The sequence below is a fragment of the Hesperophylax consimilis genome, chromosome 3 (assembly GCF_061612785.1).
Source record: "Hesperophylax consimilis isolate HC1 chromosome 3, BYU_Hcon_1.0, whole genome shotgun sequence".
Classification (NCBI taxonomy): domain Eukaryota; kingdom Metazoa; phylum Arthropoda; class Insecta; order Trichoptera; family Limnephilidae; genus Hesperophylax; species Hesperophylax consimilis.
Window position 1 is genome coordinate 10,269,156 of NC_142838.1, and position 72,089 is coordinate 10,341,244.

Sequence of the window (72,089 nt, forward strand, 5' to 3'; positions counted from 1 at the left end):
CAAGTGCTCGAATCGCCTAATAACTTCTACTTATTCTCCCCTCCTGTTATCAGGGAAATCTCCTCCCAGCGGACATCAGACCTCTAACAGTTACATTTCGAAGCAATGAGATGAAGCGTCTTTATGCACAAATTCTTTCACCATTTTTTTTTCCCATTCGGATCTAGTAATAGCCAGTTACATTCCCACCTCCCTCTTCCCCGTCTCCATTACCTCCCCATGCACGTATATTTTATTCAGCTCCAAATGGAAAGTGTCGACTTTTGATATTATTGTTTTGTAATTATTACATAGTCCATTCGAGCAAAAAAATTATTCATAGTTTTTTTTTCATTGATCCACTTTGAATAGAACAGAAGAGCGTGTGTAGCGCGCAGGTATGTTAAATTGAACCTTATTTAGCAAATCCAGGAATTGAATATTATTTATAACTAATTTATATGTGAATAATGCATTTATGTGATCAGAGATGTGCAAAATGGGTACCCAAAACCATTTGAAATGCAAAATGGAAATGGGTCAAAATTTTTCCATTTGAAAATGCAAAATGCAAAATGGTTTTTAGAAAAGCATTTCAAATGCAAAATGCAAAATACCTATTTTCAAAATGCATTGAAAATGCAAAATGGTTTCTCAGGTCAAACAATCAAAATAATTATATATTTTTTAAACAATTTTGTCATTTAATAATGGACATCAATGTAGAACAAACATATTACATGATGGTAAATCCAAAAACACCACGACTACAGATTATGAAACCACAAAAAATTTGCGTGGGACTAATGTTGCCAACGTAAAAACATAAAAACTGCTATCTAACATTTAATATTACAGCGTCATTGCGTGGCCCCATGTTCAGTATTTGAATCAGTATTTTTTGTAATGGTATCACTCAATTGCCAGGGCTCCTACCAGGGAGCAACTTGACAAATGTAAATTATCTCTCATAGCGAGGTTGAGGAACGACTGATATTTGGGGCTTATGAAAAAAAGATGAGTGGAGAAAGTAGGAAAAATGTTTCAAAAAAGCCTTTAAAATGGAAAATGCATTGAGAAAAGCATTTAAAAGGCAAAATGGAAAATACCCATTTTGCATTTTGCATTTCCATTTGAAATGGATTTATTTGAAATAAAGCACATCTCTGTATGTGATACATTCGTTCACTCAATGGTTTCAACCCATCAGTGTTTTGTGACACTTCAGCAGAAAGCAAAAACCTTAAATAGTTGCAATTAAATTTATTTTAAGCATCGTTTTGGTATCTCAAATAGCTGCTTGGTTTTGTCCGCTGAAGACTTACCAGGTCGGGCCCGTCTTAGTGGGTGTTTACACTAGCAAGGACGGGACAGGTACAGACGCGGACGGCGCGCTGAGGCAGCCGGAACGTGACGGATCGCCGCGCTAACAAGCGGAAGCCCGGTTCACGTCCCTCCGCAAACAGAAACAAGAGATTACACGCGACAGGCGACCGTTACCCGGAGATAAAGGGCCTCAGGGCTCGAAAGAGTGGGATACTACGTTCTAAATGAACTGATGTGCAGATGCCTCGAAACTCCCGAAAACACAAAAAAAAAATTGTTTTCATAAAACATTTTCAAAGAAACCCCCGGGTCTGTGCTTTTTTCTCGAAATACCTTTAAATTTTTGTTAAGTGTGTTAGATTATACACGGCATGGAACTGACAGAGGGAGGATAAAAGTTAACATAATGATGTAGAAAATGAAATTCCTAAGGCGAATGTGTTATAAAACGTGTATGATCCTGAAAGAACGCAAGATGTATATAAGCATAATACATAAGATAATTAAGCAACGCTTAATTCATTTAGAAATGTAGAGAGGATGAATGGAGAATATATGACAATTATGTGAATGGTCGATGAAGTAAGGGACTCCCAATGATGACAAATGATCAAGTTAATCAAGGCTTTCAAATTAAGTCTGACCATACCAACGGTAACCGAATAATTCATCAAAATGACAATTCAACACACATTCAAAAAGTGTTATAAGGTTATGAAAAGTGACAATAACTAGGTTAAATAGGTTATATATGTAACACAACAGTGTCACTTCATTGTCAACATGTTTGTTTCATAAAATTTAGCTTTTTCTTGTGACTCGTAACATTATAGTAGAAGTAAAAAAATTAAAAACTTTTTCCGAAATTCCAATGCTTGTTTTCCCATACAAAAAAAAATTTAATCGAAGAATATTTATTATCTCACACAAAAATTTTTTTTAACTTAAAACGTAGGATTTTCTAAAAAAATTACAAGTTATATCTGCATACCTTTGCGGATAAACGTTGAATGACTAGTTAAAATGGAAGCCCCATAGATCATAAAAATATATTTCTCAAAAATTTAATTGGTCGTGGAGGAGGTGCCGAAATTGGCGAAGCCATGATAGTACAGTGCTCGTGTAAAACCAGCATTATTATGAAGATGATCATCCAATCAATCCAGCGGATCGATGCATAGGTAACATTTATATAACGAGTATTTAAACACTGTACGCACAAAATATGATGTTAAATATACTCATATGTTATAAAATTGTGTTAAATTCAATTCTGTTAATAATCCAGTAATTTTGCATGGTGAACGACATTGTGAAAAAAAGATGTGAATGTTGTCAGTTAGAAGCTCGTCTGATACTATGGAGGCCGCGCTAAAATGTGTCTATCGGTCGTCATTTCTTATCAATCGTTGACCGTACTCGCAAATATCGATAACTGACCATAGTTGACGAATATTGTCAATATCCTATTTACGCAAGGCTTTATCGATCGTCGTTGCTAGACCTCCAGGACTCTCTTGATCCATCGCCTTGCATTCAGTGGGAGGGATGCGACACACTGGCTCCTGCAAACCACTTCCTCTCCTTCCTTTCCTTAAAAAATTCTCTCTTCACAGCATCCTGAAAGATAGGACCTAAGGGAGCAAATGTAAAAAATGGTAATACATCATTTTTTAGTGCAAAAAATTTATCCAGAATATTTACGAAGTTTAGGCTACCTACCTTAAATAAATTTTCCCACAATCACCAGATAAAGTCGAATTTGGTTACATAAGTGTTTCCAGACTTACTATAATGATTGTTTGTATATATGCGAGACATTTGAGAGCTTCTCCCATACTTCATCTGGTTTAATGAAAAACAAACACTTTGAGATGCGCACGTCCATCGTTTCATTTGCGCCATGTTTACCTACCTACATTGGTACGGGTGCGGGAGCCACCCGATTTGAATATGTTTTTCGTGTATTGATATTCAAGAACCAAATTGGCACCCCGACTCTCTGCGGTGTTTATCCCCAATTAATTGGACGTGGTGCCATTATCCTAATCTTTTTAACCCACGAAAATGAAAACACTATTTGAAAGCAATATCGTACTGCTTTCTATAGAATAAGGAACTTGAGAGAAACATATTATGGCTTAAAAACATAACTTCATATACATCAACTAACTCTGATTCTGAATATATTAGCTTTATAATACATTATTTGACGTAGAATAAAAAAATTGACATTTGAATCCTATTAAGACCGTAAGATTAGTTGATTGGTCGACGGATTCTAAAGCTGGACACACACTGCAAAGCCGACGAGCCAAATAGCCCCGCGCCAAGCTTAAATTCATCGTATTGGGGAATCTCAGATGGCTTGGTATGGCTCGGCGGCCTCCACCTCTATGTATGAGCAGACGTGATTCTGTTCTGGATTTTATAGAAAACTATAAACCTGAATTACATACATTTTTTTTTAAATAAACCTTTTTAAAATATTTGAAAGAAGAATTATTTTACTTGTGCACTTATATTATAGATCAATTCTCAATTTTAAATAAACTTTCAATGTCGAATATTCGTAAAAAACTTATTATTTTTACCTGCATAATTTGACGGCCTCCGTGGTCGAGGGTAAGGCTGTCGACTAGCAAGCTGGTTAGTTAATTAGTTGCGGGTTCAAATCCCGGTGCGTGCAAGAATTTTTAGTTGTAGATTAATTTGCATTATTTCACAAATTACTCATTTAAAATTAGTATATTAAAGTATAAGTGGATAAACAGGTCTTTAAAACACGCGCGATTTTTCGAGCACGACGGCGTAGCCGAGTGCTCGAAAAAACTTTGAAAACATAAATATTGATATTATTATTAAAAATTTGGAAATAAGAACTATTAATGAATTCGTGATAAGACATCACAATATCTTGTTTTCATGGAAATGAAAAACACAAACATTAATTTTCAATCTGTCACATAAGATTAATAGTTGGATTTATAGTTAAAAGTTGACATTTAGACTTCACATTTTGTTGATTTGTTGATGTTGCCATGGTAACTTTAAAAAAAACGCTTTCCATAAAGTGCGATTTAAACACGCTAGAGCGTACTTTAAACGAGTAAAAAAGGGCACCAATAAAAAATAATATATTGTATAGTTGCGGAACGTTTCAGAGCGGAAGATAATCTCAGCATCGCCCTGGTATAAGACTACCATTCAGAATTGAAACGTTGCTTTAAATGGCTTTGACTGCGTTTGGTGACCAGATATGAATAGCCAGGTACTTTCTTACTTTCCTCTTACAATCTCCTTCCCCTCCCCACTACCTTCAGCCTCACACTTACCTCAATCGGGGATGCCTTAGTCTCACTGACTCTAGACGGCTGTGAGCAATCTCTTTTGCGGTTTCACATGAATTTTTTTTATTAATTTATTGAATATTTGTGGTTAAAAAATACCCATAATCGATTTCAGTTCACAAGCTCGAGTTGAACATTCAATGGTGATGCCATTGCTAAAATATTACGGGGAAAGTTTTCTCTCTGAAGTTCTCTAGCCACCAGAAATTATTAACTATCCCCTATAAATATTTGACACCGACTGATTTTCATTTTTGAGGCGTGGCATCACCGGAGATTGAACTGGCTCGGCTCCTCGGCGTGATCGTGTGTAGTTTATCACGTCGACATTACATTGTTTTCGAATACATATTGACTTTTCTAATAATAAGGTCTCAAGAATCCCACTTTCAAATGCTTCAAATTAATTCATTAATTAAGAAACTAATTACAAAAAGTCATAGCTGATGATGTTTTTTTCTTAGTGATTGATAATTAAAATATAACTCAAATTTACTATAATAATCTCCAATAATAAACCAAGTAAAATCTTAAATTGTTTTTTCGTGACTTTTTTCTTTTTTTTACATTATTACATTACCCACATTCAGGAATATAATATCCCTCAGGGCCTATTTCATCTTTGGGGATTCTGTGCAGTGGTTTTTTTTAAGGAAATGAAGGAGAGGGAATTTTGGAATAAAAATGTACAAGGGGTAGGTAGGATTCTTGGGATCATTGTGTCCAGGAGTGACGGACGTATAGGTCAAACCCTTCCGCTGCAGTGCATGGTGATGGGTCAAGACAGACCAGTTGGAGAGGTCAAAGGGTCTCCCCAACCGGCTTTTTCTTCTTTCAATATTGTAACATTTTCGTTTTTTTGCATAGAATAAAGAGTAACACTGAAAATTAAGAGTAGAAAAATTAACATTGTTGTTTGTAACAATTATAAAATTATTAATAATTATTCAATTTAATTGTGAACATGTTATAAACGCATTTAATTGAGATATTAATTTATTTTTGTTTGTGTTTCTAAATAATAATAAAAAGTGAGGTACGTTGAAGTACCTACCTATTATACATTTTATATTTGCCTCAAAGCTATTAATTGCTTCGAATCAAATATTAAAGTCCCTGAACTTTTGAAAAACATTGTTTATAAGGATTATAATACATTTAAAGAATTTCAAAACTCTATCTTGAATTATATTACGAACAAAACAAAGTCGATAAAATCAATTCCCTTCTGGTTCTAGGAATTACTTCTGAAAGAAAGAAAGCATTCTTCCTCTCCCAATCGAACTTAAATAAACCACTTCCTTTATATCATTCATCATAGAATACAAAAGCGAAGTTTATTGTGTAGATATTGCCTGTCTATGAGTAGAGAATCCATTGAAAAAAGTTCCGGGCAAAGTATCCTTCAGCGAAACTTTATTTATTCGCGCGGCGTTCCGACAATCAAAGGAAAAGCGTTCAGTTCGGTTCTCTCCCTGTCAAAACAAAACGAACGCTTTACAAAGTTAGCCCTTTCCCTGCGTAAATACTTGCTACAAGCTGAAAAGATAGCAAAAATAGGCATTGTTAACGTTACAATATGGCATTGTACTTCATCCGAATCCATTAGCTACATATTTCCTTACGAGCAAATGCTCCCAGGGAATCAGTCTGTAATTCCACGATAACACGCTGGAAACCCGCGCGGTGGCGCCACAGCCCTATAAAAGTACTCTTCGTTTTGCATAAAAGATTTCAAATGTTTGGAATATTGAAAACTCTTTATGATGGCTTTTTTTAAATAGAAAATGCTTTCAGACACATCTCGAGGAAATGAATTGTATAAACGATGTACGAGAACCAATGTAGTAAATTTTACATCTAAAAACTGTTGTACATTCGTCAGGTACTAATCTACAAAGGAATTGAAACATTCCACACTTCTCCTTTGAACAAAGGAGTATATGAATTTTCGAATACCTTTACATAAAATATGATTTTGTTTGTCAAAGTCATTTCCATTGCATATTATTTTACCTGGAAAAATGCGCTGCTTTTGCAGGTTGGTTGCTTTGCTAGTTGAAATGAATACCGGTAACCAATATTTCTATACAACTACGCTATGCATATTTCCATCCCTATTTCCCTGGCCAGTAAGCTATTTTCACAAATCCCTTGTGACATAATAATATACGATTATGTTTTGTGTTGACCCTTTTGGCGTAATCCTTTCACATTTTACACCTGATGTTTTGCTTTGAGGTTGAAATATTAGGAATCTCTTATACATAATATAAAACATTGGAAATTTATATGGAACCTTTTACAGCATTATAATTCGAATATTCATTATATTTCTTTTTTTAGTGGTTTTAAACCATTGTTTAAAGTTTTATAATCAGACATTAATTTAATCAATGTATTTTAATAGTTTTGTGTTTTTATTAGCGAACACGATTAATTTTTCTGCTGCGCTTAGATGCCTTACCTTGAGGGTTTTCATTTCTTTTTATTTTTATTGAACAAACGTTTTCCTATCGAACTAAAACGACCAACAACAAAGTGTGTTGGAAAATGGTTTGAGACTCTGCTGACATCGTCACCTCTCACCGTTTGATTTATAATCAGTAGAGGAGTGCCGAAAGGATGAGAATGTTTATTTAAAAAGTACACCTCACAAATTAAAATCTCTGGTATGTAAATCAAATACAAGTGATTTCAAAATTTCTGGTATTTCGTTTAAATACTTGAGATTTTAAAATCACTTGTTAAAATCTCTGGTAGTTAAACCAAAACGTCACAGTTTAACTCTTTACAAGATCATCACTTGTTACGGTTTAAAATGTTTGTTACCTTTGTTCCAAAATTTGAGGGACAGATGATAGTCTCTGCTTTGTACTAAATAGCCGAATGACCATGCGTTTTAGGTACAACTTAGATTTGATGTGATGTCTGTATGAATGTGTGAAAGTGCAAGCGAGATAGCATGCTAGCGAGATGCTATAAAAGGCGATGCACAGTAGGATTTTGTCTCTTTTGTTACAAGCAGCTCCCCAATAAATACCAGCAGAGTATCATTATTGTGTACGAACTTCACCCGCTACAATACTCCATACATCACTGAACTGAAATTAACTCGTTACTTTGCCAAGTCGCAAAACTTCTTCCCAGTATTACCCATTAAATTGCAGTTATCTCATCAACAGATTCATAAATCACATCTGTATTACAAAACATCCTCGTAGATTTTTGTACCACTTTACTTACCACGGCCGCTTGATTTGTGTATTGTGCAAATCAGTTTGATTGTACTTCCACCGTGATTGCAGTAAACAATGTACAATGCAAATGGCACCTCGTTGGATGATTGGTGCAGCTATTCTGGCTTTTACTTCACACAACGCATCACGGGGACATCACATGATTTGATGACGTCTGCAAACAAGGATTCGATTGGAGTCCTCAATTCGGAGACCCGAAAATCTAGTCGAACTACGGAAGAGGACAGTTGTGATTTTACCATCTGTTGACTAGTTGTCACCATTGAAATTTATAAAGACAATATCGTTATCATTAGATATTGCAGTATTGGAATATCTGGGTTATGCAGTCATTGGGGTAGGATTGTTAGGCCGAGATCCTATTAGTATGATTTCCTGAAACTAGGTGTTGTTATATAAGTCTTTATTTTAATGAATGATAATTCCAAGGTCCTTAGATAGGACTTCCTTGGTATAGTGGTATCTAGGCTAGAAACGAAACAGCATGTTATAATGTTCGTTAAATATCTCAGATACAACAATAAATGAGACAAATGATTGTGCGATGGAGTAATCAGAGCTGTGTTGCCAAAAGAATTGTCATATTTCCAGAAAACCTCCCCCTCTTCATTTTTCGTTTCATTTCATCTTTCTTCTAACTTAGTAAGAACACCTGTTTTAAATAATTAAAAAAAAAAAAAAAAATACGGGGGCCTTTTTATACTACAGTAAATTTGTATAGGTATTCATTCATACCATTATCTTTCTTCTTGCTATAAGTATTAATTCATATAGGTCTGAAATATAATCTTACAGTAGAAGGTCATCCATAGTCTTTGAACTACCATTTTTAACATGTTAATTTATTTATGATGGTTATTTTTTGTAGTACATTGTTTCCAAAAATTATTTTCTTAATAATGATAGTTGTAATTGATATTATAAATTATATATATTCTAGGTACACCAAGACGGAAATTGAAGTTGCATAAATAACACTATTCATGTTGTATTGTATTTTTGTTATGTGATTATCGAACTCTTTGATTTCCTCAACAACAATTTAATTTCCTTAACAACTTTACTTTGAAATTATTCACGTGTTGGATGTGGAAGTCAATATGGATGAAGAAAATTTTGTTATTCGTTAGTTCCTCTTTGGGTTGTCTGCATAGATAAGTGTATGTCAATTATATGATCACGAAAATCCGTTTTCCGATTTTATGCAAATTGAATGCATGTTCGGCTTTCAAATTTACAAATCAATAGGTATTGTTTCTCTCTCTCCCTAAAACATTTTGTGCTGCATTGGTGTAAAAATAATTGCTAGCAAAGAGGGACTAATACTATTACTGACTGCAAAATTCATTATGCCAGAACCATAATCTTGTGTTTTGAGACTCAAAATCAGAAATAACATTCTGGAAAATGTTTAACCGTATACTTTTCTTGGACAGTGTACATTTTTAAAGCCTTCTACGAACTACCTAGTACCTATTTAAATGACGCGCATTTCTAAGAATTGCGGACTTATTATTATTAGAAATTGTCAACACCACATTTCAAATACTTTTTCTATAGTTTTGATACATTCTCTTGAAATAAATTAATTTGTCTGACACAATTAAGCCATAAAAACCTGTTAAAAAATATTTCGTGGTTACCAGAAAAACAACACATTTCAAGATAAATTTCAAAAACTAATCGGAGCTTAACTTTTTTTACAATAGTTAGCGTGTTTCATTTGCTTTGTATACTTTTTTTTACGTTAATCCGTGAATTCTCCACAGATGGGATTTTCTTATTTGCTATTTAAGTTTCAATAACAGAGGCTGAATTATTTATACAGGGTTTTCCAATAAGAGGTGTTTTTTTGACATTCAATCGAAAAATATCAATAGTTTCGTTGCTTGTGTGGCACGTAGCGCCGTTTTTTTGAAAGTAAACGTTGTCCAGATCAATACCATCCAATTCCGGCCATAAAAAATCATTCATCATCTCTCGCTAGTGCAATCCATTCACCGTAACTGTTGCTCCAGCCTCATTTTCAAAAAAGTAAAGTCCAATAACTCCGCCGGACCATAAACCGCACCAAACAGTCACACGTTGAGGATGAAGAGGCTTTTCAACCATAACTCTTTGGTTTTCCGAGCCTCAGATGCAACAATTTTGCTTGTTGACGAAGCCACCGAGGTGGAAATGGGCCTCATCACTCAAGATGATTTACATTTGATTCACTCAAGTGAATTTTAATAATTTCAATGCGTTTTTGAAGCGTGTATCGTTCCATCTTTATTAATGGCGTAGTTTCTACTTGTCAAATGTTAAAAAATGACAGCTTCAAAAGTAACATCTACCGAAATAGCGGGCTATTCAAAATAACACCTCTTATTGGAAAACCCTGTAGTTTACAATGCACAACCTAACCTAACCCAACCACCCGACACTGACATTTTACAAATCTCTAGTATTTCAGAGCACGTTCAACGGATAATTCAATTAAAATTAATAAACCGAGAAATTGATAGACCGCGAAAGATTATAAAATATAATCAATAAAAATGCTATATAAATAAACTGCATGCAAAATGAAACGGTACCTACTTCTGATGAATTAGTTTTTTACTGGCCTTTTTGCAAATTACAATATTTTACTTACAATGATACCAATTTATTTTTATCATTCTAGATAATTACAAGTGAAAGTAGAAGAATTGCTTATTGCAAATTATAGTCGCTAGTCAAATGGAGGTTTGTATTTACGGAGATCACTAGTACGAAAGAATTAATAATTTATTTTCAGACGCCTATTGGACTTTTAATTTACATAGTTTATAAAAAAATGTTAAAAGTACATAATAAGGAGTAATAACAATAACGTGATACATACAAGCAATAATTATCTACATGTAGTACAAATCTGTTTTACAAAAAAATAATAATATGCCTACTCAAGATATAGACAATATTACCAAAATTTCATAGCATAAAATAAAAAAAAACCTACACGTAACACACAAAACCAATATAAACACACATCACTCACAAACACACAAGATTATATTTCAAATGTATTATTTTCTCTTTAAATGCATTATGTAGATTATATTTTCATATTATAAAATGAAGGCCTCAGCACGGGCAAGCCACCCAGTTAGGCCAACATTACTGGAAACTTTTAAAATGTAAAAAATTTGTACCAATTAAAAAAATATATAAAAAAATAGAATATAATGGGACAAAACAATTTCTCTCTTTTTTAATAAATAAAAATAATGGATTTAATTATTATCAAGTATGATTGAAATTAATTAATATATAATAATCAGGTAAATGCCAGTGTAAAATATGAAATAAATTTAAAACTAAATTATAAAAATAATTACAAAAATAACGTGTTTTTTGAATACCAAATTTCGAACGTTTTAAGTCAAATAGTTTCAGTAAGTTTTTTTGTTTTTTTTTAATTAAGAAAAATCAATGTTTATTTCAACAGCAAACATTTTTACCAACACATATAACTAGAAGCCACCATATAGAAAATAGATACAGAAAAATAACATTTCAAGTACTACAACACAAAATACATAGACAGACAGATATAACACGGTCAACATACTCATTTGCATGAACACACTCAAAGGCACACAACATGTTTTAACACAATCATATACATTTGTATACAATTAAATGCATACAAGCAATGGATATTGAATTTTTTTCTAAATTTCACGACAACTTCATAAATAAGAAATATGTACTAAACATTCCCAAATTCCGTGAGAAATGCAACCGTCGCGCGTCGTTGTAAATAAACAAAAATTTTAAAACCTGAGTGGTTAAATGCTTGAATGATTGTATTTAATGTTCCTTGTATTCATTTGGAAAATTGTTTCACTAACGTTCCTTATATTTATTTGGAAAATTGTTTAATTAATGTTCCTCGTATTTATTTGGAAAATGGTTTTATGCATGTTGGAAGCGGAAGGTGGAGTAGTACCTGGTTATTCAGGTCTGGTCACCAAACACGGATAAAGCCATTTGTTTTATATTTACCCCACTCAGGAGACCCTGAGGAAAATAATTCCTTTCGGGGCCTACTAGGCTTCTTTTTTTAGGTAAGAAAGGAAAGGAAGTTTTGGGAAGGAAATGTATGAATTTGGTGGTCCATATGTCCAGGAGTGACCGGCCGGATCCCTATTGTGGTACAAGGCGATGCATCGCGATGTTCCGAGAGAGTCCCTCTGGAGAGATCAAAAGCTCTCCCTCAACCAGTCTCTCGTGATCTGGCCTGCCACGCAGTTGGTGGGCAGAAGCATCCACCACTAATAGACCTAGACAAACCTCACCCCATGAACTCGGGCACCCCTGCTAGGTCACCAAACATAGCAAACCACTTGGGGACACCTATGGCAGAAGTGTTGACTATCCAATAAATGGTTACAGTGCGATACTGTATGCAGTGGCGGCCAGCTAATATGTGCTCCCGAGCGCCGAACAACCAACAAGATTTCCGACATGGCTAATCACAATACGAAACTCGGTTCGGTTATAATATCTCATTCAAAAGGTACCTACTTATTAAGCGCGCTTAACTTGCAGACCGACTTTGACTTGTGACTATGTTCGTAGCAGTTCGTTTTCGATTGCGATCCAAAATTTAACTGCTTTGTCGCATATTCTGTGGAACAGTCGAAAGCGTGGGTCCATACCATTACATACTATTCTTTGCAAATAATACCATATCAAGAACGGCGTTCGGAGTTTTACCACCACATCAGAAGGAACGGTTTATTCAGTAGAAAGTTAAACTAAAACGCGTATGTTTGATATTATTGTCGATATCGTTGTTTCAATTTACCATCTGCTATTTTTCAGCGAATGTTACGCTTCTTCGATACAAGCATACAGGATAAAACTTGTCATTAAGAGATGAGTGATGGTCAGATTACTTATTATCAGTTCAGTCAGTACTCGCCGTTGCCAGGCATTGTCTCTTGAATTTAAAACTTTTCTTACTCTGAGAAAGTTTTGAAGTTTAATTGCAGGTTTTATCGATCTTGTATATCAATTATTAATAAGGCATATCAATTGCATGTTATACTAATTTATGATTACTTTTGTGTTTGTTCAACGTATAAATTAAGAATGAGTTTGAATGTGGAATACATTAAGAATAATAGGTCGAGTTTTGAAAACAAAGTGATAATAAAAAATGCCGGTCCACCTAAAACCTGAACTGATAATAAAATAAGAGTGCAAATCTGGATCGAAGAAGTTTACTCGATCATTTAACAAAACAATGTATAACAAAGCTTGTAGCTCTGTGCATGTGATCAATTGAATAGTTTATTTTGTTTTACGTGTTTAATTTACGATGTTGATTCAGTTTGGACAATCAGCGGTGTTACTGATGTAACTCACCTTTCTGAAAAAATCAAAAAACATAATTCTTATCATTTACATTTACAAAAAGTTTTGAGCTTAAAGGTTTTACGAAAAGTTGACATCAGAATGCAATTGGATTCAGGCTACCGTGCCTAAGGTAAACACTATAATTTAATAAAAATCGATACAGGTCAAATTTCCCAGAACATGATTTCAATGTGACGCTTAAAACGTATGACTTCCTAAATAAAGTTCAGTACCTAAAAGGTAAACTCTGTGCAATTTACGCCCGCGACGATTTTTCAAAAGCTAACGGCGCTTTATCAATTTTACAACTTTTTTATAGTACTTGTTTATTAGAAGACTTTCCCGAGACTGTGAAATTACTAAAACTTTTGTGCACCATTCGTGACCTTTGGAATGACCTCAGTTGAAAGCTAAAGATGTTTCTCAACGTTAAAAAGAATAAAATCTTTTAACACGTTGAGCCAGGACAGACTGAACGCACTATCAGTGTTAAGCATTGATAGAGGTCTTTGCTAAACAAAATGAACAGAGAATAGAACTTCTTTATAAATAGGTATGTACCTTTATTTAATTTATTTTATGACTTAATGTTGTAATCCGGTGAACCCCCACATATTTTGACCACCGGCCGCCACTGACTGTATGTGTCTTCCTTTCTGGAACGTGCCACAAGTATACAATATATTATTTTTAATAAATAAATCGTGAAATAAAACTAATGAAACTAACCGGGATTTAAGCCCGGGACCTTCGGATTCCTAGTCGAGAGCCTTACCCCTCGACCACGGACGCTTTAAATCTACTTTAAGAAACTTTTTATTTTTATCCAGGACAATCACATAAACATTAATTCTCTCTTATGGCAAAAATATTCTTTCACAGTAATCCCCTTCCCATCTAAATCCACAATATTCACTTTCGTTAACCGCTGGGCGTCAATTATACATTCACAATACGTTCAAATATAACAAAGGCTAACGAGGACCAATAGCCGCCATTGGAAAATTAAACCAGTCAAACACTTGTTAAAATAAAACTGCTACCAATGATGCATGAATGCATTTCTGTCTGATGTAATTAAAGACAAAAAGTCAACTGTTTATGTTGTTCGATAGACTTTATTTTAATTCCCAAAATAATCGATTAAAATTTGTCGGAATGAATTAGTTATCAAAATAATGTTGCTAAATCATCAAACAGCATATCAATACGTAAAAAATAGGAGTTGAAATATATAAAGTTGAGCATAATTCGAGTGATGTTTCGAATAATATAATACGACCGAGATAATCTGTGAGTAGTCGAGCCATTTGTTGATTATTCTTTGTTAGAAACTGTATAAATGGAAAATTGGGAGGAACATGATTTAGAATTTAAACTACAGAGTGCAACAGTTGTTTTTCGTGTCATATTTGGGGATGCCGTGTGGAGGGTATTTTTGAGGAGAGGAAAGCGCGAACCATGTTGTGAGATGGAGGAAACACAGAGGCCGGCAAATCGTTCAGCAGCCGACCATTAAACTCAAGAACGAGTCGTTGATGCGACCCGTTCTCATGCGACAAATGTCTACTGTGTTATCCAATAAATGTTATCCAAAGAATATCCACTGGTACCGAAAGGATTAATGACCCTAGTTCCTGTAGACCGCCCGTTTCTCCACAGAGTCAAGGTGACAGCCAAATTCAACAGTGGAGATACGATTTATACCGGATCAGCAGTACTGAGAGGCTAACTTGACTTTGGCTTCGATGGAACCCCCATGGCTGAGCTGATCAATGAAAAGCATGGTGGGAAGATTGCTTCCATGATGGAGACATTTCGATCCCTTTTATGTATTTATTTAAACGCCATAAAATGGCTTTATCAATAGAATTATACATAGGATTATAATCATACAGTGGTACACATGAGAATATTAGTAATAAATTACAGAACAAGTAATGTGTACACAAAAATATTACTGCAAGTGATACAGTTGTTAATAGAAGTTCAATGAGACAATACATAATTAAAAGAAATATCTACTAGTGTAATCACAGTTGAATGCATACTAGGTTTGTATAAGACCTGACATAAATCGAGGTATGAGGTGTTTATGATAATTGATAGTATTTAATATAAAATTTAATTCTATTAAGGTATAGAATATTATAATAACTAAGAATATTTTTTTTTGAACAAAATATTAATATGTATAATAAAAAGTTACTTGTTAACATGTATAATCTAGTAAAATATTATAATAGCGTAATTAGTAGTCAGTTTATTGTTACCTTCAAAATTAATTTTACTCGGTATAGCTGGGCAAGTTTTTGGCTTCAATAATTAGGAGATTAATATTAAGAAATAATATTTTTTAATAAAATAAACATATGATATCTAACACTTAACACCTAAGATATATGAAGTGAATAGTTTAAATGTAAAATATGATATAGGACCCACGCAGAAGAATATTATCATGCCTAACATTAATTATTGTGATTGAGGTATGTAATTATAGCCATCTTATAACCAGTGGCGGCCGGTGGTCAAAATATGTGGGGGTTCACCGGATTACAACATTAAGTCATAAAATAAATTAAATAAAGGTACATACCTATTTATAAAGAAGTTCTATTCTCTGTTCATTTTGTTTAGCAAAGACCTCTATCAATGCTTAACACTGATAGTGCGTTCAGTCTGTCCTGGCTCAACGTGTTAAAAGATTTTATTCTTTTTAACGTTGAGAAACATCTTTAGCTTTCAACTGAGGTCATTCCAAAGGTCACGAATGGTGCACAAAAGTTTTAGTAATTTCACAGTCTCGGGAAAGTCTTCTAATAAACAAGTACTATAAAAAAGTTGTAAAATTGATAAAGCGCCGTTAGCTTTTGAAAAATCGTCGCGGGCGTAAATTGCACAGAGTTTACCTTTTAGGTACTGAACTTTATTTAGGAAGTCATACGTTTTAAGCGTCACATTGAAATCATGTTCTGGGAAATTTGACCTGTATCGATTTTTATTAAATTATGGTGTTTACCTTAGGCACGGTAGCCTGAATCCAATTGCATTCTGATGTCAACTTTTCGTAAAACCTTTAAGCTCAAAACTTTTTGTAAATGTAAATGATAAGAATTATGTTTTTTGATTTTTTCAGAAAGGTGAGTTACATCAGTAACACCGCTGATTGTCCAAACTGAATCAACATCGTAAATTAAACACGTAAAACAAAATAAACTATTCAATTGATCACATGCACAGAGCTACAAGCTTTGTTATACATTGTTTTGTTAAATGATCGAGTAAACTTCTTCGATCCAGATTTGCACTCTTATTTTATTATCAGTTCAGGTTTTAGGTGGACCGGCATTTTTTATTATCACTTTGTTTTCAAAACTCGACCTATTATTCTTAATGTATTCCACATTCAAACTCATTCTTAATTTATACGTTGAACAAACACAAAAGTAATCATAAATTAGTATAACATGCAATTGATATGCCTTATTAATAATTGATATACAAGATCGATAAAACCTGCAATTAAACTTCAAAACTTTCTCAGAGTAAGAAAAGTTTTAAATTCAAGAGACAATGCCTGGCAACGGCGAGTACTGACTGAACTGATAATAAGTAATCTGACCATCACTCATCTCTTAATGACAAGTTTTATCCTGTATGCTTGTATCGAAGAAGCGTAACATTCGCTGAAAAATAGCAGATGGTAAATTGAAACAACGATATCGACAATAATATCAAACATACGCGTTTTAGTTTAACTTTCTACTGAATAAACCGTTCCTTCTGATGTGGTGGTAAAACTCCGAACGCCGTTCTTGATATGGTATTATTTGCAAAGAATAGTATGTAATGGTATGGACCCACGCTTTCGACTGTTCCACAGAATATGCGACAAAGCAGTTAAATTTTGGATCGCAATCGAAAACGAACTGCTACGAACATAGTCACAAGTCAAAGTCGGTCTGCAAGTTAAGCGCGCTTAATAAGTAGGTACCTTTTGAATGAGATATTATAACCGAACCGAGTTTCGTATTGTGATTAGCCATGTCGGAAATCTTGTTGGTTGTTCGGCGCTCGGGAGCACATATTAGCTGGCCGCCACTGCTTATAACTATAATCCGTGCAGTTGAATACATCTACTACTTCTGAGAAAAAATTGACAACTGCATGCAATCTAGGTATAAGGGAGTATCTAAATGACTCAATCCTAAGATTGTTGTTGCACTTAAAAAGAATTTTGGATCGACTAGTTCTTGTAGGTAAATGGAAGGTAATTAGACTTTTAGAGGTAATTGTAACATAATTGGGTCTTTTTTTCAACGCATCGATATACTGTAACATTTACTTTGAAAGATCAAACATTTTTTATATATTTTCCGTCTTATTATGATGATTGATTATTATGGTATCATTACCTCATGGCAAAGAAAACTAATTAGTTTGATAATGGAAGCGAAACAGCCCAAAACAGCTCTCCTACCATTCTCTGCGGTCAATGCTTACGCTTAACGCTTTCCACTTGTTTCCGCCCTACTTGTGTATCTCTTCAATTCAGAACAGCTCTGAGGGCGGCCTTGGGCCCTTTCGGTTCCTCTCTAGCGCCACTGAATGACGAGACCCAAAATTGTAATTCAAAGGCAACAAAAAAACTTCATGCAGCATTATTCAAACATCTCCTTTGCGAAATTGTGCTCTCAGAACGAATAACAAATCATTGAGCTTGCGAAATAATAAAGTAATTTTATCAACTGTTGGAAAAACTCAAATCATCGTTGCAAATAATTATGAATTCGTTATATTCGCATTGAATTTTTTTTAGGTGTGAAGCCTGGAATTTATGAGACGGAGAAATTCATTTAGGGTGACGAATGAAAAAACATTAGACCATGCTTGTTTCCCGCTTGAATGAATATGTATTCCTCATTTTTACGTGTAAGATGAAGCAAGATATCATCAAGTGTTTATTATTGTGAATAATTCGCAGTAGTTGCAATATCCATAGCTAGTGTGACTTGACACTCCCGTGGTTGTAATTGTCGAAGTTGGTGGCTTTTGTCAACCTAAAGAGCTACGGATAACAGTATATTTTTTTTATAAATTCTAATATAAATGAAATTCTGATAGGTAATAAACTTATTAAACCATTGAGTTTTTAATTACAAAGAATCGGTTTTTATTTTATATTCATGAAATTGGGCAGGTTAAGTATATTATGAAGGTTAATAAGTACGTACACGGTTACGTGGCTACGCATCCAATATATTTGTGCATTTTCGGGGTAAGAGGGGATAGGGCGGGTTTCACAAACTAGATTTAAAAAAAATCGAAACTTTGGTATGCACAAATACTTTCAGTGTCCCCTTTAAAATGATGTACTTGTTTGTACCTGTTAATTCTGGGACATGATAATTCTATCCACCACGTCGACTTAAATTTGGAATCGGGCTGCCAACAATAACTCTCTTTATATAGATAACGATAAGTTTCAATTTCCCGCTAGATTAAAACATCTCCAAAAAGTGTTAATATTTAAATGCTATATTTAGTTATTTAAATATCTTAACTTGAGACATCTTCAAATAAAGCAACAACCGAAAAAAGGGTTCGTAAGCATCTAAAATATTTATTTATTTTCAAACCAAAAACGATTTGGCATTACTACTTTGCCTTAAGTTTACTTAAGATATTTCTGGAAACGCTTTGAGTTAAGAAAATTGTTATTTTGCATAACAATGCTTACTACCACGTATTACTTATTGTACATACCTACAAATATTATAGAATGCATATTTCGCACTTCACCGGGTTTGAACCGACGACCTTAAGACACTGAATCGATATTTCCACGAAATGGTCACGGTGCTCTTTTGCGTGTTTATTTGTCATATCTATCCCACGTATTTTTAATGAAGAATTCCGAGTAACAAAAATGGTTTATATCTTGAGAAAGATCTCTCAAGGCAAGAAAATAGCAAACTGATTTGTAAATAAAATATATTGTTTATCAAATCTCTTTTGCTGTACAAAAGGCGTATTGAATCTGTATTGATCTACAGTAATGTACCCACAATACATCAAGAAGATACCAACAATGAATCAATTCCTTCAAAACATATAAATATAACGTGCGAAGGAATAGATTGTTTTTATTGAAAAAGTTTCAGGATCATGCCCTCCCAAAAACGTTTCCTCGATTCGAGACGGGTTAACAGGCGTTAGAATAAATCTTCGCTATATGCAAACCTTTAGATTCAATTGTTGAAATTGAAAAAAGAAAAATATGAAGACGACCCGCAGAGATATATACATTTATCAAGTGGGTGGGTACTCTCACATTGCTTCGCAACCGGTGTTCCACGGTACAGGGGGTGATGAAAGAAGAAAAAATCTTAACCAAGCATTTAGACTCAAACTTGTAATGAATCCTTATTGAGCGACTTATTGTTTTACAATTTCTTAGGTTCGTTATCGGTATACATATATCCCGGGACAAAGCATCCGCTATACTGTATCATAATATTCGTTCTTATCCGTTGTGTGTCCGAATGTACCTTTGCGATTTATATGATCGTTTGAAACTCTTTTTCACGTGAATTACGCAATCAGAAGTCAGAACACGAGAGTTAAATGAACATGTGCGACTTTTTTCGAAATTAATTACAGCTAGCCGTCAGAACACGATAATTATTTTTTTTATATTATCTGAGCACAGGAGGCGGCCATATGGAAAATAATGGCCCATGTCACCTTAAGGGTTGCTACGTCTATGTTGAGGGTCTTATTAAGGAAATGAAAGAGGGGATGTTCTGGGTAGGAAACAGGTTTTAGGAGTGGGTAGGAATCTGGGGGTTAGTGAATCCAAGAGCGACGGATGTGTGAATCCTTTTCTCCCACTGCGGTGCAAGGCTGTGGGTCCTGTTGGAGAGGTCAATGGGTCTCCCTCAACCAGTTTCTTCAAATCCAAGACCATGACAAACCTCATCACATGAACTCGGACACCACTGCTAAGTCACCAAACGAAGCAAACCACTTGGGGTGACCTATGGCAGAGGTGTTGGTTATCCAATAAATGGTTCCCGGGGACGGCGGTGGCCACACCCGCCTCCCAACTTATATGAACATGTACGACTTTTTTAACATGTAAACTGCAGTCAGAACACAAGAATGGTTTTTTCACTAATAATACAAAATTTCGCACAGCAATCCAAGTTCAGTTCTTGTAATGAGTGTACATGTAACAATGTAAGTACAAAGATGAAAATTTATAAAGTTTCTGTATATTTTCAATCTTTTTATGTGAATACCGCACAAGAGCCCCAATTGCTGCCTGGTGACAGAGATACTATACCAATTGGGGGTTATTGTGAGGCTGGAGATATTGGTGAGGGGAAGGAAATGAGGGAGAGGAAGGTGAGGAAGTACCTGGCTAGATTGAATAGTGATCTTTCACCAGGGCAATAATGAAAGTATCTTGTATCTGGTATACTATTTATTTAATGTATTTTTGCTTTCGGCGTGCTGCGGAATTCTTGATCATGGATGAGAAAATGTTGCGGAGGACTGCTCTAGCAGACATAATACTATTCTGTACGTGAAGTTTAGTATGAAAAATACACACCGGAATATTCGATATTCCTCAATGTGCCTCCTTTCTTCCTGTCAGGGTTGGTTTCATATGAAAGAGAGAAATAATTCAAAGATAGGCATTATTTCTTATTTCATTTATCATAACTCTAGAAAACCAATTTGATCGCAGATGTTTTCTCAGTTTTTATTGAATGCCTAAAGATTAGATCATGATCAAATTGATCTTAGCAATAAGATTGAAAATGTAAGAAGAGAACTAGTTATTTTTGTAAAACCTTAAATTATATTTCAAACTTATTTTCATATTAGCTTGTTTATCACAATCATCAAAAAAATAAATAAACACATCTTGAAACTTACTTAAATTCCAGTTGTTTCGCAAAAATTCACGGTTAACAAGTAAATGCCAACTTGACTAAAATTCTTATAAATAGAACTAACAGAGAAAAACACTGTTGAAAATGTTACTGCATGACCATTTCCGTATAAAATATTAGTCATTCAGTATATATCCTAACACGTGTTCATGCAGATCTCCTTTTCGGAATAAATGTAATGTGCGAGAAGCGACAATATTATTATTATTAAGAAAACGTGTTCTGACTTCCTCATAACATATTCTTGTTTTACTGATAGTTTGTTAAGAAATTTTTCAAATCATTATTTTTGGGAAAGTCCCGTTTTTAACTGGAAAACAAACAATTTGACCAGATTTTAATAGATTAACAGTATTTCAGATCAGTGAGTATACTCCATTATATTCTGATGATATCTTGAATGAGATAATCAAAAGATATATAAAATTGAAAAATGGCTGTAACACAACTCCGGTCGGATTGTTTCACGTGTAAAGTCGTCATCGAATGGTCATTCAACGCCATTTTGTTTTTTTGACAGTTGAAAGGTTCCCGCTTCTAGGTGCGTTTCAGTTTTCTCACTTTCTTTGGCCAAATCGGCCAAAATCTAACAACATGGCAGTCCTCTTTTTCTGATCACAATTTGTTTAAAAGCTGAAATAGATTTACAATTGGAATTTAGCGGGAAATTTTCGTCTGTCAAAAATGAAATGTCTGAATGACTAATATTTTATTAGGAAATGGTCATGAGGTTACATTTTCAACAGTATTTTTCTCCGTGCACTTTTGTGTATTCCATTTAAAAGAATTTTATTCAACTTGGCATTCACTCTGTTTTGTTTGATAAAGGAGACAATGGTGTAAGTTTGGGTTAGCCCATTTGCAATCTTTCATTTATAAATAAGTAGCTTACAATAGATAATCTGATTTTTAAATTTTGGATGTAAGCTTTTACATCTATTAATGAATTAAATCGCTTGTGTAAACAAATATTTAAAATTTGCATTATTACGAGATTTGGATGTTGTAACTGCTATGAATCAACACAGATTTAAATTTCAGAAAGTATTCTTAGACCCTCCCTATTTCTTTCCCATTCAACATAAAGTACAAAAGGTAAAGGAAAGAAAGCAAACACAGCCAAATTTCCATAAGCTAAAAAATCCTTTTTATGAAATGATTTTTGGTTCATTCAAAAATACAATGTGCTTTTTAAGACATTCTATTTCGTATCCTGAGTGAAAGCACGGAGAATTCGAGAATTTGATTTAAAATATTTATATGAATTGAAAATTACCATATCCAATATGCGATATCCACGTCGTTTTTCGTGTCAATCGCATTAGGGAAGTTTGGAGACAAACAAGACATCGCTTTCTTTTTCTTATTAGAAATTATTGCGGTTCAATGCGATACAATATCGAATGTGTGGAGGGATTTGTTACAATAAAATCAATACTACAGATCCTGGAACCAAAATCAGGGAAATCCGTGAACTTGAATTGAAGATAAAATCTAATTGTGTTTTTTTTTTGTATTCAAATTTGTGATGAAACTTGATTGATGCTGGTCCAGGGTGCAGCAAAACAGACAGTGCACTTTAGAAGGGCAGATACATCTCGAGGGTCGTCTCATTTTTAGTCGTTACCATTGTTTGGTCCGGACAAAACCAGGGATTCACAGTCCGCACGTTTCGAGAAAATTGCTGTTTGATGAAATCCGTGAACGTCATGAAATAAAATCTAATTTTGTTTTTTTATATATTCAAATTTGTGATGATACTCGATCGAAGCTGGTCCAGGGTGCAGAAAAACAGACAGTGCAGTTTAAAGGGATCCGTATATATCGAGGTTGGAGGTAGGAACCTGGAAGGGATCTCAATGTGTCGTGAGGGTCGTGCCGTTTTTAGTCGTTACCATTGTTTGGTCCAGACAGCACCGGGGCTTCACCGTCCACACGTTTGCGGCTTCTTTGTGTGGGGCAATGTTTTTAAACATGGGCCTCACACGTTGGAAAAACTCAAAGATCGAATTTAGAAAGAAATCACTTTAATCAATGTATCAGTGCTAGGGGCCAATATCTTTCTAATGTCATCTTCATGACTTGATGCATAAAACGGCATGATGTACCAATTAAAATAAAATAAACCTCATTTTAGTAAGTTGCACAGTTTTTTCTTAATAAGCCCTTCAAAAATGCATTACCTGTTTTTGCACTGTCTTTTTCGCCGCACCCTGTATAAATTTAAAATATACGGACGAATAGTGAATTCTTCTGAATACCAGATACCTACTGGGAAACAATTGAATACACATCCCTTTTCATTAGTTCTATATATTAATGTAATAATAACGAGTAGTTTTTGGGAACAGTGTAACAGGTGACAATGTAATTCAGCTGAAGATGACCGCAAAAATATTTAAATATATATTGAATAAAGTTTAAATTTACCAAATATTATTTACTAATTAATTAATTATTATTTGATGAAGAAACCACTGTCAAAACATATCGAATATTTTGATTAAATATTGGTACATAAAAATTGTTTTTATTATTTAAATATAATGAAATTAAATTACTTTGTGTATACCAAATACGTATGTACTTGGAGTAAAACAATAATAACTTTGTTATTATTGTTTTATATAAACAGTTTTGTATAAAAAATTATAACGATGTTATTATACAAACAGAAGAGACAATATATCGGACAGAATAAAGGAAATAATAAATTAATATATTAAAAATAATACATTTAATGTATCTATGTTATATTTTAATAAAGTAGGTATTCTACATGATATTTTGTCTCAGGCTATTAGTATGTATGAGCAAACATTATTTATTATTATTTGTATGATTTTGTACCCTGGTGATGCTTGTGTTAAGCGAAACCGGTTGTTCGTAATAAATTCAATAAATTCTTGGTTACATACAAAGTTATTATTTTTTTATTTAATTAGATGTCAAATCACACAGTGACTGCTTTCTACCGAATATAAAACCTATGTACTATGCACTTTTGTATATAGTATTTACTTTGGTGTATGCAAAGAGATTTATTTAATATGACAAACTATAAAATGACTGCTTTCCACCAAAATATAGAACCTTTATGCTTGATTCACACTTTTTTATTTAATATATACTTAAATCTATGCAAAGTGATTTATTTAATATGAAAAACTATAAAATTACTGCTTTCTACCAAAATATAAAACCTTTATACTTGGTTTACACTTTTTTATATAGTATTTACTTAAATATTTGCAAAGTGATTTATTTAATATGACAAACTATAAAATTACTGCTTTCTACCAAAATATAAAACCTTTATACTTGGTTTACACTTTTTATGTAGTATTTACTTTGGTGAACGCAAAGTGATTTATTTAATATTAAAAACTATAAAATTACTGCTTTCTACCAAAATATAAAACCTTTATACTTTACATACCCTTTTTAAATAGTATATTGTGTGGTGTAAATAAATTGATTTAATCTCAATAAATTAAAATTAGGCCAAAAATGTATTTATGATTATTGAAGATTTGTTGTATTATGTTCAAAGTTATTTATTTGTACTTTTTTCTAATCTAAAATGTAAAAGAAAACACCGTTTTTTCCTTCTTTTGACAATTATAATAATAAATCAGGGTTACTTTTCATTTAAAAGGGATATGGAATAAATATAAAGTAGTGAGCACATAAAGAATTACTCTTTTCGAAATATCACAGACATATTACATTACTTGTTCGTTATCTCGCGTAAATTACATTTTCATTTTTAACCTTTGTAGGTTGCAAATACGTTTCACGGAATGAAACGTAAACGTCAAACAAAATATTTCAAGTGTCATCAACAGATTCTGAATTGGAATGGTTACCCTTTGTAGCGTGGCTACAATGAAAAAAAGAACCATATATAAAACATTTAACTCTATGTGTGGCTAGCTTTTATTTTGGCATTATTTAAAAATCACATGTCGTCAGCTCGGAGAAAAATTTCGGAGAGCTCATTTTGGTAAAACGATTTTTTTACAAAAATTATTTCAAAAAACGAGTATTTTACTTCGTGCAGAATACTCCGAAACAGTTTTTGATTATTTATTGTTAATGTGTTTAATTTATAGATTTCCATTTAATTTTGATAAATTTCTGTGTATATTTTTGTTTTTGTTATTGTGACAGTTTTTTCGTCGTTCAAGTTCCCGGAACAATATAATAACGATTTGACACAATATTCAAGACATTATAAAACAATTAAGATAATCCTGACATCACTTTTCAGGAGACTTAAAATAGACTTCCCTTGCAACGTTCATGTGCTCTGGCGGAATAAAAAAGTACTATCAATTCGGCTACCACTTGACAGGATTGACCGGATCACATGAACGAATTTACAGACAGCCAAAATTCAAAGAGGTAAAGTCAAAACAATACTTCGCTACGCTCTGTGAAATAAGAGGTGGAAACCAATTTATTTACGGTAAGTGCGTAACACAATTGATTTTTTTCAAAATTAATAGATTTCGCAGACCGTGAAAATATTGAAATTGCCATGTTAGGAAAAAAATAATAGAAAAAGTGTATAATTTTATTGTTTTCATTATTAATTTTTGTTCTATTTCGTCATTATCTTCTGCAAGTTCTTGTTATTGTTTCTCGTGAGAGCCGTTTTGCCCTAAATTAGCTAATCACTTATTTTAGGTATAACTAACTATCCAGGTCATGGGTTTATGAATCGTTTGCAATGGGCATTATTCCGCGACTTGTTATTTAACTACGCAAAGAAAACCGCAAAAAAGTGTGAACTGTTATTTAACCACTGATTCTTGTACTCCGGTAAAAAAAAACCGTGAAAATAATGTCTCAATTTGTTCTAGAGAATCTAGAATCTACTGTCGAAGAAGCGAGAAAAACTTCATCGACCGAGTTAACGTTTTTAATCGCTTCATATTTTGCGGGGTCTATATCGTATTATGTAGCAGCTTGTGTTGCTCATAAAATAATAAACATTCCGGAATCCCACTTTATTACTGAACTATTTCAAACAGCACATACCGTTTTACGACATTTTAAAGCTGTTCGCATTCGGGGTTGCCATGATAGATATTACGTAATAATCAGGGACGAACTTATAAAATTTTTGTGTAATTATTGAAATGAATTGATTAGTCCTGCCTGGAGGTCCAGCACAGTGAAATCGATAACTGTACAATATCGGATCGATAGGTGTGACTACCGACGATTTTATGCTGATTTCTGATATCAAAACGCTTGCAACACTGGCGCATCTCTTTATGAATTGATATTCCTAAATGTCAGATGGTTACGAAAAACTTAAAATAAATTAACAATGTCGTATTCAAATCTTAACTTTAATATACATTCACTTAATAGGCAGTCCGCGTGTAGTTTTTGAAACTGAGAAGGCAGTAAATTAGTTCATTAGATTATAACTCATAACTAACAGTTTTTTGATGCTGCAACGGAATCAATTGTTCGTGCCGTAGATGAATTAATAAAATCTATGGCTCGTGAATGCGATTTCTTTCAGTTCTAAGAGTTTAGTTTGTTCTCTCCCATTTATGAAGAAACAAGATATTTTGCATAACGAACGACATTAACCAAAAATTTGTGGATATTTGCACCTTATCCGACATCTTGGGGGCCGCGCTAAAAGTAGCGGTTTTTGTCTATCGACTGTCGGAATCATATTCTGACCGTGCTCACAAATATCGCTTTCTGATCATAGATTACGGATTTCGTCAATATCTTATTGACGTAATGCTCTATCTATCATCCGTGCTAGACCTCTAGGTTGATGAAAATGAAAATTATGAAATTAAAACCTGGAGTTAAATTATTTTATTAAATTACTGAAAAGTGAAATTAGGTTCGATGCACAGACATATGAATATATAGACTAGAAATTAAAGGTGAGGGGTAAAATCAACTGTTGAAGAACGAAGGGGGTAAAGCTGACTGTGATTCGTCAATAAATCAATCTGACAGTATATAGGCATCTCGCATTATAATATCACCATTTAGTTCTTAAAAGTAAAATCTGCTTTTGAATGAATAGACATTTTTACACGGGAGCGCAAATTACTCGCCACGTTATGAACAACTTTGCGAAGTCCAAATTCGGCAAAAAAAAATTCTTCTATTTTCAGAGTCGAATATTTTGTTTACGTATTTAGTTAAGACACTTTTATAAGTGTTCATAATTTACTTCCCAGTAACAACGATGCGCACACTTGAGAATCGCTACATTCGACCAATGTTGGCTCGATGTGATAGTATATGTTTCTACAACTGATTCATATATTATACGACGTGAATAAGCTTAAAATGATGCTTACATATGGAATGTAATACGACAATTGGGTTTATTCTCTTTTTCACATCTATTTTTACAAGTTTTCATATCACAAGCCACTATTTTGCCGTGTTATTTCATAAAATTCCTCGACCATAGCTCGACGCTAGTTCGAACAAGTATGATGACGTCACGTTCTCAAGATTCACGGGAAGCCACACGCGAGCCCAGCCGGCTCTAATGGAACCGGTATGGGGAGTGGGGAATAATACGCTTTTAATCACTTAGGGCAGGTCTACTAATATTCATATGTCTATGGTTCGATGGATTTATTCGATGGCCTCCGTGCTCGAGGGGTAACACTCTCAACTAGCAAGCTGGAGATCGCAGGTTCAAATCCCGGAGTGCGCAAGAAAATTTTATGTGATCAATTTGTTTTATTTTACAATTTACTTATTTAAAATAATATATACTTAGTATATTAGCGGCACGTTGCCGAGTCGAAGATAAGTTCAGTTTTGCCTTTGTGTAAGACCACCACTCAGAATTGAAACGTTGCTTGAAATAGCTTTCGCGATGTTTGGTGAGCAGGTCTTAATATTCAGGTACTTCTCCACCTTCCCCTTCCTGTATCCTTCCCCTCCACACTACCTTCAGTCTCACAACATACCCCAATTGGAGATGCCATAATCTCACTGGCTCTTGACGGTTGAGAGCAGTTGAGACTCAGGTAAAAATTATTCGAATTTAAAAAACAACCTCATCCGCTTAAATAACACAGGTCTGCAACGTTTTTTTTTTCTTTGAAATAAGAGGTAATTCCCATGTATTTTTGGTTGCTGAATTCGGGAAAATTATCAAAAAAATTTCATCACGTAAGTTTTTTCCGCAAAACGCAAAATACTGTGGGATTGCCTATCTTAAGTCGCAATACGGGGTTTATTGCCGAAATATATATTTTTTATTATTTAAAACTTATTATAAGATAATATTAGGTTTTATAGACTGAAACAAAACATTTAGTAACTCATGACGATAAAATTAGTCAGCTTTGAATCATATATATTGGGAGAGAGCCTCGAAACCACAGCGATGACTGCTACTTTTGTTCGTGTTATAATACATATCATTAATAATAATTAAAAAAAATGTTGTACAGCTATCTCATATATGTTCCAGGTAATTTGAGTAACATTTAAGTCTTCACATGTTTTTAGGAAAATGTAAAAAAATAGCTTAGGAACAGAAAATTGATAAGAAAAGCCCCGTTTCAAAAGAATTATGTGTTTAAACTCTTGGCCGACGCTAGCCGTCCGGATACAGCAGGATATTGCCGATAGCCCGCTGGGCCAGTTCGCTTCTGCTATGTTATATTGAGAACCGCCCGCCTGGTCTTGGACTAACTGAGAAAACGGAACCTTATTTTATTTTAGAATGGCGCATTAAGCACCGGGAGCAGCCGTGACCTTCCCCCACCCCATCTCCTCCCAGTGCTCCGAGGCGGTAATGGAAAAGGATGACAAGGATTTAATTCTCACTAATTTGCATAACACCATCTCTATTATAATGAGACGACCGCCCTTAATGTATGAAGTGCTTGGGAGCGTAAAGCGCTGGGAGGGACAACGGATTGCGAGTTTTATTATTATGAAACGCTGTTCTAGTTCCCAGAAGCGGAGAATTCATGGTCCCCTGGAACTTTACAATGCTTGTTTGGCGTTTGTCTTTGATTTTCTGATATTTTGTCGTCATACTTGAATATTCAGGGAATTGAATTCACTTGCCTTAACCTTAAACCCTTTCAACAATACTGTATTCTGTATTCTCAAATGTTATTTTTTATGTAAATGTATTCACTTAATCACCCTGTAAAATAGTTGTATTAATGACCGATTACACCTTTGTACAATTTTAATAACTTTGAAGTAAATTTTTTTACTTCAACTTAGTTCAATTTCCATACTTTAACTTAGGGACGCTTTAGTTCAAATATTAAAGTTTATTTTATTTCAGTTTTGTTATTTTTCCATCATGGGCCAGTTATTTCACCTACCTAAAATAATAACAGAAGATGTTTAGAACTTTTACAGAACTTAAAAATGAACTTTGAAATTTTATGAATTGTACAAATTCTGTAAAACAAGTGGCCCTTAATGTATCTTGAATGGAAATTAATAGCACTTTTTAACTTCGGTTATGATTTTCAATACGCATTTCATAAGGCCTATCAATTAAAACTATACGGATATCGCTTCGATAATTCGACGCGAAGTAGAACTTTATCTTTGTATGCAGATGGTTTAATTTTAATTAAATTATTTTAGTGTTTTTATTGGTGTCTAAACCAATATTGTGCCAATATGTGTTTGCGCAATTATATATGTGTATATAGTTGCGCAAAGTTACTAAGTTTATTCTAACTTTCTGAAAACTCCCTTGAGGGTTGAAAGCCAAATATATATACTGTATTATTGTAATAGTATTTACAACTACTACCAGAAGAAACTGCATAAATTTTCTTGTATCGTACAATCTTGAAGATAATTTATTTATCATATCGTGACATTTACTTCAACGGACTGAATAAAAGTGTGAAACTTTACTACCGTCAACATTTTAGCCTCTTGTTATCGGGGGGTAAGAGAAACAATAGCGCAAAGGCCCAGTAATGGTCAATAACAGGATACCTCCTAGCCTGGCACATGCATGTGAAGTGGTATACGTTTTCACGGAATTGAACCCGATACCCTTGGCATAATACGGCCAGGTCAGGGGTTGCGAGGTCCTAATGAGATCAGGGGTCCACAAGGGGAGGTGACAGATCACGGAATTCAATAGATGATTACACCGCCATCAGTTGGGTCTTATCAGCCTTGCTTTATGGTAGTAATTAGTACTGATTAGGAAGCCGTCAGTTCTTATGTGTTATGGACTACGAATCTAACTGACCGTTACTTTTTTTTATTATTATTATCGTCGTAACCAATTGATCAGAATTATGCTCGATGATATTTGTATCTCTTAGAAATAAATTTTCAGGAAATAATTCACACGGAGAAAAATGAGTATTGCTAATTTATTAAGAATGTCTTCAAATTATTAGTAATCCAGTTAAAAGCACGACTACAGGCTTTTAACGAATGATTTTAACGAGCGCCCTTGAGGTGATTTTGCACAAAAACGACGCTATAAAAATCATTCTAATATTAACAGGAATATATTTAATTTTTTGTAAATTTTAATATTTTATCACGATGTTGGAACATGTGTTAATTGATTCGCAATATGCATTATTCTGCATGTAGGTACAAGTGTACCAACTACTCGCTACTACGCCAGTAAGACTATGTCATCCTCATCGGGTATGTTGTGAGGTTACATGGAATACAAGATAATGGAAATAAGAGAGATGGGTAGTGTTGCCAACGTACTGCTGCAAATCGCTACTACCAATACTTACTCACCAAACTCATTACTTTTTTGGTCGTAGCTCAACAATGGTCAATACGCTTCCATGCCTTGTCTGTCTTAGTTTCTATTATATATGTACCCAACACATGCCTATTCGTTATGTTCCACAATAAAACTGTTTACGTTTACTAAGCTGTGTTTATTTTCGCGAGCTTAAAAAGTCGCCTTGGCTACCACGTCTAGACCGGAACAATACATTTTTCATAAAATCAAAGCAATGGCATGGTTAGCATCCGACAGAAATTGAACCATAAACGTTTGTGTTACAAAAATAATTTGATACTCATATAGCCTACATGTAAATAAAACCTAAAACAATAAATTTAAAAATACTGTCATATTTTTCATTGGAAAAATGTAAACACTGATCAATATTATAAAGAAGTTGCTCGTATCATTTGAGCTCTTAGTGTTTTTACGGAGACGAACTTTTTTTAAAACCATTAGAAAATTTTCATAATCACATAATTTATATTTTTAGAAATTCTTGAGTACTTGACTGGTATGCAGAAGCTTAGAATAAGATACGCTTAGAAGCCTAAGAAATTAAGAAATCTCTTCATAATAATGAGTCTATTATTAAACAACAATAAACTACTATATAACAGATATGTTATTATATATATTGATATCTTAGATATGTTCCCATTCACTGATAGGTGATCCAACATCTGTTTTTATTTTTTTATTTATTTTACTAATTATGAAATTACGGAATTATGAGTGAAGTTCTAATTAAACTGGTGACTCGCTTACAGTAAAATAATAGTTGTGGACTCATCTGCAGACGCTTTTAAAGGGGAAACCATTCTCACGTCTGAAGTGCTGTTTTAAATTGTAATTGCACACTATATATGCTGCAAAGATTGGAGGAAACCATGCTCGTGTTCTGAGTGTAGTTTCAATTAATGTTGGTAACTCGCACGAAGAAGTTCAAACCAATTATGTGTTCAAAATTCTATTTGTGACAATCCAAGATGCAGACTGTATGCTGCAAAAATCGGAGTGAACTATTTCCATGTGCTGGGTGTAGTTTTAATAAGATCAAAGATTCAAATTTAGGTTAAAAGCAATTTTGTCTTCCGAATGATCCGTTAAAATGCCAGTTGCGGATTCATTTGCCGACACATTTCGAAGAAAACCGTTCGCATTTTCCGAGAAGAATTTAAATTCTTGATTCACACTATACGCTGCAAATCAAGGAAAACCTTTTGCTTGCTACGCGTGTATCGATTATTTAAGCTCGTAGACTCTTACCCAGAATTACTTTTAACCAGTCTTGTGTTTAAAATTAAACTAAAAATGCGATTTGCGGACTCATCTATAGACGCAACTCAAGGGAAACCATTCTCGCGTTCCGAGTGCAGATATAAATGTGTAGTAGCAGACTCATTTGTAAACATGATATTAGGTCATGCATTTTGCATTTTTTATTCGAAGGATTCTTGTCAGGCAATACAATAAAGTCGGTGAACTAGGTGAAATGAGGTTATGTTACCTCTCACCCCCTCCCATCATCACAAAAATCTAGAGTGGCCTGCGGGTGGTGGTATACGCATTCAAATGACCTCCGACGATACAGCCATTCAAAAGCATGCAGTTGTTTTTCGATTTTTTTTTTACGCGTCATTTTACACGACTGTAATTCGCATTTTTGAACACTTTCCTGTCCATTAAATTATGTTCAGTAAGCACAGATGCACTCGTAAATATAATAATATCATTCTCTTGCGTCTGCTTTGTGTATAAGTTATGGACCAAGTGATTAATAGGGCATAATGCACAGTACGCGAACATTATTCATAATCCCCCGAGAAGTCGAGCGGGTGATTAACACGTATATAATACCTCGGCATGCTATACATTGCTGAGTGCTATCTAGGCAAAGCATTATCAGCTTCGTTTCATAATATCACAATATGCTGATATCATTATTAAAAATATGGTTAAAAAAAATATATAGTGCAAACATAATAATGACGGCCTCTGCCGTCGAGGGTAAGGATCTCGAAAAGCAAACTGAAGGTCGGGTTCAAATCCTGGCGTGCGCAAGTAAATTTGATTTGAATAATTTGTGTTATTTCACCCTTAATTCATTCAAAATAATATAAATTATATTTTTTTATACTTTCTATTATTTTTAATATATACGTATTCTCTCAGTATCGCCCTTGTGTAAGGCCGCCATTCAGAATTGAAACGTTGCTCGAAATGGCTTTGGCCATATTTGGTGACCAGACATACTAACATACCCCAATTGGGGGTGCCACGGTCTCACTGGATCCAGACGGTTGGAAGCAGTTTCATATTAAAAATGTATATATATTATTATCATATGGAAAGTCACTGAATAGACAATACACACTAGAAATGCCTTTCATGTAGATTTGAATGGAAATCAATCTCGCCACTGATTTACCTGTACCCCTGGCCCATTTAGCACCTTTACCCTTGCCTGACAGTATATATCAGTATAGTATAGTATATTGCCATCCCGTTTGATTGAAATTAAAATTTAATGGTGATGATGAATAACAATTTAGCACACGAAATTTAAGTAAAAAATGGTCAGACTTTTGGATCACGAAACACCCGCACTGCTTTTCTTCTTTCTTCTGTGAGTTAAAATAATCAAGAAAGTTTTTAACAATGAAACATTTTAACACTTTAATACTACTCTCATAAATTGTGTTGTATTCTATATATAGCCTTCTAAGCGTTCTATATTCCTGTTAGTCAGATGTTTATGGACATTTTTCAGTGGCCCTGTGTTTGCACTTTTTTAATGTTTCATAAGTAAGCGACGGGTATTCAAGTAACACAGTAAGCAAGGCCAACAAAATAAAAATGGAATAACTTTAAAAACCAAATGCGCATTAAATCTTTCTATGGTCGTGCATTTCCAAGGAATCAAATAGAATTCCCGATCAATACCTCATATTTATCATTTAGTCTGTCTTCTGTGGGCATTATCTGAACTTGGTTCACAGCAATACTCACTTGTAAAAATAGCTATACGGTAATTCAATCTATCAGAATAACTGCGCCTGAGATTCTGAAAATGACCCGAAAAAAATTACATAATAATAATATAAAAGGAGAGCAAACTTCTTTCTATGAGATTGAGTCGAGCAATACACACCATCGACCAACGCAACGTTTCAACGACATTATTTAAACGTAGTTATGCAGAAACCAGCCAGTCCACAATTAAATAAAAAAATATATTGTTTTCATCCGATTGAGTGAGGTCAATTTTATATTCTGCTACAAAACATACAAAAATTCACATGCAAGCCCCTTCGAAATATTTATTAATAGCGGAAAACACACATAAAAATGGGCAGCGCCCAAGGCGCTCAGGAACGCTTTTAATGTGGACATTTCTCAAAAGATATTTAGCAGAAAACAGCCAGAGTCAATTGCTTGATTTCAGCAAAATGCCTATCATTCGAACAATGACATTTACCTAATCAGTAGGAAAAGTTCACGGCGCTTGTAATTTCTTATATTTAGTGTTTTTGGTAGCTCTGGCTCTTTTCTGCAGAATACATATTTCAGTAAGGTCAGGCTTGAGAGCTTACATTGTATGTATTCTAAAAAAAACTATCAGACCTGAAAAACACCAAAATCTCTCTAAAAAAAAAAACTGCATTCAAATACACTTTATTATTTGTAGCTGGCTGCTTTCTGCATAATTATGTTCATTTGTCCTTAATGTTCCTTAATGTTCCTTGAGGCCTCGAGAGGCCGCAGAATCCGGTGCAGACTAAACCAAACCCACTAGTCCGACAACATCACACAAATTTCCGGAAGGATTGAGACTTCCGCGGGCAGGAAGATGTGGCTAACCCATAGATAATAGATACGAGGGAAGTGGTCCACGAACCATTATCACCACGTTTTATTTTTAATTTCAAAGTAAATAAAATTTAATGATGTTAATAAAGTTCTTCGGGTATTTTAGTTTTAACTATTGTCATAGTTCAAGGCGTTGCGTTCAAGGCCAATATCAAACTGTGATTATGCCACATTGAGACAACTTATTTATATGTTTTTATTAAGTGATTCATTCATATTTTTTGTAACCGATCAACTTAGAAAATCAATTTTATGAGGCATTTAAAATGTTGATTTTTCCCCTATAATGGAGGTAGGTTTGTCGTAATAGTATTTTTTCACCGATCTTTTTATTCTAGAAAAAAATTACGATACTGATAATGAGTAATTTTAGTTCATTTTTATGTTGACGAATAAATTTTCTATAATTCCTGGCTGGCGCTCAAGGTGGTCAGGATGTCGACCGCCTCCGCTGAGTACCTTATATACCTCGTGCACTTCAATGAGGAACTGAGTATGGAATATGCTGCTGCTGTGAAATACCTGTGCTACTGCCGCATACGCCTGCAGAAACACCGCAGAAATCACCGGCAGCACGGCACTCAATGCTACCGGTGCCTGGACTTCAAACACGGGTCCCTAAATTGCTCGCACACGGCAAGATATGTGGAGTGTTTGGTGGACTAATCTTCGGCAGATTGCTACGCGAAATGATCCCGCAACATGCTGCAACTGCGGAGGCTGCTGATTGTGCCAGGTTTCGAGATCCATCGAGACGACCGACTGGAGGGACAAGGCGGAGGAACTGCCATATTCGTAAATCAATAACATCTACAAGAATCCCCACTCCGAAGTTGATGCACGCTGAAGCAACAATTTGGGAAATCATCACAGAGGGTGGAGCACATACCATCGTCGCCGCCTACTGCAATAATTCAAGAATTTTAGTGAGAGAAGAAGAAGATAAATTGTTCAATTTGGGACCCATTGTTGTTATTGGAGGCGTGCTAAATTTCCCACTAGATGGCGTCGAGACATATTATGTTTAGAAATATTTATAATAATTTGGTATCCTCTGTGCTATGCATAAGAAACTGTGATGTATGGTAATAAGTTGAATATTTAAACGTTAGATAGCGCTAGTCATAAAGCTTACTCCAGAGTCCGACGGATGTTATTGACAGGCAACAAGCTTCTCGAACCAGATAATTACCAACCCTCGGGTAATGAACAGTGTAGCTAAATCCAGACCTATTTATTATTATTTTTTTATTTTTTATTTGTAACAATTTTTTTACATTTTAAAAATTTCCAGTAATGTTGGCCTCACTGGGTGGCTTGCCCGTGCTGAGGCCTTCATTTTATAATATAAAATATAATCTACATAATACATTTAAAGAGAAAATAATACATTTGAAATATAATCTTGTGTGTTTGTGAGTGATGTCTGTTTTGTGTGTTACGTGTAGGTTTTTTTTATTTTATGCTATGACATTTTGGTAATATTGTCTATTTTGTTCTTTAATCCATTTTGTAATTTTGTGTTTTTTGTGTGAATTTATTTTTATTTTCCTCAATTTTAATTTCAAGTTTTACACTGTTGAATGCTTTTATAGCATGGGATTTGTAGTGTCTTTGTCCAAAGCTTGAATTTACTGTCGGAGTTTTTATGTTTTCTTTGTACGCTTGTCTAACTGGTCTGTTAGTGATATTTTGTGTATTGTAACGTAAATAAACACAATTATAAGTAGAACCTTTTACTTGTTAACAAAAAGTTCCCAACCCTTAAATCTGCTAAGTAAGACAGATATAACAGAAACCTTGCCTTATAAACATTAGTTTTTCATTAAAAAATAATAATAATAATATAGGACAAGTCAAAATTTGTCACCAACAAATCGGAATGTGTGTGTGTTATCTATATGCCTACGACAGGGATCTCTCTACCAAAACTAACTGACAAAAAGCCTTTTTTCTGGTTTGCAGGTCGGCAAAATAATGTTGATAAATTTCTCAAAGGGCGTCACAAAGATATCTCATAAGTAAATTAATGGAAGTTTAAAAAACACTATGTTACCAGCGCATATTTTTGTACTTTAACCAAAGGTTGTTCAACGAAAAAAGTGCTAATTTCTGGAAGCAAATGATTCTAAATCATATTATGCTAAGACAATTTCACGTCATGAAAGGCGAGTTTTTGTATTTCTGAAATTCATGACTGTATGAAAATAAATGCATCCGAACAAAATTACAAATGTAAAGAACGTAAAAAAATAAAGTAAGTAATTGTGTTTTCGCTTATGACATTGATTGTGAAGAACAATTTTCACAGATAGATGAGTAGCTTGGAGTTTTTTTTTATGTCAAACCGCACAAGAGTTCTAACTGCTCCCTGACTTTCTGGAACCAGTGAGACTATGGCATCCCCAATTGGTGTATATTGTGAGGCTGAAAATACTGGGGGGGAAGGGATGGGAAGAGGAAGGTGGGAAAGTACTTGGGAATTCAGATCTGGTCATCAAACACGGCTAAATCCATTTCAAGCAACGTTTCAATACTGAATGGTGGTCTTACACCAGGGCGATACTGAGAGTATCGTTCGCTCTGGAACATGCCGCAAATATACTATATATTATTTCAAACGAGTAAATTGTGAAATAACAAAAATTAATCAACTAAAATTTACTTGCGCACGCCGGGATTTGAACCCATAACCTCTGGCTTGCTAGCGAGAGCCTTACCCTTTGACCACTGTGTAGCCATAGTAATAAAATATTTAAATATCATTTGAATAATTTTCTACATTATTTTTTTCGCACTATACTTATTGTTATTGGCGACACACATTGAATAGGGAATATATAGTATTTTATCTAGTCATTGACCTACTATAAATTTAAATATATTCTAAAAATAGTTACCGCTTTTCAAAAAGTCTAAAAAAATTTTGAACAAACTCAGTTATTGCCACTGGAATTTTTTTTCTGAAATCTAATAACAATCTAAATCTGCAACACCTCCTCATCGAAACTTGTCTAAATGGCGTTAGCTGTGTTTAGTGACCGAATCTGAATAGCCAGATACTTCTCCCTCCCTCCCTCCTCTTCTCTTTTCTTTCTTCTTCCCTCTACTTTTTTTATAAAACAGCCTCGGAAATTTACGCCCATTCCCGCAGGGCTTCAAACAAGATTAATCGAATGATATTAATTTCCATTGCCCACAAAAAATGTTTGTAAACTTGTTAATGGAGGGATGTTTTAACGTGACCGGTGTGTGTCATATATCAAAAACACGAGGTAATTACTGCCAGGCTTAAATGGACATATCAACATGCCCCACTTTGTTTGCTTCCCTGTGTTTATTTCCCGGGAAATCTTTTGATTGGGTTCGGACTGGGCTGAATTATTAAAGGGGACGAAGCTATGGGACTACTCCTACAGCGTGTCTACAAAATCTAGAATTTTAATAAAATGGAACTAACAAAAACTATTACTACGGCAAAACCAATTTTAAAACAAAAATTGTACAAGTTCAGGTGCATATGAGCAACTTTAGTTGCAGCTAGTCTTAATTTGTGTGATTTGTACCAACCGACACCTCAACTATGCCACTCTCTATTGAAATATGGAATAATAGGATGGGGCTCAGCATCATCAAACCATCTTAAACAACTAAAGAAAATTCAAAATTGGATCATAAAGACCATATTAAAACTACCCGTAAGGACGCCAACTACTGATATTTTTAATCTGTTTGATGTTCCAAGTTTACAAAAAATTGATGTTAAAAATATTCTAGTTCATCACCTAAAAAATAAACCAGAGACAAACCCCTCTCACTATCATAAAACCAGAGCCAAGCAAAGAGACATACTAAATATTCCTAAATGTAATTCTACCTTTGGACAAAGAAGCTCTGAATTTTTAGCAATAAAATTATATAATAAACTCCCTCTCAACATCAAACAAAGGAAAACGAAAAATAACTACATTAAGGACATCAAATCTTGGCTTAAGGTAATATCGGAAGAAGAACTTGCTAAGATATTAAAAACATCATCTTAGTCGCTGAAAACGTATACTAACATATATATTCCCCCTCAGCACAGGATCTCCTAGTGAGGAGGACTTCAATGATCTGTTTTAATTTTTTTTTTCATGTGCCATACAAAAATGTACCTAATTATTTAAAAAAGTAACTAAATAAAAAAACTAAAGGTGCGTAAGTTCGGGTACACACTTTAGTTGCCGCTAATTGCGGACAGCAGTTGCGTCTTAATTTGTGTATTTTTGAAATAGTCGCCCACTGACGTCGCAACTAAAGTCGCTCATGTGTACTTGGACTTAAATTTTAATGTGAAGTCATGTTTTACTTCCGAATCTAACAGATAGACTGGACAAGAAAAATTACTAAATTTGTATGTTTTATCTTTTATTGGCCTAATTCTACAACATTTTTTTTACTTAAAAGATATTTCCATGCAATTAAGAATAGGCACCTAAATCATTGTGTAAGAGTAAAAAAAAGCATGTTAGAGTGTTAAATTTCTTTAGATCAGTATGTGCATGGGAGCATCTCCTTTTAGCAATGCCACCAATTATTTTATTTTTGTAATTTGTACATTTAATGTTACAAATTACTATTTAATTGTTACAAGCATATATGCTATACTTTCTCTTGTTTGATCTGGCTCCTATACAACATCTTGAACCTTCCAATTGGTGCAGACTTGAAGTTTTCCGGCAGCGCATTATAGTACTTCATCCCTTTATGTAGTATTCGTACCCTTTTTTGGTAGCCTGATTTCTTAGCACGTCTGTATGTTTGTGTATGTTCTTGTTGTATACAATTGTATTTGGGTAACAGGTTGTTTACTATTTTATGTACAAGTATCATCGTGTTCAAGGTCAGCATCTGTTTCACCGTTAGAAAATTTAGTTCCTTCAACATTTAATTTACTTTTGAATATCTATTTCTCTGAGTATTGTTTGGAGATTTGAAATTATTTTGCTCTCGGTCGTTAAACAAGAAAAGGATAGCTGAGCAGTAGTTAAAATGTGGAGCAATAATGGAGTTATAAATGGTGATTGCAGTTTTTCCGAAAAGTTTTTGGCGAATTCTTCCCAAAAATTATATCTTTTTTCCAATTTTCTTTTGGGTATATACACCATGTTTGTTAAAGTTGAGTTTGGAATCTATTATAACTCCTAAGTATTTTATATCGGTAGCATTTTTAATAATTTCTGAACAACGTTTGCTATTAGTGTGAAAAATATTTACTTCTACAGTAGTGCTTTTTATGTTATTATTCATTTTAGCTATCTTGGTGTCGCTTTTTAAAACCATTTAAAGAATCTCAGCGTCTTCCATTTTTATCGTCTTTATTGTGACAGACTGTATGTTCATTTTGATATATTGTTTTTGCCTCGGTTTTGGGAACTATCGTGAAATATGCAGAGCTTTTAAATTTTAGCGTTCTGGATATATTTATATATATCGTATTTTTAGCTCCAATTTTGTTCCGATTTCAGTTTCATATTTGTATATGAAAAAGGATACTGTTAATCGATAGCATGTAGTTTTCAGATTTTGTATTACTTTTTAAATTTTACTCTTACACGTAGTTTCGATTTTCACTAAAACATGTAGTTTCGATTTTCAGCCTTAATTACAAACATATTTTATTATTTAATCTGCCATGGTCACAGAGCAATCTCGTCTAGTGAGCTCTGGCGTCGTGAATTTTTTACCGCTTTTACTGTCTGAGAAATGGGTTACGTCAACCATATGGATATTTGAAAAAAAATGTCAAAAAGTAAGATGAGATGCCGTATTTCTCGTTAGTTCAATTAATAATTCAATAAGACAAAATATTTCAAAAACATCTTTTTCACAGACATAGGAATTCATATGTCTATGATCTTTTTCAAGTATCTGCCTAGTTAGATACTAATTGACCGGGCCAACATGCAATCACATATGTATTATTGTAGCTAATCCTCGCAATTATACGTCCATTACAATTATAATTTTGTGAACATTTTGCTTTGCTGTATTTGTTTCTTGTACGAAAATATGTTCAATAAAGGTAAAATAAATTAATTAATTCTTCGTAAATACACTAGAAACTTTGATTTACAAAACACGATATTACAATTTATGGACACATTTAAGTAGGTGCTCCTGTAAATCTCCTTTTTAAAAGACAAAAGAAATCCCACATTTCTCTAGTAGGTCGACAGAACCTCGCTAGAGCCATTAATATCTTATATTTTATTCTTCCTTATCCAGAATTACGAGAATGGCATTATTAATATCTTCAAATTGACACTCAACGTTCTTGTTCCACCGTAAAAATAAAATATTCATACTCACGAGACATTTACTTCGCTTTTATTATCCTGAAATCTGATACGATTTCAACTGCTGTATTTTGTGGCCAGCTTTTACTAGTTGAAGTACAAGTATTTACGGTTATAAAAGTAAAATGTCTATAAATAACATCGGTGTAACGCTGGTAAATATGCGGATACTAGTTTTACAAGTCAACATTTCTATATTTTTCTTCTGAGTATTGTAAAGAATTTTGGGTTATTTGACCACCTGATTCGCTCGCCGCAGCCGTTATGTTATACTATGGCCTTAACATTTTTTGTTGTACACATAAACAAGCGATAGAGATTGACTTTCGTTAATGTTTTTTTATAAAAAAAACACTGCGGGGACGCGTATTTTATAAGGTCGAGACATTTTCCAAGATATGTGAGACAATGTGGACAAACCAAAATAATTAATCAATCAAATAAAACATTAGTAAAATCAGCAAAGCGTACAGTACTAACGCGTGGTTTTTAAATAAGATTCAAAACGACAAATTTGAATGTGGATGGGACACCGGTGTCCTCGATACTAAAATCGATGAAAAAGAGATTTTAAACCGTATCTGCAAAGGAACTGCATAAATAATAAGTTTAGAATCGCTTGCGCTAAATATTGCTTTATGAAATGCTTTGTATTTGATGTACGCAGCTTTTCTGACGACTTTGGAATAAATTATCTATTATCTTTCAATGACGTCATTACAGTTGACATTTTCAGATGAAATTAAATGAGGTTTACTCAGGTTAAAAAATTAATTTTACCTACGTTACTTATAGTATGCATACTTATACAATGTCAATTACACCTTAATGTAACTGTAAACTTTGTAACATATATTTGGACTTTATACATTCGATCAAGAACATCGGTAACCTAAAATCTTTATTTGAGAAAAAACTTTGCATGGTGAAAATTACCTCCCTGAAATGAGCTCATTGAAATAGCTCATGAAAAGTGATTCAACTAAGTTAATAATTATTGAAAATTCAAATATCAATTCATCGCACGATTATACTTCGACCTTGTTGTGCTGTAATTAACGTGGGTAATATAAAGTGTTATTTTACAGTTAATTGCATTTCTGCCTTACTTCCTTACAATAATATTTCCAATTTCAAAGAATAATGTGATAAAGCGAGCGGATACGAAAAATCTTTCACTTAAGAAAACAATGCTATATTCAATTTGTTCCCTCCTTTCCTTACGTAAAAGCATTTAACTCATATTTAATTTCCCCGGAACATATCTCTTCCTTAGCCATTTTATTCAATTGGTTGTTTTGCCGGGTGGTTAATGTGAATAAAACTAGAAAAGGAGGGGTTTGCATTGGGGTTGTTTGAAATAAGATTTAGAGAGTGTGTTTTTTTTATGATTTAAATTTTAAAAGAAAATTAGAAATATAAAATTCGGAAAAAGACACAGGACCTTCGCCTTGGCAGAGCGCTGCTCAACCAACTGAGCTAATGGGACCCTATATTCTTCGGTCTTATTTAACTGTTTCATAACATCGAATAAGAACTACCAACATTATCTTCATTCTTTTACAACGCATCAGCTGCTATATTTATGTATGATCGCAAGACTCATCTCGAAGTAAATGCAATCTAGCTAGTGTCTTGGATAAATATATCCTATTTTAATTGCCACATCTATTGATTTTGCATTAAAAAACACTGCAACCGTATCTTTTTCTGGTTTTTCTATTTCATATAACTGAAAAAGCTTGATCAGATACACTTCTTTATCCGTTCTTACAAGTAACAATACTGCAGTCGCAACATATGGCTATTGTTTCAACAGAAATAGGAAGTTCGTCCAACAAGTTTCCTGGATATAAATTTGCTTCCGAAATAATGTATTTTTATTAATAATATATTTTCAAAAACGTATTATCAGTTTTTTCTTAAAAAGTTAAATTAATAAAAATATTCTTCTTTCTTAAAACCTGTAATAAACCTTTCTCCAAATGTATGAAATTAACAACTTATTAATAAAAGATATATCCTGATAAAGGGTATGTCTGCTTTTTTATTGCGAATTTTTACTTGTACCTTTCCTTCGAGTTACTTGTATAGCAGTGCGACAATAAACAGTGCAAATCTTCTACCTACACTATACTATTATATTTCTCCAACATTAATACACACCAAGGTACTGTAAATACCAATATTTTTAACAATCCTTTTGAGATATTTCGAGGTTCCTCACAGCTTTTAAATGCTAGTACATTTGGAGAATGGTGGACTCTTTAATGCGCCAAACTTTTTCAGTGATATATTTTTCGATCCTGCCTTTTGGGGGAAACCTAAAATAAAACGACCTCCGCGTCGTTACGACGGGAGATACTCGTAAATCATCGTTTGGCTAGAAGAAAAACAATTATAAATGGAAACTCCCTTCTGAAATGGAACCGACTTAAACTTTTAGAAAATATTATTATTTCAACGTGAAATTTTAAAGTCCTACTGGCCTGGATATTATAAATTCATTCTTGAGATCAATATGTTACATTTATAAAAGTTGAAATACATTATCCCTTATCACTATTAAGTTTGTATTTATTAAATAAGATGTAAGTATGTAGATTTTTAAAAAAACTGTTGTTAAAACTTACACAACGTAAAATGAATTCAGTTAATTCAATAAGAATTTCCCCAAAATTTTTTATTGATTTATTTATTAATGGACGCCTTTTTTCAGGGCGAACATGAATATTAAGAAATATACATTATTTATTGTACATAATTGAATTGCTTCATTAACCACCTTTTATATTTGTTAAACGATAAATTGAAGATGTCCACTGACTTGGTATAATTGTTACCCTATATTAGTATTCTGGGCAAAGAGGAATACATATGGTAGTTAGTCCCAGAATTTCTGCACTGAGATAAATCCTGACTTTGAGTATTACGTTGTGGAATCCGGAAGCTTATCAATTCTAGCAATACCGGTCTATCAACTAAATCATTTAGAATTTTATATAGAAATACCAAGTCAGTGAAAATTCTTCTGTTAATCTAATTTAACAGTCTTGTAGTTCAACATAATTGCTGGAATACCCATTTTTAAATTTATAAAACCTACGTTGGTAATTCCGGTTCAAAACGGGATTGCAGGCCTTCCGAATGAATTAACAGAATTCTTGATAAACTTTTTGTAAATTAAGAATATTTTATCATGGTGTCGGAACACGTGTTCATGAAAATCCGAATATTCTTGCATTACGACGAAAATTCTTTATACCGTCATGGTAAATCAATAAATCATTCTTAAATTGATGTTTATTAATTAGGCCTGTTCATTTTTCGTGAGGGCAAAAAAATATTGTGTGCTTTGAGTTATTTCAGATTTAATGTAATTTTTTAATAGAAGGTTAAAGTAGAAGATAAAAGAAAACAACAACAATAAACGTAACATGTTGAATGTTTAAAAGACTCTCCATTACTTACTTTTCTCGGCAAGGGTGGTCATGTTACGTCCAAGAGTCTGTTCCAGGCCTATTTTATTTAGTCCTTGATATTCCATCGCAGTCCCTGGTCCAGGAGAGTCCAGTAATTGATATGAATGGTTGACGTCCAGAGACAAAGCTGAGAATTACTGCGCGGTGAGCCCTGCTAAGCAAGGTCATCAATAAAGTATGGAAAAGCGTGAAATCCCTCGTTTATTTAGAACACCGAAGGTAATCCGTTAGCTTTATCACTATTCTTCCGCTTGTCCCTTTTTAAAATCTATGCAGCCTTTTTAACAAATAAAATAACCCAAATGGATAAGCGAAAGTAAAGACATTATATTTTTTGAACTTTTGTATGAACCTACCTACCTACTTTATTCACGATAAGTCCCCGCATTTAGAATTTAAACAGAGTTACTACATGCTTTCCTTGGACACCTTGGTTCTTTTTTGGGTCTTAAGAAATTATATTATTTTTTAGATAATTTCTATACATTTGCTGAGTTGAAAATGTAATTATATGAAATTTCTTCTCTGGAACTGCTGTTCAATATGTGAAAAAACGTCACTTGAGATATCTTAGTCGAGATATTTTTGGTCTATTTTAGTCATTCTTTATTAAATATATTTTTTTTTTTTAAACTGTGTTTTTTTATATTTGCGCACTCCCTCTATCATTTTTATTTACATATCTCCCTTTTATTTTTGAACGTTTATTACTGAGATTTAACATTTACTATTCTCGTTCAGTGCGATCAATGATTAAGACATGCAATAATTCAATATTTTGTTATATTTTCGAATTCTTGAAAATAAGTAAAATCCTGTCAAAAAAAGGTAAGTTCTTATATTCTTATCTACTCGAGCTATTGGGTATATAAATAATTCCTCAAAATATTGAAATAAGTTTTATAAATGTGACACATCATCACATGAAATCGCTCAAATCATTTTTGCAAGCTTGCCATAATATGCCAAAAACCTCTCGAGTGGTTACTAGTTATACCAATTTTAATTAATTTTAAATAAGAATAAAAGACAATTTATTAAGTAATTGATTAAAATGGAAGGGTAATAAAAGAAGTATTCTTCCATAAATTGAATTGTAACTATGTTGCGGCCATAGTTTAGCAAGAAAGAAACCATAATGGCGTACTAAGTAGCCTCGCTCTGCGAACCGATGCCAAATAATTGCCAGTCTTAATTCAATTAAAGTTTTTATCTTCAGCACAAAGCTTCCGAAATTCATCTAAAAAGACGCTCGAAAAACAGCGATCCAACTTCGGAAGTTTGCAGCTCCTTTCACATGAACCAGTAATTCCAGAATTTCGCTCACCAATTTTACAAATAAATTATGAAAAAAGCAAATAATTATCTGAATTATGTTTTAAATCGCCTTTGAAAATATATTAAATCAGTTTTAGAGCTCAATAATTATCGATTTGTGAATTATTGAAACGGTTTTTAGGGATAATTTATAATAGATTGCTGGCCCATGTAAAAGGGGTTTAAAGCACCAAGTGCAGAATAGTAGAGAGCAAAGTGGAGAAGGGAAGAAGCGAAAAAGCGCGGGAGTTTCGGCCACTTCCGCCGGGGGCGCCATGGTATACCAGGCGCCATCTGTCGGAGAAAAAACCAAACAGTGCGCCAAAAATGGCGGTGATATAATGATATGAAGCCAGACGAAATGAACCGGTGCTCGGAAGTTTGTTCGTCCGCAAATTGATATTTCGTCCGGAATTGGAACGGATGGAAGGTATAGGAAGCAGGGAGAACGATGTAGGTAGTAGAATAAAAGGTTGCTCGAATTATTTAGTCATGATGATTCCGCACTTTGAAAATTCCTAACACCGAAAATTATGAACACAGATTATTTTGCACATTGAAATTGATTCTGATTTATTCCGGATGATCGCAAATTCCCTTTGGCGTGGCATTTTGATTTCATTAAAATAAATCACTTGGTAAAAATAAAATAAATAAATTACAAAATAAAATAGTGTTGTATAGAAAGTAATTTATTTTCAATAAATAAATAATTTTTATTGAAAAACCAAACTTATAGAATAAATGTGGTTTTTTAGGTTAGGTAAAAAAAGTCTGTTTATGTAAACTAATTCTCAAAATAAATTAAAAGTTTTGATACAAAAAAATACATTTATTTCAAACCCGTCAGGTGTAGGTAAAAAAAAACACATATAAATATACAAGTTATATTAAGAAATGGACGCTTAGATGTTTTGCGCATATGGAGAGAATGAACGAAGAAATGAGTGTAAGGAGAATATATGTAAGACGCAAATGTAAATTGAAGAAGAAATCGGGTGTCAGTAATCTTGGAAATGTCTAATATGTATTCTAAACAATATTACGAAACCCTCACCTCGCATCGACAATTCAAATATCCAATTTTAATAATTGAAAAATATTTGATTTTCGAAATTCTGGTTTAAATAAAAAATTATCATCCTCCGTATTTTTAAATAATCACAATAATGCCTGCACGAATTAATCTCTTTCCGGAATCTTCAATGTGCGCAATATTCCGTGTCCTTTATATAGTCTGTGCGCAATATTCCGTATCTTTATGTAGTCTGTGCGCTGTATTCGTGTATTACACAGTCGTGTACGGAATAATCCGGCCGGACATAGGATATAGGAAGTAGGAGGCGTGTGGTTACTGGTTACCGGTCAGCGGTGGTTGGTCTGTCGCGATAGGATACACCGTTTATCCCTCGCCACGGTTCCGTAATGAAATGAAGCGATAACTGAATGCTGATGCGTCCCGAGCCGAACCCCATGTGCCCCATGCGCCCTCCGTGCCGAATGGCCCTTGTCCCTGTTCAATACACCTAATTGTATTGCTTTGGGTTTATCGTACGTTTGAGAAAATCCTATATAGATAGTCCTATTCGACATAGCAACCGTAAAAGGTTCAATGTTCTCATTTACATCGTGTACCCGCATAATTAATGAGAATGTTCTCCAGAGAAATTGGAAAAGAGTTTAATTTACCATCTTTACCTGCAGCAGTGGTAGAGTGTCTATATCTACAGAAAAAAAATATTCTGGGACAATTTTACACCAAATTGCATTGGTTTTAACACTTTTCGACCTAACAAGATCTAGGAGAGCCAGTGTAATTTGGGGAAGTAGATTATTATATTTAGTTTTGGAATAACTTAATGAGTAAAACCTCAAAATGTAATATTTGATTATGGAAGATAATATTAACGAATCTTAAACAAAAATTTGAAACAGTAAAATCAGAAAAAAGATACGACGCATCACAAACAATTTTTTATTTACCACATAAATATTTGCCAGAAATTCAGTCAAATAATTGTTTTGCGTTACAGCTGTTTAATTAGGCTACCTTTAAAAAAATTAAAATACCTTTCTATTAGTTTAAACAATTTTGTATCCAAAAGAGAATTTTCGTGTTGGCTAAGCCTAACTATTATTCAAGAAGTTACATAAATTCGTTTAACTATCTCCGCTTTTCGGAAATCTCCCCCGGGTGTTAATTAAGTTCTCTTTATTATTCAATTGAACATTTCACTCCTGTTTCGGGCGGAAAATCTTCCCTTTGTTTCTTTCCATTAATCATGAATACCCATTAGTGATTTTCTGGAAACACTTTTTTCGTGGACATCTTTCCCAGAATTATATATATCACTAAGAATAATGAAAAGAAAACTTAGAAAGATAAGTAAAGAAAATAACTTTCAACAATTTTTTTAGATTATAGAAACATCTTTATAAATATTTAAGTCCTCAATGTAGCTTATCATAGGATACAAAATATATATTTCAAAAATCATCAAAAGCATCATTGTCACAAGCTAAAATGACTTGGACCCACAGACATTCAAATCGGGATCAAACTTTCATGGATGATATTGAATCAATTTACAATATATTTTTTTAATTTCGTATGACGCAGATACTTTGTGATGTGACATTATAAATTAAAATAAAATAATAACTTAGTAAACACCACTTTTTAAATACGTAATGCCGACCGGGTTTTGCTACAATCGTGGCTTCTTCAGGGCAGTACAATACTTCACAATAAAAGAAGGAGAAGCCCTGAAAAATCTACGGTTTTAGCGAAATACTATAGGTAATAACTATTACAAAAATATACTAAGTTATTGTTTTATTTTAAAATATTATATTTTTACATTAAATATAATTATATTTAACATAACATTTACATGTGAACTAATTTAAAGTAAGTGATCTGTAAAACGTACACATCACTTTATTTTTATCACAAACCAAAATAGTTTCGTCGTAGCCATGCCTTCGTCAAGGTTGGTTAAATCGACACCGGTTAAGGTGTGTTATATGTAGGTACTTATTATACGCCAAGTTATAAAGTTTCACTAAATATTAAGTTACAATATTAAAACAATGTGACTAAGTAGGAAATATTTTATCTTGAATTATTTTTATACAAAAAAAGGTTTAATAAATCCTTACCGTAGTCTCTTTCATGAGCTACGCCAAAGATAATACCAGGACCTACGACCTACGAGTCACGAGGTCCCTCACAGTACACACACCACACCGCAAGAGTGGGGCCCACATCAGTCAAGGCTTATCCAATTGTCATCTGGGAGAGGCAATAAAGAACTGTCATCTTATCGCCCCCGGAAGCTGATAGGGAGGGGGCGGGTCAGTCGCAGATTTTTCTCCCGCTAAACAGCATCCCGGCTGAAACCTGAAATCCTGAATTACATGTCACTGTTACTTATCTCCCTGGGTAACAAAGAGTGATAAAGAATAAGATTTCTGTTTGTCGGTTACTTGGCAACGAAGTAAGATTTAAAAGGGTACACAAAACAAACTCGTTTATCATGATATAGGTACCTACGTATAAGTTATATGTTTGTGTAAAATATGTTGGCAGTACCTACGTAAGCGGCTCCATTTTCAGCAAATTATTCTTTGACTTTATGGTATAAACATATTCTACTTTTAACAGTCAAAATGAAAAATGGCGTTTATTTTTTTTTTCACAGTATACATGAGACCCTGAACAAAATAATTTCCTTCACAGCCTATGTCATCTGTGGGGAAGCCATTTGAAAGGTCTTTTAAGAATAGGAAGGAGAGGAAGTCAAGAGAAGGAAAAGGTATAAAGTGTGGGTAGGAATCTAGGAGTAGTGTGTCCAAGGCGATGGGTCGAGAAAGATCAGCTGGAGAGGTCAAAGGGCCTCACGCTGGTAGGCAGGTATATCCGCCACCAAGACCTAAACACACCTCACCCGATAAACCCGGGCACCCTGCTAAGTCACTAAACGTAACGAACCACTTGGGGTGACCAGTGCAGAGCCAGGTGTTGGTTATCCAATAATAGGTTCGCAGGGCGGCGGTACCCATACCCGCCTCCCAAATGGTAAATGGAGGTTGGATTTAAGCCAATAAGATGATTACAGAATACAAAATAAATTATATTAACACACTCGGAATACAAGCAATAAAGTGAGCGAATAATTATGGAGATATTGTGAAACAAAGCCGTTCAAATTTACCAGTCAAATAAACGTCAATTAAAGTCTTGATATATTTATTTAGCTCCCAAAAGTAAGACCCATACCATATTGTTTATTACCATATTATCCCATATTATACAAAATTGGATAAAAAATAGTTTAACATACATAATACATTCACTAAAAAAAAGCACATTTAGTAATAGCACACTAATAATAACCATTTTCACTACCTTGTAAATGATGAATTGCGTTAACTTAATTTTCTTTCCAAATAAATTTGGAATGCTTTCAGAACACGATTCAGGATTTTGTTTTATCTTTGCTTCGTGGAATATTTGTATATATGCAATGTATATTGCGGTAGAAGACAAATAGAGCAGCAAAATATTTTAGTAAACTTTTTATTTATTTCTGAAGCAAAAAATCTTATACCTTACGTATTCCATCCAAAACAAAACATCTATTGTTTTCATAACTAATATTATAATTATAATTGACATATTCTATATTGAAATCATCAATCAATTGATGTCGTACCTACAAAGCGTCGCGCTCTGTCAAGCTATCGTTTTATACATGGAAAACAATTTTTAATAATTCCGCCGGAAGAAAAAACTATATCGTAGTAAAAAACAATTTAAGTTTATCACGTGGTAGTGTTCTCCCGTGTTTTTTTTAACATTTAACCATTGATATTTTAATATTATAAACAATTAATATCACTGTTTACCAAACCGAAGTGTTGTGTACAACGTATCAAGTGCGCGGATTGGACGATTAATTATGAGCTCACTTCTCAAGGCTCCTATTGGTTGCGATTGTGCTGCGAATCTGTGATACCTATTGTTTACAATCGAAACTGTCAATATAAATTCAAAAACAATGTCGCAATCTGAAGCTTCTGATGATGAGAATGACCTTATCCCCTTGAACTCACAAGGAATTTTAAAAGAAACTCAAAATGCCCTCAAAACTTTACAAGATACCTTGGGAAATACAAAGGTTTCCAAGGAGCAACAGCTGAAGATTGCCAGTAATATAGCCTGCGTCCTGGGATCTGTTGGACAACTAATTTTGGAGAGAGAAACTCTCCGAGGTGAACTCGCCTTAGCAAAAGCGCAAAATAAAGTAATGCTAGCAGAAAAAATGGTGGTAAAACAGGAAAATAAGCAACTCCAATCCAAAATTATTCAGCTAGAATTAGACCTAGGACCAGTGATGAAAAGAGTGGCAGATGCTACGGAAGCGAGTCTCTCTTTTGCACAGGTTGCAAGTAAAAAAGTGAACTTACCTCCACCATTATCGCGTTTGGACGTCCCCATAGGAAAACCGAGGCAATCCGTCTGTTTCTTTCCAAAATTACCATCAGTGGAAGATAGCGAAGAAACAAAGAAAATAATCAGGGAAGCACTGAAGCCATCCCAGCTAGGAGTAAGAATTACCGGAGTAAAAAATATACGAAACAAAGGAGTAATCATCCATACGGCTAGTGCTGCGGAACAAGAGAAATTACTAAGGTCGGAAATAGTAACCGAATCTGCGACTCTGAGCGCCCGACCCCCAACAAAAAGGCTACCAAGGGTCATTTTCTTTAACGTTCCAAGGGAGTTGTCTGATGAAGCTTTTCTTGAGTGTGTCCTAAATGGAATACAAAATATCGAGGAGACAAATGAAACCATAAAGAAATGTAAGCTTAGTCATCTAGCTGGCCCTCGAACTGGACCTGCATGCCATAGAATCTACGTGGTCCCCACATACCTGAGACATGCACTGGTCAAGCAAGGACGCGTATTTGTTGATTGGACAGTTTGCGGTGTTCGTGATTTTATTGGATTAACTGTGTGCTCAAAGTGTCAGATGATAGGACATTCTTACAAATTCTGCAAGGAGACGACGAGATGTGGGCACTGTGCCCGGGAAGGACATACCCGTGAGACATGCCCTTCTGCTACTGCGGAGCCAGTCTGCGCGACATGCACGAGATTTCACAAGCCCGCAAACCACCCGTCCGGAGATAGGGACTGTCCGGCTTACAAGGCAGCCCTTCAAAAGGACTTAGCTAAAATTGACTATGGCGTCTAACATTGATTTTGAGACCTCAGATATAGAATATGAACGGATTCAAAAGTTCGAAAACTGGACCCAATTCAAACATGAAACAGGCGATAAAGCAATAACTGTCGTTAATTTGAACATTAGGTCTATCTCCAAGTACTGGAATACATTCTTACTAAGTATTTATAGTCAACTAAATAACATTGATATTATAATACTCTGTGAAACCTCGATAGACGAAAACAGTGTAAATCTATACAAAATATCAGGATTTAACTCATTCTATTATTGCCGAACAAAAAGATCGGGAGGCGGGATTATGGTTTATATTAAAGAAAACCATATATTCGAAAAAAAAGATATAATAGATACTTCATTCGAGTGCGTCTATGGAACCTTCTCCGTAAAAAAACACAAACGCATACATCTATTTGCATTATATCGACCCCCGAACACGAACAAAAAAACCTTCCTACAACAGCTCGAAAATATAATACGAAACATCGATATTAAGGAAACCATCTTGATACTTGGAGACATTAACTTAAACCTATTAAATAAACACGACTCAATAATTCTGCAATACGAAAATTTAATGGCTAATTACGGTCTAGTGAAATGTATATGTGACATTACGAGAGAAGCGGTGGTAAATACCTACACAACTGCGACGTGTCTGAATCACATATATATTAGAGAAAAAGAAAAGTGTGAAATTAACTCATGCGTATGTGAAACAAGGATAGCAGTTCACTATATAACTGCCGTGTCTGTATACCTTTATACTAAGGACAAAAACAAAATATCGCACCATGAATACAACACTGTACTATCTGAAAAAAAAGTTGGAGAAATGATTACAAAAACTGATTGGAACTCAATTCAAATTCACACTGATCCGGATATCATATATCAAGACATTAAATCACACTTTTAAAAAATCTACGAAAAAAGTTGTATCACAAAATTAGTAAAAAATACGTATCGCCATAATCAAAAAAGTTGGATGAACGATATTCTCATAGAAAATATACAAACGAGGGATAAATTATGGAGAAAATGGAAAAACATGCCAAAAAACAAGAAATATGAAAAAGACTACAAAAAATACAGAAATAATCTAAATAAGCAAATATTATATGCAAAAAAAACATACTTCAATAACAAATTCAATAATTGTTTTAAGGATATAAAAAAAACGTGGAACGAAATAAACAAAATATTAGGAAGAAAAAACAAATCCAGTTGTGACGCAGTTATATCTAAATACTTCTTGAAGACCAAACCGACGGATGAAGTTGCAGAAAATTTTGCTAACTTCTTTGATGAGGGAGTAAATGAGTTACTACACAAATGTGATGTCCGTGCGTCTCCGTGCCAGCTAGACGATTTACCGCATTCTATGTACCTACCCAGAGCTAGCGTAAAACAAATCGAATCTATTATCGAAATAATGAAAAACTCAAAAACACCAGGATTGGACCAAATACGTATGTATGATATAAAAAAAAACATGTAAAAATACTGAGCCCAGTAATTACTCATTTTATAAACACAATAATTGATACTTGCCAAATACCTGAAGAATTAAAAACTAGTATTGTTAGACCTATTTTTAAAGGCGGTGATCATTCAATTATAAATAATTACAGACCTTTCTCCCTATTACCTGCCTTGGAAAAAATTCTCGAAAAATATATAGCAATATACCTAGATGGATATTTAAATAAATTTGGTATCATTGACGAATGTCAGTACGGATTCCAGAAAAAAAAAGCTGGGACGCACTACTTAATAATTTTTCTAATTTCATAAACACCCAGCTCAACTCTCAAAAACACGTACTTGTACTCTTTATTGATTTCTCTAAAGCCTTTGATACACTATGCCATAAACAAATAATAAAATTTCTACAAATTATTGAAATCCGTGGTAAACTGCTAACTTTTTTTAATAACTACTTAAAAATATAAAATAAAAAAAATATTGAGTGCGGGTAAAAATATTGAATGAGATGAGTAAATCTAAATTTGTAAGGTCTGGTGTCCCACAGGGGTCAATTTTGGGTCCAAAATTATATATTATATATGTCATAGCTATGTCGAAACTATTTAGAAAAGCGCGCAGATTCATTTTCGCAGATGACACCGCACTTGTAGTATCTAATGAAAATCCTCAAATAGCGATTCAAGAATTGCAAACCGACTTCGATGAACTGCTGAAATGGGCACACGATGTAGGATTGGTTATAAATGTAAAGAAAACAAAATGCATGTATATCAGATCACCAAGTTTGAAAATGTGGAATATTCCCAAACTAACCGCACATAACTTTGAATGCATCCATAGAAAAATAATATCTAACTGCCAATGTGAGAAAATTGATTTTGTCAACGAGTATACTTATCTGGGATAAAAAGTAGATAACACATTTAAATGGGATAAGCAAGTTACTAAAATATGTAACCAGCTAAGAGCTCTAGCAAACAGTTTCTATAAATTAAAATTTTTCTTGCCTCATAGCACACTCAAACTAGTATATTTCTCATTAGTAGAATCTATTCTTAGATATGGAATTAGAAGCTGGGGAAATACAAGCATGACATATATTAAGTATGTACAAAATTTGCAAACCTCTATCATAAAAAAAATTGTATCACCTAATATGTATAGACAAAGACACAATGTGCAACTCTTATATTGTGCTGAGGGCCTGCTCCCTATAAAAGGTTTATTTTGGTTCCTTACCATTAAAGATAACTGGGGCGATAGTACTTAAAAAAAAACTGGTACATAGCCAGTACGTAAAAAACCACTGGTACATAGCCACAGCACACGTCTTACAGAAAAAAAGGGCTGAAAATACCTAAAATAACAAATAAGTATGGAAGCCGAACGCTGGATTACTGTGTACCAGTGATTTTTAATAAGCTCAAAAATAAATTTGTTTTTTCAGAAAATAAGAGTTTAAGCATGAAAACTGTAAAGGTGTGGCTTATAAATGAAAAATCTATATATCTATAAAAAATAGAGCAAACAAATAAGAAAAGGAAAGACATTATTTGAAAGTTTTAATTCTAATATAAATGAATGTAATTATTTTTTATTTTTTCACTAACAAGCTTTTGATTTCCAGAAAAAAAAAAAAACATTTTTGACTTAGTTAACTAGAATTATAATTCTATTACATTGTACTACAGTACGATGTTATTCACTTTCAATGTGTGTTATCGTATATGTCTAATTTTTGAATATGTGTTATCTGTGTGCTATATTGTCTTGTACTTTTGAATGTACGTTATCGTATTGTCATTCAAAGTGTTAGTGTACTTGGGACGCTTTAGTGAGTTCTATGATTGTATGTAAGAGTCTGTTATTTATTTCATCTAACCCGAGACTTATACTGTATTATAATTGTATATTGAGATAGAACCTGCAGACAAGCAGCCATGTGGCAGCTTCGTGGGACTATCTATATACTGTCTAAAAAAAAAAAAAAAAATGTAAAAATTTTCAGTCAATAAAAAAAAAAAAAAACATTAAAAAAAAAAAAAAAAAAAAAAAAAAAAACTCACAGAGTAATGAATAGATAGAGCTGCCCATAAGGCTGGCCGCATACATACGTTTTCCGTATTCGATTTCCGTATTCGATTTCCGAATTCGTTTTCCGTATTCGGAATTCCGTGAGACTAGCGCAAACGTTCGTTTTTCTTCATTCGGAATGTATAAACGTCAGTACCAGTGTTGCCAACAAGGGCGATATATCGCCATTTAGGCTACTCAGAGCGAGAATCGGTGCCGAAAAAATCTAAAAGGCGACTGGTCGCCAATTAAGCTACTTCAAAAACATCAATTTTAAACATGTCCCACCTAACAGCAAATTCGGCTACTTTACGCTACCTTATGTATGAGAAACGGCGATATTAGGTCAAGATCCGTTGGCAACACTGAATTACGAACGGAAATTTCCGTACGTTTGCGTCGGCACAAACAAACTGTATGCAATAGCTGCGTTCCACATGACGTCATTAGGTTTTTTCCATTCGGTTTCTCCGAACGCGCCGGCTCGCATTCGGAACGTGCGTAAGGAATTTGTTCCGTTCGGAACTAAAACGAACGTGTGCGGCAGTTAATGTATTTTCTACTGATTCCGTGCATTCGGATGTCCGAATACGGAAAACGAATTCGGAAATCGAATACGAAAAACGTATGTATGCGGCCAGCCTAATGGCGAGGGGAACAAACTAAGTTGCACGGAGGAGGGAGAGTGGAGTGGTCGTTTCCCTGTCAGTTATTTGTCAATAAATAATCTGACAGTTTGTAGGCACCTCGCACCCTTCTAAAAAGGGTGAAAAAAAGTTCGGGCTTGATTCCAAGATAAAATATTTTGTTAAACTATTTAGCTAAACACTTTTACAAATATGTTAAATTTACAAGCATCACTGGTTTTTACGGCTACCCAACCCGATTTGAAGGCGATTCGGTTTTTTAACTGTTTGTACCTAATACCCCGTTCACACAGGGCGATTTTAGTGAACAGTCTTTCAACAGAGTTGATCAAGTTTTTAATTGAGCGACGAAAATTGAAAGCCCTTCTACTTTTGTTGTTCAAGTATAAGTTATCGTTCGATTTTCCCGCCGAATCGAAAAGGTGAACATATGTTTCAAGTCGCTTGCAATTTTTAGTTCCCTGCGATCGAAAGCAGACGTTAGACGTCCCTACTGTGTTATTTATTTATGCTTACCTAGTACCTACTATCATGGCATCTACTTCAATGAAAAAATGTATTAAATAGTAAGTCAATCTACACGACTACTGATTGTAAACCCTACTTACCGATGAAAGGTTATTACCGTTATACCATTGCTTTACCTATAATTTTCAGTACGACTTGTACAATATCTCATTGTGCATGTCGGCATATTGAAGTTATTGCCGGAGACATGTGTTACGCGAGCGCATGCGGACAATGAACCGATTTGTGTGGCCCATACTTCGAACGCCAAAGCTGGCTCTGTCTATATAACTTCTCTAAATTACTAGAATATAGAATAATTCTCTAAATGACAAGTATATAGAAGCTTGAACGATTGATATTTAAGGCAAAAACGGTATAATAAAAATTTTCAAATAATCGTTTACGTGTTTATTTAACTCGTGTTCGGTTACGTAATGAAAATATGTATTCTGGAAGGGTTGAAATAAGAGGGTCAAAGGATTTCAAGTATTCAAGAAAGGATCCAACACTGTTTACATTCATTCACGGTCAGCGCTTTCCGTCAAATACACCCCACGTACATATTTGGAATATTTGATTACATCATGGTACGTGGTGGGACAAAAATCATCACATTCCAATTTTTTTTTAAATTAAACCAACCAATAACAACTAAAACAAATATGCCTTCGCTTTTCGTACTAGTAGTTCTGTGATCTCGCGTAAAAAAAACGTTTTTACTTTTCTCTTATTTAATAAATTAAAATTTCCTTTGAAATATTTGAAATATTACTCTTACACTGGAGTGGTGTGGTTTAATCAACTAACGACAAAGATAAGGTTAGAACCGGAGTATAATAAATTTAAAAATAAAATAAACTTCACTACTTTAAATAATTTAGCGAATTAGAATGACGATGACATCTCACTGTCTATATATTATTATAAAAATAAAAAAAAATCTCTTCACAAATGTTTTTATGATTTTTTTTCTTCTATTTTCACATGTATGTTAAGTTTTTTTTATTTTTTTCCCTTTACACACGAGTTTTTGACTCTTGTAAACTAAAACACTTTTATTTAAAATATGTTCTTATGTAAATTTAAATAAATTTTAAAAATAAAAAAAAATGATTCGTAGGTACTTGAATACCCACCTACTTAATTAAAAACCACTTTTTTTTCATTAACCCCTCCCAAGAGACCCAGAGAAAAATAATTTCCCTCTGCTATGGGATGCATGCTATGTGGAGGGTCTATTTAAGAAAAGGAAGTTCGAGTAAGGAAAAGGGTATGAAGGGTGGGTAAGAATCTAGGGATCAGTGCGTCCAGGAGTTACAGACGTGTGAATCTATTCCTCCCGCGGGGGCGCAAGGCGATTTCTCAAGAGAACCGAGTTGGAGAGGTCAAAGGGTCTCCCCAAACCAGCCTACCCGATCTGGCACTCCACATAGGTGGTGGGCAAGCGCATCCTGAACACACCTCACCCGACGAACTCGGGCACCCCTGCTAAGTCAACAAACGTAGAAAACCACTTAAGGTGACCTATGGCAGAGGTGAAGGTTATCTCCGATAAATGGTTCCCTGGGCGGCGACACCCCTTCAGCCTCCCAAATTTAAATTATAAGGAATTATACAATTTGTCCAAAGATACGTCGCTATCTAAAAGAGAATTATTTTTCAAAATTTCTCCGGGCAAAAAATGCTAATATGAAACACAACGACTTCATATTTGAAAAATAATCTTTACTGAACCATTAATTATACCATGATCTTGAAGCGGAAATGAAACATACAAACAAATTCACAGACTGACGAAATGCGAAGCGGTCTAGTTAAAACAGGATGTCCAAATAAACAAATAAAATGTATTTAACCTTCACGTTCCATTTATGATTTGAGATTTTCAGTCTAAAAGTTTTATCTTGATTAAATGTTGTGATCATTTTAAAATTTGGAACTGATTCTTTGACGAATTCAGAAAAGCGATAAATTGCTCAGCTACAATCAAATTTGGTAAGTGATTTGTCAAGAATTCTGATAATTCAGTGTTTTTTCGTGGATTGTACTAGTTTTTATAAGTAAATTTAATAATATTCAATAATTTGATTGTCTAACAATTTATTATTTATTTATTGCTAGAGCAATCTCGATGGGTTACAAAACTCATTGTAAGACGAGAAGAACTTACAATACATAGGTGGGAGTTAATAGGTACATTAGTATTTTGATATCAAAATTACACATACGAAACAGTACAAAAATGTCATAATTATTAGGGTCATACAAAAAACAACACAAATAGAAAAATAAAAAGGGAGGTTAAGTAGAACTAACAAGAAGAAACAAAAAAGGAAACAGACAGGGATATACACATAAGCACAGAGCCAAGGTAGGAATTTAGAAGATTGTACTTCCTCACTAATACATTGGTAAAAATAGATTATGCTCGATTACAAATACATGGAATAGAAAAGAAGAGAGAAAGAAAGAAAACAAAGTACAACACGACAAGAATTACGTATTCTCGTTTTTATATGTTTTAAAAAAATATTCTTTTAAAGCCTGACTTTGAATTTTTGGATTGTGCTAGCTGTTTTTATACATATCTGGAAGAGAGTTATAGAGTATGTAGGCAATATAGTTAAGAGATTTTATACCATATTTCGTAGTATGTGTTAGAGGAATGCGGATTTTGTTATTATTCCGAGTATTGTAGTTGAGGATGTCTTGATTGTAACTTGATGTTAGTGTGGGTTGATTGTTGTGTAATTTGTAGGATGGTGGTCGTCATTTCATGTTTGGGAAGGACAGTAATTGGAAGGATATCAGAAATTCAATAGATGTCCTTGACATTTGTGTCACATGGAATACTAAGAACATTTCTGAGAGCTCGGTTTTGGACCACCTGTCGGTCAGCTATCAGTTTCTTTGAGGCGAAGCCCTAGTTACAGTGGAGATAGGATAGGTGTGAATGAACCATGGCATAATACACCGAAGTTAGTATTTGAATGGTAGGTAATCCTTGAGGCCTATATAGTACACCAGTTATGGGGGTAATTTTCTCCTTCACATGATTTATGTGGAGATCCCACGATAGCTGGGAATCTACAATCAGGCCCAAATATTTTGTGTTCGTTTCTTTTCGAGACATTTGTCACCAATTTTGATAATGACGCTGCAATTTTTCTTGTTGCCGATTTGAACTTTCGCACTCTCTATTGAAAAAATTAAACAGAATCACCGATCCACCGTGGACCTGTTTTCATAAATAATTCAAATTATTGTGTTAAAATGATCTATAGTCAGTTTTCGTTTCTTCCTTTGTAAGCAATATTCATCCCTTCTGCTTTTTGAAGAACCTCTTCATTAGTGATGAAAGTTCATGACGCAAAAATGATGCAAGGAGTTGTTGTATAAAATCATGGGCGTCCGATCAAAATAAAACGATTCTAAAAAATTCATTTTTCATTAAAAAAAATTATCATTCATTCATAATCGATATACGACTACTGTCTGTCTTAATATAACGTCTAGGGTAAATTAAACCCAAAACTATATAGTAAATCCATATAAATAAAAAACGTTAATGTTTGTTTGTTCAAAATCTTAAATGTCAGAAAGTTCCCCACAGATTGCTTTAAAATTTGTATATAACTTTGCATTCGAATACGCATTTGTTTTTACATACCTATATTGTATATATGTCACCTGTGACGGATAAAAACATGTTTTTTTTAAGAAATCGGTGCTATCCCGTTGGAGGCAAAAGCAACATGCGCTATTGTTATTCTGTTTGCACAGACAGACTAAGCCACAAAAACTCTAGGCGGGGTACAGCTAGTAGATAATAATAATAACAATAAACGTGAATGGCAGATTTGTGACAATTCACCTCAAATGCAGTATTTCTTTAATTTTTCTCCATATAGGTAATTTATATACAGAATCAAACTTTAAGTTCTTTTTATTAATGGCGTGTTTATATTTACTTATGGCTAAGATCATCAATAAGAATTTATAAGCTCGGAGCCTAAAGGAGAAAAAAGAGTTCTAACAGGTTTCTACAGTATGCGTATTTATGAAAAAGTAAATTAAGCAGATGTGAAACATCGAAATTGATTTTTGGTGAAGGAAGTGAAAATGAAAGTTTTTTTTTTTTTTTTTATGCTTCCGATTTTGTTGTCCGGGTTAAATCTTCCCCATAGGAAAAACTAAACCCTTCCACTCACTTTTCCACAAATGATCAGCTAGTCAATCAACACTATGTAAGTGCATTATATAAGTAAAATAAATACAAAACAATACAAGAACAACAACACGTCAACTCACCAGAGATCAAATGGGGAAAAAAAATTCACCGACCCCAGATATTTTCATATCAGAGGGTTCGGCTTGGTAGTACTTCTAACAGGGCCTATAAATCCTACTGATCCCTCAACATAAATATTTAAAAAATCTTTCGTTATCCTACATGTATTCAAAATGACCGACTTTTGCATCTTTATATATAAATTTTTTGATAGATCTAATACGCCTAAATTTTTAATGAGAGAGCTAGGTATAATGCCAGTAGCCGAAATAACGAATGGTAATATTTTTATAGTCTGAGAATGCCAAATTATTTTTATTTCGTTTCCTAAATCTGTGTATTTTCTAATTTTTTCATTAACAGATTTTTTAATGTTACAGGAATTTGGAATATATTATTATATTATATTATATTATATATTTTATATATATATATATAAAATATATAATATAATATATTATATTTTTATTATTATTATTAAAACATACACGAAGAAATATAGGACAAATTAAAAATTCATCATCATTTATAATACATCCATTACCAATTTTAGTGAGAATAGAAGCAAATATGCCGCACAGAGTTTTGGTAGCCGGGAGGAAAGAGCCAACGAATGAAGAATGACAATGATGATGATGATGCCGAAGAGAATGATGATAAAAAAATACGTTGATTTAAGTGAGGTCATATTACGTTAGGTTCGGTTCGGTTAGGTTTTTTAATTGTTTACCAATTTTGTTTTCATGGAACTAAATAAATCGTAGTTGGATGAAACCTAAAAAATCATCTGTAATAAGTCATTTTTGCCATAAGGTTATTAACTTTGTGACGCCACTGCATCTTGTTGCGTTAAGAGTCGGAAGAAGTGCTTCAAGAAGAGCCAGGAAAAGATCAGAAGACAGGAACGAGAAGGAAGTGGTAAGAACAAAGCAAGTGTCCGGATGCTACAAAAACAAAATGCCGACCGAATCAGGGGTGGGAATGGAGTCACCCAATCAGGTGCCGACCCCTGCCGGAAGGGGGAACTTTGCATGTCTTAATTATTTCAGAATTAATACCACCTCGGCGAAGGCTGATGAATTTTGGCTGACGTCATATTTTTTTTGATCAGCTTATTTGATGCTTCGCTGGGTTCTGACCTTTCGTGTGACATCGTTATCTTTTTTTTACTAGGACAGGATGAAAAATAATTTTTTGCATAATAATTGAAGACTCCTAAAAAATTTATAATAAGGGAAAAAAGTTTTGAAAATAAGATGGTTGATGTCGGTGACGAAAGTAATTTTATCTTTCGTGATAAAATTTGTAGACAGTTTTCTTTATGCCTTCTCATTATTCAACTTATTCAAAGATAGCGATGAGAAGAATATGCATGTACTTGCTATATATTTTCGCCAGCTATATGGAATTATACTTATAAGTTAATGTAAATAATATTTTATATAAAAAATGTTATTTTCTTATGTGAATACCACACAAGAGCTTCAGCTGTCTGGGGTCGGTGGGACTATGGCATTCTCAATTGTGGTATGTTGAAAGGCTAAAGAAAGTGGTAAGTGGATGCGGATGGTAAAGAGGAATGTTGGGAAGTAGACTACCTGGCTATTCAGATCTGAGCAACAAGCACGGCTTACCATTTTAAGCAACGTTTAGGACTCATCATTTAAGTTTAGAGGTGAAAATAGTTTCGTTGAACTGGAAATTGCGTGCACAAAATCAACATTTGTAAAATCACAGGACATTTTTGGTGGCAAATAAAATCTCAGAGTTTTTAGTTTACATTAATGATTACTCTCTACTTCAAAAAAAAAAGTTGCCTAGTATCTACATAGTACTTACTTATGAAATAAACAATTTACTTGAATAAAATATTTTTTAAATGTATTGTATTAACTTTATATAATAACTTTTTGAAGGTTATACCCATCAATGTAGTGTATCATTGAAGAATTAGATAATACTAGTAACCCTAGACAAAAAAGGGATATCGATCAAAATCTAGTTAGATTTGTAACCTATATACCATCAAGGTTACAAATAAATTCTTTATAACTTTGTAATCATTCAGAAAGATAACAGCAAAAAATATGAGAAAAAATGTTGGAAGATAATTTTTTTTTCTGAATTTGAAATATGAGATCGACAAAAATGACGTCAAATAATTATTTCATAATGGCTGAGTGATTAGAGGCGTTGTCCCGGTAAGACAGGCACCTTTTTTCCGTGTTCGGTTCCCTTTTTCGTTTAGATTTATTAGTACAATCTTCTTCTTAAGGCGAAGCTTAATGCTAAATCACTATTTTGATTAATCTTTATAACGAATTGGTGTACATAATGAATACCTAAAAATATGTTGTAGATACTTTGAAGATTTTTCAATCTTATCGCTCGAGTAGAATACAAATAAAATAAACAAATTATTCAATAAAAAATATAAATGTAAGCTACTAAAAAAAATTTTTTTCAGTAGAAAATTATGAACGCGTACAACTTTTGAAAAATACAGTATTATAGCTATGATTATCTGTGACAGTTTCACTTGATTACCTTTTTTGCTTTCTTATAAAATTATTTACAAAATAAATAAAAATCAGTTTTGTGCTTGAAATCGAACGTTTCTAGACTCCTTTTGCCAAGCGATTTTAATGCCTATTACCTATAATATAAGGCTTTTTTATTTTTTTTATAGTGAATACCTCACAAGAGTCCCAACTGCTCTCGTCTGGAGCCAGTGAGACTATGGCATCCCCAATTGGGGGATGTTGTGAGGCTGAAGGTAAGTTGGGAAGGGAGAGAGGAAGGTGGGGAAGTACCTGGCTATTCAGATCTAGTCACTAAACACGGCTAAAGCCATTTGGAGCAACGTTTCAATTCTGAATGGTGGTCTTACACCAGGGCGATACTGGTAGTATCTTCCACTCTGGAACGTGCCGCAAATATACTATATATTATTTTAGTTAATTAATTGTGAAATAACACAAATTAATCAAATAAAATTTATTTGCGCACGCCGGGTTCGAACCCGCGACCTTCGGAATGGCAGTCCAATGCGTTACCACTGGACTATGTCGGCCGGCATACAAAGAATATACACATTTTTGGCTTATACCTTGCTCCTAAAAAAATAATTTATTTTCGACAAGTCAATAAATTAATTTTGTTCTAAAAAAATTTAAGACACACACCAAAAATAGCTTTAAAGCTGTTTTAGTTTTTTAATCCACCGACCACTGCCACACTGATCCTGGGAAAGTGATAAAAATTTGACCGTTTCCCATAAAACTTTAATCTCCGGCTTTTATTTTTACACACACCACACACCGGCATGGTGAAATTGAATTCTGGTCCACCGCTGACTTAGCAGGCATCCATTGCATATCCTGTATCCTGTAAGCAACAGGACTTGAAAGTAATATCCTGAAAAGTGAGACAGTAACTATTAGTCCCCCTCAGTCAGCCCCCTGGATCTCTAGGTAGTAAAATCATTCCTTGCCATTATTTTATTAAACCATGATTTCATTTGCCCGAAAGAACATGACTCCTGGCACAAACAGAACTACATATAATAATAAAACTGTAAAAAACATTCTTACTATAATCCACTAATTAAATCTCAAAAAGCCATAATGAAAATTATACTGAAAGTTCCTGTAAGAACTAGCACTAACGAAATCTTCACCAATCTTAACATCATGTCAATTAACCAACTATATTCTAAAACTATACTCATTTACATTCATAAACACAAAACACAAGAAATAACAACAAACACGTACAATAGAAACACTAGATCTCATGGTCAAAAACTTATCCAACAAATAATTACTAATACAACTTTTGGGCAAAAAAGCTTCTTATATCATAGTATTAAACTCTACAGCAAAATTCCACTCACACTCAAAAACCTCAACACTTTAACATTTAAATCTGAAATAAAAAGCTGGATACTTAACATAGGGAGATCTGAAATAGAAAATTTACTGAAATCAAACACAGACTAAAACAGAATCAACTGAACTATACCAAAAAACATTTCATATATATAAATATACAAAAAAACATCTTACTTATTTTAAAATTATTAAAAAAAAAATTATATTGCATGATATTTGTTCATTATTAAATTTATTTGTAACTTTGATGTAATATTAATTTTCTTATAATTAAATTATACATAATATGTAAATGAAATCCTCAGCACGGGAGATCCCAGTGAGGATATCATTATATCTATTTGTTACACAAAAAAAAGATAATAAAACACTTATTATTATTATTATTATAATGTATATATTTTTATTAATAGCTGTATTAAAAAAATATTTTTTGTTGGACTAGGATTAAACCTTCATCCCCAACGACTGTCTCTTAATTGCTGTGAACTTTTAAAATGTCATTTAAAAATTAAATATTTTGTTTTTTTTTTGTATTGACTGAAGATTGTACGTTGATTGGAGTCAACAACGCCAACACCTAAGCCAAATTATAATTTTAAAGTACTGACATTTATTTAGTATATTAACTGCTATAAAATTGTATTTATATAATATAATTTCATCAAATTTCAGAAAAATGCGAGTTGGCATGAGTTCCACCAGACAGAATGCTAGTTGACAGAATGCATTGCCATCGACAACGAGTATATCTGCCAAGTTTCTGCTAGATCGGATGTCGAAAATCGGGTTAATTTTTCCTTCCAAGATGTCACTTCAATCGTTCATTAATTTATTAAACCAAGAAATCAAAATTCAAATTCAAATTGATGTATTTAAAAAGTATTGATAATATATTTTTTAAAGTATCGTACGACATACCAACAACTATCCATTTACAGTAGTAGATTTATATTTTTTAACATTCTTAACATATGGGAAGACAGAAATACAAAAAAAGAAGGTTATTTAAATAGATCTATTTACTGTTTTAGAAATTTAATTCCATGTCACCATCCCTCTTGTAAGGTACGCTGCAAAGATATTAGAAGAACGAGATATTATGCTATGTTGGCCGCCGGACCGTAGGCGGAGTACTACCTAATTAGGGTACTTTGAATACTATCGGGACGTGTACGCACAGAAATCTGTTCTATGTATTAGTGCGGATACCTTAGCGTAAGCGAAGGTGTGCAGTAGTATTGGTGAACAAAACCGGCGACACTGGGCAAAACAATTCCACACAGTATGAACTGCTCATAGTACATCTCGTTCTTCTAATATCTTTGGTACGCTGTGTACGCTGAGCTAGAATATCTGTCGTGCTGACGGCTTTTTAAAGATACTGTTCTACGCAACTACTAAATTCTCTCAGACAACTGTATCCACTGCATTCACAACTATATAAAACAAATATAATATGCATAAATAAAAAATAAATTAACACACTATTGTAGTGGTAAACAAAAAAACAGTGTTTTCCTTGATACCTTATGGCGGCAGAAAACTAGTACCAGAGAGAAGTCATACGAGACTTCATTGTTCTAGTATTTTAGAGGATAAAGGAGAGAGCCGATAGCGTACGGACGATCAATCTCCTGCATTACAACAGTATCAACCATGTAGTAGCATTTAATAAGGTAACAATATTCAGTAATAATCATCGCTACTCTATCAGCCGTGTTGCAGTCAAATTACCGAAACCAGCCACTTTCCTCTGACGTAGAAAATAAACCTTTTCACTTTTTGCGAATCAATGAAAACAACTACATAGAGGCTTGTTTGGATGAAGATGGGGTTTATTTTAGTGATTATTATTTACATTTCAATGCATGCGATTATTTTTGATACCTAAGTCAGTATTCAGATTGTTCTTTACTGCTGCAATGTGTTGTATCAAAACAACGTGAATACTTTAATAAATTGTAGATGTAGGCAAAAATACCTTAATTAAACAAAAAAAAATAAAAATAGACTACCAGCCAAGTCATCATATTACGCTCCATAATAACCGCCGCCTTCTTTATATTAGAATTTGTTGTTGAATCATTTGAAATCTCTTCATCGTGGGAAATTCCCTCGAGCAGACATCACGCCCCCGCGTGAGATTACTTTTATGTGCGAACACGTCTTGGGGCAGACGCCTTCCACCCCATTCCGGTATCCCGTCTCTGCTACCCGCTTTCCGTACCTGACGTTTGTACCTGTACCCATACCCGCTACCTCCGCCACTCAAGACATGCGAGGATTTTCACTAATGAGCGAGCGCGAGCTGCGCGAGAGGCTCAGCCACGGAACGCTGCTCTACTGGTACTGCCACGCCACTCAGTACACTCTACATTCTACTCTCCACACAGGTAAAGGTCTACAGGTGAGTGAAACCGCGAACGTGTCTCACAACGTAGAAAATAGAAGAAATTTATATCACCCCTCATTTCGACGAAACTATAATAATTGAATACCTACATTTATTTGAGGCTGTTTTGTGATATATTCCATGGTTGAGAAATGGTGTATAAATTTGCTAATAATTCGCCTCCAGATGGATGAGTCGCCCGAGATCAACAAATGTGCAAAAACATAAAGGAGGCCGGTGATCAAAACTGGACGCCAGGAGTTTTTGAAGAACATGAAGAATGACTGAAGGGTTTTAATAGAATAAGATACCGAAAATGTAAAATAATAGTCGCAACTGGAACTCGAACCAAGATTATCTAGTCCAGCTGGGACCAATTTTATTCTGTTTTCATTTGGAGTTTTTTTGTTGCTAGAACGATCCCGATAGTGAGTACAATTTTACATTGGTAAGTGAACTTAAATAATAATAAAATCCTGTCGGACCATCGCCTTGCACCACAGTGGGAGGGATTGATTAATACATCCGTCATTCCTGGACAGAGTGACCCCCAGATCACTACCTACCCCTCGTGCTGTTCCTTCCCAGAAGTACCTCTCCTTCCTTAACTCTCTAAAAAGACCTACCACACAGCATCCCCAAATATCAGAGAGAATTATTTTCCCCAGGCCTCCTTTGTGGAGCTAATATAAAAAATATATATAATTGCATCTTCCATATCTTGAAGATATTTTTAAATTTTTCTCATTCTGAAGGAGCGCATCAAATAAATACTTAAATTTAATGAAAATGATAAAACTTTGTTTTCACCACTATTTGATAAAAATTGGCAACTTGTTGCAAAACAAATACTGTGTGTCCTGATTCTTCTTCTTCTTTCGTATGGTGGGGGGGTCAGAGAGGGACCTCTAGGTCTGCGAGCCAGTCTAGGGCCTCAGGCGTCGCCATGTGGACCACATCAATCCCGCCGGGGAATGAATGGAGCGGGCATTCGTTGACCACATGTTCGGTGGTCTCTCGGTGGGATCCTGTATCTGTCCTGATGAAGAAACTACACGCAAAAAAGTGAGTATTTCTAATTTATTAAAAAATCTCTTCAAATTATTTGTAATCAGGTTAAAAACGGGATTGCATACTATAACTAATATATCGTAACACGTTTTCATGCACATGCACCATGCCTTCATAATATATATGATGAATGAAATAAATTAAAACACTTTGTTTTTACCACGATAATCTTCATTTTTTTAAATCGACATGTTTCGAGAACGATGTTCTCTTCATCAGGACATGAATTGTACTAAAACTAATTATCAAGTAGAGAAAAGGCGTGGGTAGAAATGAAAGTAAGGGGGGGGGAGAGAGGTGGAAAGGGGAGGAGCTTAGAAGATCAAAGACAAAAAATTACAATGGAAATATGTTTAAGATAGGGTTACCCACAAAATTAATTTGATTATTAATAATATTTAAATTTCTATTGACATTTATCCTAATTTCTATTATTTCTAAAAGATCTAAGTGAAAACCGCTAACTTTAGTGTGTAAAATTTTTAAACCTGTATTTATATCAAATTAATGGTTAAATTCAATTAGATGGTTAGCAAATTCCGAATAATTATTACTATTTAGTAGACATCTTAAATGTTCCTTAAGCCTCGTTTCAAAATTTCTGCAAGTTTTACCTATGTAAAAATGGTAAAAATTACAATCATTACAATTCAATTGGTAAAATCCTTTTATTTTTTAATTTATTTCATTAATAAAATGGTGCCACAAAGTGAATTTGCAAAATTTGAAGAAATATATGATGAAATTTGAAAATACTATGATTTTTATTTAACACTTATTCCGACATCCATATTTATTTCCAAAAACAAATTAATTAAAAGGGAAACTTGTCAATTTATTCGTTAAGGGCATGGGGTCCTGTTTTTAACCGGATTAGGAATAATTTTAAAAGATTCTTAATAAATTAGCAATATTGTATTTTAATAATTTTTCTCCGTGAAAAGATTTTTATAATTTTTATTCAATAGTGGTGTGAACAAAGTGTGTTATTTTTATTTATTTAAAATGACTCCGGCAAGTGAATTATAAAAGAAGTTATTAATATATTGTTAAACAAGTAAAGTACTTGTTTCCTTTACAAAATCATTGAAATGATTATTTCATTGTCACACGTACGTGTATATAGTATGTAATACACCTTTCAATTATAGTGTGTGAGTACACCTACCACGGGGATTTATCATTCAATGTTAAAAATTCCCATCGCACCGGCTAATAAAACAAGCGACTCAAACCTAAGAGAATATAATAATGCGTATATGGGATAGAAAACATTTGAAAACAAACTGTCCAGATTCCCTATATCTTCCTTACAAAGAAATGAAGAACAATCTCTGTCATGTCGGGGGTATGAAATACCCCTGGAACATCCTGCGCCCCCGATCCCTCCTGGCAAACACCACCCTTTAAGGTCAGGCATGTCAGGTCCCGCAAATATTTTTACAGGCTGTTTAATATTAACAGGACTCACGGACCAAAGCAACCCTTATAGAACGTGCCAGGGTTTATTATCGGGGATATTCATACATTTATTTACAATATCTTCTTTGTACTACGTTCTTCAACAGAGGGCCGAATTTGTAACAAGAAAACCGTACACATAAAATTTTAATGAAATGAATAACTCACCTATTTTGTCTGTCTTTTTGTTCTAAGTAACTTACTGAGCTTTGGTTTGTTTGTATTTATTTCTGTAAATATTATAGTGATATGAGTATGGATAATTTTTTAGTGGGAAACCGCGTAAGAGTCACAACTGCTCCCAACCGTCTGAAGCCAGTGAGACTATCTTATTCTCAACTGGGTATGTTGTGAGGTTGAATATAGTGGGGAGGGGAAGATGATGAGGAGGAGGAAGGTGGTAAAGTACTTGGGCCACGATTCTCGACGATGTCTTGACGTTTGACATATGTAGGTATGTACCTTTGACGAGACTCAAGAATAAGAACGTCGACCAATGCATGTACTTTCGACGGCAATTGCCAGCAGCCTAGATTGGAGAATCGATACCCTGGCTATTAAGATCTGGTCACCAAACACGGCTAAAGATATTTCAACGTTTCAGTTCTGAATGGTGGTCTGAAGGTACACCCACCCTGTCCCACCCCGGTATAGGTGACTCATGGTCACCCCTTCGGAGCTCTCGCATGAATCTAATTTTTTTGAATAAACGGCTCTACAATTTATATAAATGAAGCTAGGCCTTCAATGTCCCCGCATACGGTGTTATGAAGCGGTATGCAAGCGCTTACAAGTACTAAACTAAGGACAACACAGAAAAATAAACAACAAAACAATCAAGTTCAAGTGTCAGGCAGATAGTTGGTGGAGGGGACCCACACTCCAGTACCTGTAAACACATAAAAACTAAAGTAAACAATAGAGTGACGGGGGAGTTTCGCCGAACCACGACTGGCAGGCCTGTTGAGAAATTGGTGGTGGTTGGGGCGACTGGTGCAGGTCAGGACTTCCACTGAATGGTGGTCTTACACCAAGGAGATACTGCGAGTATCTTTCACTCTGGAACGTGCCGTAAATGTACTATATTGTTATGAGTAAATTGTGAAATTCAGCCAACAAAATTTACTTGCACACTCCGAGATTTGAACCTGCGACCCCCGGCTTGCTAGTCAACAGCCTTACCTCTAGACCATGGAGGCCGTTACCATAATCTGTACTTAAATAGTTATTTTTCGTGAATACCTTAATAGGAGAACCTACGTAATAAATACCGAGGTGCATGATCTTAGTAATCATCTCCACTTTCTGATGCGATATTCACCTCCTAATATTCCAGCCATCAAAATTTCGGCAACCCAACATCCCTTATTACTGCAAGCTTATTATGGAAAAACTTTTTTAGTGGTCGCTTGTTCATCCTTGTTACATGTACATGCTGAGCCCTCCTCGTTTTATGTACATTATCATGTAATAATCAAATATTAAACAAATTCCATAACACGTTTAAATGTCGTGAAAAAGGGAGTAGATAATTTATTTTTCATTTTGCACATTTGTGACTGTTCTTTCAGATAAATTAGGTCTACCGCAAGTCGTTGTTTTGGTTGTTTACGCCGAATTAATCGTCACGTAAAAATATTAAAATAGTCGAAAGATTGGAGTGCGGGTTCCGTGCTGTGCCGCTGTCTACCGCTGCCTGCCGCTGGCTGGCGTCCGTTGTCGGTCGTGATCGCGCACGCTTGGTTTGCTCAGAACTTTCCCGGTCCATTGGAACAATTTATCATCGGGAATTTTATTTATTACGTGGTGCCTGGCCTGGACCGCACCACTGGGTACATGATTACGCCTTGTAATTTCCACGGAATTATTATATATCTTTCTCTCTCTCTCTCTCTAGGTGCGGCAGTGTAAATAGGCAGATTAATGCGGTGCGATACTGCCTGGAAAC